General features: G+C 40.2%; 1 protein-coding gene across 1 annotated transcript; it reads right to left on the bottom strand.

The window, feature by feature from the left end:
* Positions 1 to 1,860: 1,860 nt before the first annotated feature.
* KIF11 (kinesin family member 11) lies at positions 1,861 to 60,527 on the bottom strand. Its single transcript, XM_032245528.1, has 22 exons — positions 60,139 to 60,527; positions 42,401 to 42,533; positions 42,052 to 42,149; positions 40,955 to 41,033; positions 38,917 to 39,102; positions 38,609 to 38,733; positions 34,911 to 35,001; positions 34,420 to 34,662; positions 31,716 to 31,811; positions 30,001 to 30,089; positions 26,976 to 27,063; positions 24,855 to 25,043; positions 23,466 to 23,673; positions 21,928 to 22,100; positions 19,469 to 19,594; positions 19,232 to 19,390; positions 16,318 to 16,424; positions 11,839 to 12,118; positions 9,090 to 9,312; positions 7,402 to 7,553; positions 6,437 to 6,553; positions 1,861 to 3,612 (listed from the first exon to the last, which is right to left on the bottom strand). Exons 1-22 carry the CDS (start codon positions 60,213 to 60,215, stop codon positions 3,481 to 3,483), a joined length of 3,171 nt encoding a protein of 1,056 aa, XP_032101419.1. The 5' UTR covers positions 60,216 to 60,527; the 3' UTR covers positions 1,861 to 3,480.
* Between the last annotated feature and the right edge of the window lie 4,002 nt (positions 60,528 to 64,529).

Consider the following 64,529-nt stretch of genomic DNA (forward strand, 5'->3'; position numbering starts at 1 on the left):
CCCTAATTTTTGTATTTTTAGTAGAGACAGGGTTTCACCGTGTTGGGCAGGCTGGTCTCGAACTTCTGACCTCAGGTTATCCACCCGCCTCAGCCTCCCAAAGTGCTGGGATTACAGGTGTGTGCCACCACACCCTGCCACGTCAGTAGTTTTGAAAGCCTCCTATAGACATCTCATTCCCCAGCTCTTCTTTGGATTTGTTTTGTTTTGTTTTTTGGGGGGCGGGGGCAGTTTGTTTGCCTCAACTGTTATCACTGCCTTAGTCAGCTACATGTTTACCAGGCTACTGATTATCTTCAACAAATGTCCCAGGTGAAAGGTTATTCTCACTGAGCATGGTCTGAGTTGAGTCAAATAAAGGCAAGTATTTGTTTTTTTTACTTTTATTTTATTTAGAGACAGGGTCTTGCTCTGTCACCCAGGTTGGAGTGCAGTGATGTGACTATAGCTCACTGAACCCTCAAATTCCTGGGCCCAGGCAGTTCTCCTGCCTCAGCCTCCTGAGTAGCTGAGACTATAGGTGTGTTCCACCATGCCTAATTTTTTTTAAATTTGTTGTAGGGAAAGTGTCTCACTATGTTGCCCAGGCTGGTCTTGAATTCCTAGCCTCACACAATTCTTCTGCCTCAGGCTCCCAAAGTAATGGGATTTCAGGCATAAGCCACCATGGCTGGCCAAGGCAAGTCTTGTGAATGAGGGTTTCCAGGGAATTGTCAGGCCAAATAATGACAGTGCTCAAATAATGCTGTTTTGGGAGACTTCAAACCCATTCTGTCCTAGCAAGGGGCTGCTAGGCTACTGGTCTTCACTATGATTATAGAACTGTTGGTTTTAAAGACTAATGAGGAGTTGGGGAGAGTGTTGAGAATAGGGCAAGTTAAAACATCACAAAGCTCAGCCAGGTGCAGTGGCTCACGCCTGTAATCCCAACACTTTGGGAGGCCAAAGAGGGTGGATCACCTGAGGTCAGGAGTTTGAGACCAGCCTGGCCAACATGGTGAAACCTCATCTCTACTAAAAATACAAAAAAATTAGCCAGGTGTTGTGGCAAGTGCCTGTGGTCCCGGCTACTAGGGAGGCTGAGGCACGAATTGCTTGAACCAGGGAGGCTGCAGTGAACTGAGATTGTGCCACTACACGACAGCCTGGGTGACAGAGTGAGATTCTGTCTCCCAGAACAATAACAACAACAAAGATCTCTCTTCGCCCTAGAAACCCAGGACCCAGACCCCACACTGAGAATATGATCTGTGTCTAAGATTGTTACAGAGCTGAGAATGGAGAAGGGCAAGTAAACCACTGCCAAGCTTTCCTTCTCCTTATAGGTTGCCTTTTTCTTGATTTAGCAAATGCTTGGTGGCTGTAAACTATTTTCCTGAGTTCTGACAGTTGTTTCTGAATGTTTTTGCTTGACTTTTCAGTGTTTCTGTGGAGGAACAGGTCCTTGAAGCTACCTACTTTGCCATTTTTGCTGATGCTACTCTTGGTTACATTCTGAGGGTCTGAAGTTGTGTATGAAAATTGGTAGAGCTAATTTATGGTTCTGGATGTTAAATTTCTCTGGAGATTTATTTTTGCTTCTGTGAGGCAGTGAAATTAGTTGCATCAGCATTCTCAGATAACTTTTAAGCAGTCATGGAATGAGATGACTTAAAGCTGGACTTCAGGCTGCGTGAGGGCCTGTTTCTCACTAACCTTGCACCTAGGATAGCCCCTTGGAGTGCAACTAAAAGCCTATATGTTTACTAGGGTCCTTCTTCTTTGATGGTACCTGCGTAGTTTATTTTGGGAATGTGAATGCAGCTTGCCTAACTCTCTAAACATACCTGTTGCCAGATAAGAAATTATGCAGCAAGCAGGTTAATGCAGAAACCACATTTATTAACCATGGATTTACTGAGGGCAATTTATTAACTATAGCTTATGCTGACATCTGATTTTGCAGAGAAATTATAGCCATTATTTTTATTAAGATAATTAATTCTACAAGGTCAATTTAATTCCTTGTAGCATATTTTCTAATTCTTCAATAGAGTTTGGTTTAATTTAGCTATCAAAGTCAAATGTCTCTAAAATTTACATACTAAACACTTTGTGGGCACAAAATTTATTCTTTGTACATATTCCAAGTGCTCTGGTTCTTCAAGCTGAAACAATCTCAACTTCCAGAAATATGACTGCCAGATCAGAAATAGTAGGGCCCTTCTAAGGGTTAAGATTTAAATTGAGAAAAAGATACACATACATATTTTATTATATACAAGCAAGGAATGACAAAAAGTTTCATCATGTAAACAAAAGAATATAATTTTTAGACATAATTGGAAGTTTCAAAAAGTCCTTAAATCATTGTGATCTTCTCCAAAAGACACGTCTTAGAGTGTGGGCACAGGGCCATTAGTCGGATCTCTGGGTAGTCTCCCATAATAGCAATTTACATTCTAGAGAAGTGGGTTTTGTGAACTCTGTCAGGGCAAATCTGTTAGGCCTCTTAAAGGAATGAAACCCTTTCACATCTCAGGGAGACAAATAAAAAGTACTGAAAGAAGGGGTACTTCTAGGGTTAGATTTATTGTTGACAGTGATTTAAAAAATAACCACTAAAAAACTGTTAAAAGATTCCTAGGTAAAATTCTGGCTACCAAAAATAAGAAAGGATACCTTCTGTAGCTCTACAAATGGTTTGGTGAAAAATAAAAAGGGAAAAAGTGAGCCAACAAGAAAGCGAAATAGGAACGTCTAGGAAGGAGGCAAGAAAATACATAAGTCATAGCAAAAAAAAAAAAAAAAATGATGTGGTCCTTCTCTAAGGCCAGGTGTTGGTGATATTCACCTATGTAAACTCAAGCCTAGAAGAACAGTACAGTTCTTATATATTCACTACTTAATAATATACAAGAAAAATACTTTTCATTTGTTATGAAAGAACTTTATATGAAAAGCTAGAAATATATATTTACATTGCAAATCCCAAATGAAACCCAACTTAATACAAAGTGAACTATAGGGATGACAGAAAATGGGTAGATATCAAAATTCAGCTAAATTTACAGTTCTGCCTTATATCTTTTTTAAATTTTGTTTTTGAGACAAAGTCTTGCTCTGTTGCCCAGGCTGGAGTGCAGTGGTGCGATCTTGTCCCACTGCAACTTCTGCTTCCTGGGTTCAAGTGATTCTTGTGCCTCAGCCTCCCCCGCAGCTGGGATTACAGAAGTGCGCCACCACGCCCGGCCAATTTTTGTATTTTAGTAGAGACGAGGTTTTGCCATGTTGGCCAGGCCAGTCTCAAACTCCTAGGCTCAAGCAATCCACCCACCTCAGCCTCCCAAAGTACTGGGATTACAGGCGTGAGCCACCGCGCCCAGCTGATATATATATATATATATTCTTTTAACATCTACACACAAGGCTCAAGTTCTAGGGTTTCAGGCTTTATTTTTAAGTTTTCTTTAAAAATAAAATTGCCAGCCCCCAAGTGAATTAAAGGTTGATCTGGGCTCGCAGAGGTAATCTGCTCTTTGTAACCACGTGCTCTGTAGTTTCTTCCACTTTAGACCTCTCCAGTGTGTTAATGCCTCTGTTTTCTTTGTCTTTTCCATGTGATTTTTTATGCTGTGGATTTAAGGGGAGAAAATCAAGTCAATATAAAGTAACATTTGATACACATTAACTATACTCTATTTTCAAAGTTCTCTGGGTTATAGGCAAGAACATTTAAGTGAAGAAAACTTCAGAAAAGGTTCAGCACAAGTTTGAGCCAAAAATTTGTTTGGCAAGTAGTGCCAAGTGCCTTCTTTATTTTATCACTAATGGAAGGAGTATAGTGAAAGAAATATTAATTTTCTGTGTTATTTTCTAAGACATAAATATTTTACTCCAGGGTAGTGGTTCTCACTAGGGAGTGATTGTGCTCCCAGAGGGGATGTTTGGCAATGTTTGGAGACTTTTTTGGTTGTTACAACCAGGGAGTGCTACTGGCTTTGAGTGAGTATTCAAATAGTACACTGTCATTCTTGTGTACTGACATGGTACAGTCCACAGGAAAGCCCCCCACAACAAAGAATTATCCAGTTTAAAATGCCAGTAGCACTGCTGTCAAGAAACCCTGCTCTAAGGAAACAAAGATTTCCTGTCATGCAGAAAAGCCATTCTGTTTTAAGCAAAGAAACTGGTATATGGGCCACCTTAAAAACGCTTTTGCTTAGTTTATAAAAATTGGATTTTATCTTATTTGTAAAACCTATTTCATATTCCTCATTTGGAAGTTCTATTTCATTGGAATCCTACTTACCCATAGAGAACATTAAGGGGACTAGGGACATTCATTGTACACTCAGTCATCAATGTTGAGACAAATCATAAACCAACTTTTAAAGTTTTAAACCCGCCGGGCGCGGTGGCTCACACCTTTAATCCCAGCACTTTGGGAGGCTGAGGCGGGAGGATCACAGGGTCAAGAGATCGAGACCATCCTGGCCAACATGGTGAAACCCCGTCTCTACTCAAAATACAAAAATTAGCTGGGTGTGGTGGCATGTGCCTGTGGTCCCAGCTACTCAGGAGGCTGAGGTGGAAGAATCACTTGAACCCAGGAGGCGGAGGTTGCAGTGAGTCGAGATTGCGCCACTGCACTCCAGCCTGGTGACCGAGCAAGACTCCATCTCAAAAAATAAAAAACAAAAAAATAATAATAAAGTTTTAAATCCAGAGAAAATCCCCACATCACACTGTTACCAGAGAAAAGATCATTTATGGGCTTCAGCTAAAGGTCTAAAATCCCATCCCAAACCCTTTCTGGTACTTTGAGGACTTCCTTGCCATAGCTGAATCACTAAGCCTAGTTCAAAATGCCACAAATAATAATAATAAAAGAATTTCTGACCAGGGATTAAGTAGTCACCAAGGTTCTCTTATCCTTCCCCTTTTCCTAACTTTATAAGCTAGAAGAAAGGATGAAAACTGAAAGAAACATATTTATAGTTCTCTCATAGTAGAACATTTTTTTTTAAAAAAGGTAGCAAGAATTTTGGTATAAAACTGCCCAGAGACAGGGAGGAATTGATGAGAACCTGAGTTAGAACTTTTTTAACAGCTGAAAGCAGAGATGGAGAATTTTTAGACCTTAAAGGAAAGACCTATAGATCTATTAAAAACAGATACAAGCGACCAGGCACAGGGCTTCACACCTGTAATCCTAGCATTTTGGGAGACTGAGGTGGGAGAATTGCTTGAGGCAAGGAATTCAAGTAGCAAGATCCTGTCTCTCTATATATTAAAAAAATTTTTTTTAAATGGTACAAGCAGATGCATCTCAGAAGCAGTACTTCAACTGTAAATGTAGATAGATACCAATGTCCTATGTAAGGAAATTTTTCCTTCACACACTTTGTCTAGGCTTGTATCTTCAAACTAAAGGAAAAGATACTAGCATTTTATAGAGCCTCATTTGGAAGTGGTATTTCACTGGAATCCTCCACTTACCCATAGAGAACATTAAGGGACTGGTGACATTTATTGTGTATTCAGTCATCAATGCTGAAACAAATCATAAACCAACTGTGTTCTCAACAGTGTTAAAAAGTGGGTTGGAGGCTGAGCACAGTGGCTTACACCTGTAATCCCAGCACTTTGGGAGGCTGAGGAGGGTGGATCACTTGAGGTCAGGAGTTTGAGACCAGCCTGGACAATATAGTAAAACCCCGTCTCTACTAAAAATACAAAATAATTAGCTGGGTGTGGTGACGCACGCCTGTGATCCTAGTTACTTAGGAGGCTGAGGTAGGAGAATCACTTGAACCCGGGAGGCAGAAGTTGCAGTGAGCCGAGATTGTGCCACTGCACTTCAGCCTGGGTAACAGAACCAGACTCCATCTCAAAAAAAAGTGTATAGGAGAGGTCACAGGATTTAATGACATAGGATCAGAGCAGGCAAGGAGCTCAGGAAACATGGGGCAACAGTTCACAAGAGAAGAGCCTCAGGCAGGAGAAATCACTAATGTAACCTAAGAGGCCTCCAGTCTCTCAATCTTTTCAAGCCTTTTGCCTTCAAAGTCTGATTATGGGCAGAGATACTGATTATGGGCAGAGATAGGTTCCAAGACTTCCATGTCAAAGGTAGAAGAAAGAGAGGAATGACTGTTCTCAGTGTCCATTCTGAGTATATAGGAAGCGGAAAAGGAATAGAAGCACTAGCTAAAGATTATCACCTAAGGATGTATATTAAGTCAAATTTTGCCTTCATATATTCTACAGAAAACCTCTTAACAGTATGAGATTTTTAAAAATAATTCAAATCATAAGAGTTAAGCCATCCTAAGAAATAACTGAAAGGTTTCTGTGGTTCTACTCACCAAGAATAATGCTTTTATATTGAATAGTAAATGAATGACTTACATCAGATCCGTGGAAGGGTTATCTGATATGATATTATCAGTACCTGGAAAAATGGAACCCCGCCGATTGATGAACAATCCACACCAGCATCTACAGATGGCTCCTGACTTAGAGGTTCTTCAGTATACTGCCCCAGAGCTGCCTTTTCTATATCCACATCCTAGAAGAAGAAGCTGGATGAGTGACTAAGTCCAAGAGCCTCAAAGTCATCACAAAGGAAGGGCAGTTTTCTTCTTTGAATACAATATATGCCCATGGTATAATATTAAAGTTAAACCTCAACAAAATTAGTAGAAAGTCTACAAATCGAAAGTCTACAAATCTACATAAGCAGAATATGTATGTATGTATGTATGTATGTATGTATATATATATATGTATGTATGTGTGTATATATATGTATATATAGTATATGTGTGTGTGTGTGTGTGTGTGTGTGTGTATATATATATATATAAAGTAAACAAAGTCTACAAATAATGAATATAATTCCGAATATATTTTTATAGAGAGTACAGGTTCCTATATAAAAATGTTACTAAACACAATATTAAATATTGGCTATTATTATCTACTAGCATAATTTAAAAACTGGTATGATTAAAAAAATAAGGCTAAGAGCTAGGCAACTACAGGTATTGATCGACTTACCACCTATGCAACTTATAACCATTCAACTTTACGACCACAATCGCTAGCCACAACTACTCCGCGTCTGGCAGCGCAAACGTTGCCCAGCTGGGCGTACGACAGTGCGGACCAGCTTCCGGCAGCACTACCATCTCCGCGTGCACCATTTCAACTGTACATATAGCCTACTCAACTTACGACCAAATCATGTTATGACCGGTCCACGGTCCCGACCGTGGTCGTAAGTCGAGCACTAGCTGTATCATTAATGAGAGGCAGGGTAAGACTGAAGGGTGAATGCTAAAATTCTTCACTTGAAGTCAGCCACATCAAGAGTTCATAAGACAGTTCTATTATACAATGATCCTTTAAATTTACCTGATTTTTTTCTTCTTTGTTGTTTTCTGAACAGTTTAGCATCATTAACAGATCAGGCTGTTTCCTTTTCAACTGATCAAGGAGATGTTCACGTGGTTCAGTTCTCACCAGTATTGATGGGTATAAATAATTTTTCCTCTGTGGTGTAGTGCCTTTAATGGACATTAGATAAGAGGTAAAAATTAAAGTATGAGATGTAAATATTTTTTAAAAATACTAAAGCTTCCAAATGAATCTTGTCTTCTAAAAATATAAAATATAAATATATAATTGCCATATATGAGGATCAGTCTTGCTACCTGTCAGTAATTGTTTGCAACTAACAATATTTTCTAATTTGACAACAATTACTATTTTGACAACAATTACTATTTGACAACAATTACTATTTTCAAGATTCATCCTACTCTCTAAAACATGAAGTTTACCATCTCTGAGGATATATAAAAGGTGTATTATAGGCTCTAAAAGAAGTTATAGAGTGTTCTGAAAAAATTAGCAAAGTAAATAACAAAGTAAATTCCCTGAATGTTTGTGAAATTTTACTGAATTATGATACCACATTTCTAGGAGTTTATATCACCTGTATCATGATGCCTTATTAGAATAAGAGTACAGTTATCCCAACATGATTACTTTGATAGGAATAACTATTTCACTATAAATGTGGTGTGGTGGTTAAATATTAACCAGTTATATATATACTATGTTGCCCAGGCTGGTCTTAAACTCTTGGGCTCAAACGATCCTCCTGCCTTGGCCTCCCAAAGAGCTGGAATTATAGGCATGAGCCACCACCTCTGGCTCCCAGTTATATTTCTCTGTAATTAGCTCATGCTCTCATAATTTACAAAAGCACCTGCCTTTTCACTCAACATTTACATTCCTAATTTCACTGAAAAGTAGACAGTAAATCTTACAGGTCTCTTGGGGAAAAAATAAACCAACATTCTATGTTGCACCATCCCCTTTTACACTTGGTTTTTAAATTAAAAAAACAAAAACAGTTTTGTGATATAATTTACATACCATAAAACACTCATTTTATGTGTACAATTCAGTGATTTTTAGTGAGTTTACAGGGTATACAACCATTACAATCCAATGAAGAACCCAATTATTCATCTCTTCCATGAAGACTTCCCTGAATCATTATAGCCTACAATGATGTTTGCCGTATCTGATCTCTAAAAATGTTGATTCCTAAATGCTAACAGTCCATGGTGACCCCCGATCTCTTAAAACAGGGATTCCTAAATGGCAACGGTCTGTGACAAAATGAGAGGGACGTAGAACAAAACGCACAATGTAGCAAACTTTGCATTAAACTAGATTTAGTTGGTTACATCTCTCCAATATTTGTGGTATTAAAATATCCTTTTACAAACAGTGCTAGGTTTTTATTTATTTGTTTTAAAAATATCCCCTATTAACAAAGTAAATTCCCTGAATGTTTGTGAAATTTTACTGAATTATGATACCACATTTCTAGGAGTTTATATCACCTATATCATGACGCTTGATTAAAACTATTTTAACTTTCCAGTTTTCCCATTTTCAGTTGATTACAGTGAGATGGTAAATTCCTGTTAGGCAATGGCAGGACTAATTTTTCTGAATATCTGACACTACTGAGAGTTGAATTCAACTTCAAAAAATTTAACAATTCTATTTCTCTTTTAAAGTACCTGTTGGGATATCCAGTTTCAGATCCTGTTGCAGAAAGCAATTAAGCTTAGTCAAACCAATTTTTATGGTTTCATTAAGTTCTAGATTTTGTGCTATCAATTTTTCTTCATCAATAGTCATCTGATCAAGAAAAATATTGTGCTGTTTCTCATTAGCTGCCTTATGTCCATGTGATTTCTCAGTGATATTTGAACTTGAAGCCTCACAACACTGGTTTACAACCTGTAAATGATGCAAATACATTTTTTATTACTAAAATTAAAGTTGCCACTGTTTTACTCAATATCATATTTTCCCTTACCTTGAAATTTTCCATAATAATTTTTTTTTTTGAGACAAGTCTCACTCTTTTGCCCAGGCTAGAGTGCATTGGCATGACTAGGACTCATTATAGCCTTGATTTCCCAGGCTTAAGCCATCCTCCCACCTCAGCTTCCCATGTAGCTGGGATTACAGGCATGCACCACCATGCCTGGCTAATTTTCATATTTTTTGAAGAGATGGGGTTTCATGTTGCCCAAGCTGGTCTCAAATTCCTGGACTCAAGCAATCTGCCCATCTCGGCCTTCAAAGATTACAGGCATGAGGCCGGGCGAGGTGGCTCACGCCTGTAATCCCAGAACTTTGGGAGGCCGAGGCGGGCAGATCACAAGGTCAGGAGTTCGAGACCAGCCTGACCAACATGATGAAACCCGGTCTCTACTACAAATACAAAAAAATTAGCTGGGCGTGGTGGCGTGCCTGTAATCCCAGCTACTCAGGAGGCTAAGGCAGGAGAATCACTTGAACCTCGGAGGCGGAGATTGCAGTGAGCCAAAATTGTGCCACTGCACTCCAGCCTGGGCAACAGAGTAAGACTCAGTCTCAAAAAAAAAAAAAAAAAAAAAAAAATTACAGGCGTGAGCCACCACACCTGGCCGCCAGTAATAAAAGATTTAAAAACACATATAAAAGTAGAGAGAACAGTATAATTAACTCCCTTGCATTCATTACCCAGCTACAACATTTACCAAAAAGTGGAGTACAAATATTTACCAACAAGACTGGCCACTTAACTCCTCCACAAATCCAGGATTATTTTGAAACAAATCCTGTATCATTTTATCCATTTACTTCAGCATGTATCTCTAACAGGTAAGAGCACTTTAAGACCACTATCACACCTAAAGAGGTTAACACTGATTCCTTCTTATCAAATGTCTAGTCCATGTTCAGACTTCACCAGTTGTCTCCAAAGTGTGTCACAATTGCTTTGGTTTGAACCAAAATTCACCACTAGATTTGGTTTATAGGTCTTAAGTTGGTGACTATATAATTTATCATCCGAATTGGGACACCTTTTAGTGTGAAAGGGCCCATTGTTAATAATCATTCCAACATAACAATGTCAACAAGGAGTGCATCAGGCAAACTAAGATTTAAGGACCTCTAGTCTCTTTTGATCTACAGGTTATCTTTTCTCATATTTTTTCCCCTGAAAAAGTGTTGCCAAAGAAATGAGGTCTTTGCTCTACTGAACATCTCAAATTGTGGATTTGGTCAATTGCATTTCTATGTTTTATTTTCTACAAACTGGTTAGACCTAATTCAGGTTCAATTTTTTAGCAAGAATATTTCATAGGTGGTACTGCAAACACAAAATGTTTTGCTATGTCTCTCATGTTAAGATTTATCTGTGGGTTTAGGTATGGTTAGCCTCAGCTTTTGATCAAATGGTTTAAGCCGTCATTAACATCCACAGAGGTTATTTTATTAAGAGTTGCATACTGGTGATATATTAATTTTATCATTTCTTCTCCATTTTATTAGCTGAGAGTCTAATGAAACACATTTTTTCATTACATTGCTAAACCAAGATATGGTTTCTTTTAGGAAAGACAGATGGATGCTATATTGTTTCTTCTTATTTACCCATTTTCAGGACAATGTGTTGCTTCCCTAACATGATCCAAAGGAGACCTATGAAATTTTTATGAGTTCATAAGTTTTAATATATTTGATGTGTTTTAATCCATTATGGCCATTATTCTTTTCGATGCTCAAATTATACCACCTTTGAACATGGGGAAGTTGGCTACAAAGTCCTTTTGACAACCACAGAAATCTTTAACAGCTTCCTTATTTTCAGGTATGACCAAGATCTCTAGGCTCATATATTGTACATTTCCCACCTCAAATGTGAAATTAGCTATTTGTATACAAACTCTAGTTCCTTTTAGTGAAAATAGATTATATAAATTAAAAATGTAAATTCTTTGTACCTACTTCCTGAGAATGTTAGTAAAATCCTTCTATTGCAAAGAAAGAAAAAACCAAGTCATAAAGGGCTCATGCAAGTGTTAAGTTCAAGCATATCCATAAACCTATCAAATATCTTTTGGCTACCAGAGCAATAACCTAAATACTTAAAACAATAATAGGTTTGAATGTACTTGGAGAAAAGTAAAGAGCATTTTATAAGTGGAAGGTATTATATATCAAAAGACAGGGTGCCCTTCTTTGAAGAGTCTACTAAGGATAAATTCAGGAAAAGAAACTGGACAAATGTTAAATTAATTCCAAGATCTAGAAGGCATATACCAAAGCACAAAACGAGATCATGTATAAGCATACCAAGTATTATACTTAAAAGTTTAAGTCATTATAACTTAAAATATCATTTGTTCTGAAATTGATATAGCCAAGAATATTTAATTTTCTGATTATCATTATTCTCCCCAAAGTAAGTTCCAGTTACAAAGTTATTACCTCCAATAAGTTCTGAAGTTCCTGTTCCCTTTCATTTAAGGAAGATACCCACTGTTCAGAAAAACAAAATGTTCTTGTGTTCAGAGACTCACATCTCTGTTCAGTCTCCTGAGATATTTTTTCCAGGTTGCCTTTGAGTTTATCAGAGTATTTCACAGACTCTTCAACCAATTTTGTACTTTCTTGGTTAAAATTTCTGAGTTCCTGTGACAAGCCATCAGAATCAGCACAAAATTTTTGACTGTGAAAAGTCATTTTGTTGACTATATCCTCAGATTTCCTATAGGAAAAAGAGTATGACACTGTTGAAAGGGGGAATTAAGACTCAAAGGATATATAACTTCCCAAGATCACTCAGCTCTTCACTGGCAGATTTGAACATGGGCAGTCTGGCTCCAGGGCCCGTGATCTTAACACATCTTCTACGTTGAGAATGGATGCCGTGGCCAATGTCTTTTCACAGCAGACTGCCATTAAATGACGTTTGAAAGGATCATCTTTTCTCATGAAACCTTTCACAGCCCTCCTCCAGTTATGATGCTTTCAAAATTTGTCTGCTTGTTTTATCCCTCTTACCAGGAAATGTTATTTCAGGGCATCTACTACAGCCTCCCGTACAGTCCCTAAATTAGACAATCAGTCATTTATTCTGTTATTAAGCAGTTTCACTTGCCTAGTACATAAAATAAATCACAAACATTACAAATGTTATGTTTAAATCAGCTATAAAGCTTTCTAATAATTAAAAGAAAATTATATTGGGGTGTGACAAATTATAAATATAGAACAATATAACATAAACTTGATATAAAGCTAATGTTGGTTAGATATACATTTAAAATTCATTGATTTCCCTCTCTGCAAGTTTCCCTATAATAGCATTCAAAATTATCTTATAGGACAAGATTTAAACCTTGTGTAATGAAGTGACTCTCTAATACCACTAGATGGTACACCATGTGGATAAACCAAGTGAGTAAGCAAAGATGTTGAAAACCAAACCTACAAATGAAAGTCACAATAATTGAAAAAAGGGCTGGGCACAGTGGCTCACACCTATAATCCCAGCACTCTGAGAGGCCAAGGCAGGTAAATCACTTGAGGTCAGAAGTTCAAAATCAGCCTTGCCAACACAGTGAAACCCTGCCTCTAGTAAAAATATAAAAATGAGCTGAGTGTGGTGGTGTGTGCCTGTAATCCCAGATACTCAGGAGGTTGAGGCAGGAGAATTGCTTGAACCCAGGAGGTAGAGGTTGCAGTGAGCCAAGACTGTGCCACTGTACTCCAGCCTGGGTCACAAAGCAAGGTGCTGTCTCAAATAAATAAATAAATAAAACTAAACCTCATAGATTATAAATTTGATGAAAAAGCAAGACCCAACTATATGCTGTCTATAAGAAATCCACTTTAAATATAAAGACTTAGGCCAAAAATAAAGAGATGGAGAAGGATACATCATACAAATGGCAATCAAAGGAAAGGAAAGCGGGAGTACCTGTATTAATTTCAGACAAAAAAGACTTCAGAACAAAAGAGATAATCAGAAACAAAAGTGGATGTTACATAATGATAAAGAGGTCAATTCTCCAAGGAGATATGATAATCCTGATTGTATATGCACCCAACAACAAAGTTTCAGAAACACGAGGCAAAAACTGACAGAACTAATAAAAGAAATAAATCTACAATTATAGTTAGAGATTTCAATATTCCTGTCTTAGTCATTGATAGAACAATTATACAGAAACTCAGTAAAGCCATAGGTGACCTTAATAGCACTATTGATCAGCTTGATCAGGTTGACACATATAAAACACTTCATCCAACAAAAGCAGCATACAAATTTTCTCATGTGGGTAGCACACAAACAAAGCATATCAGAGTAACAATGCAAGGGCTGTAAAAACTAAACTGTCAGTCAAACCACAGCCCACAAAAGTGAGCCTGGACCTGTATGCTAAGCCTAAACAGGGTAAATCCCCGCTAAAAAATACTTAAATAAGAACCTGAATCTCCTAACATAATACCCAAAATGTTCAAGATACAATAGAATATCACTTCTCATATATCAAGAACCACAAAAATCACAAGTTGAATGAGAAAAGACAATCAACGGATACCAACAATGAGAAAACTCAAAGATGTTAGAATTGTCTGGCAAGGATTTTAAAGCAACCATCATAAAAATGCTCCAACAAGAAATTAATACGCCTGGAAAAAAAAATCCTAGCAAAGAAACAAGGTGTAAAAAAAGCAACTCAGGTCTTCTCTTCTGGTCTCTTCCCAGGGTCGGGAAAAGCTGGGTTGAGAGGGTGTTTAAAAAAAAAAAAAAAAAAAAAAAAAAGCAAATCAAAACTACAAAACTAAAAATAAAAAAACCAATAACTGAAATAAAATACCTCACTGAAAGGGTTTAACAGTAGGTTATGGCTGGGCACAGTAGCTCATGCCTATAATTCCAGCACTTTGGGAGGCCAAGGCAGGCAGATCACCTGAGGTTGGGAGTTCGAGACCATCCTGACCAACATGGAGAAACGCCGTCTCTACTAAAAATACAAAATTCGCTGGGCGTGGTGGCACATGCCTGTAATTTCAGCTACTTGGGAGGCTGACGCAGGAGAATCGCTTGAGCCCAGGAGGTGAAGACTGTGGTAAGCTGAGATAGTGCCATTGCACTCCAGCCTGGGCAACAAGAGTGAAACTCCATCTCAAAAAAAACCCCCAAAAAAACCATAGGTTAGAGATGACAGAAGGAGACTCAGTGAATATGAAGACAGATCAATAGAATTTCCCCAATTAACAACGAAGAGAATAAATGTACCTGTAAGAAATATATTATACATATCTCCTGAGGGACCATAATAAAAAATCTAACATTTGTGTCATTAAAGTCATAGGGGCAGAGGAAAAAGAGTATGAGGCTGAAAAATATTCAAAGAATTAATAGATGAAAATTTCCCAAGTTTTGGTGAAAGGCATAAACCTACAGATTTAAGAAGCTAAACAAAACCCAAATAGAATAAACTCAAAGAAATACAAGAGTAGACGAAATATAATCAAGTTTCTAAAGACAAAAAATTTGAAAACAGCTGTAGAGAGATTGCCTATATGGGAAGAATTACTTGAATGGTAGTGGATTTCTCATTTCATAGAGGCCAAAAGAAAATGGAACAGCATATTTTAAATGCTGCAAAAAAAAATAATTGTCAACCCTGAATTCCATAGCCAGTGAAAATATCTTTCAAGAATGAAGGGGAAATCAAGACATTCTTAGACAAAACAAAACAGAATTTGTGGCCAGCAGACCCACCCTTAAAGACTACAAGAAGTTCTTCACACCAAAGAAAGTTTGAAGCTTTAGGAGTTTAATTTAGGAATTAAGTGGGCAAAAATAGGGTAAATATAGTATCTTTCCCCTCATGAGTAGAGAATACTCAATAGGCAAAAAACTGAACCTTGACAAATCTCCTGTTATATAAAAATTTTTAAAGGGATCAGGAATTTAAATGTTAAACCATAAAGTTATAAAATTCCTAAAAGAACACATAGGTCTGACTGTAGTATATGATAAGTGTGTGGAACTGGCAAGCAATGAGACTACAAAGCAACATTAAACTCTAATACAGGCCAGTGCAGTGGCTCACACCTGCAAACCAACACTCTGGGAGGCTGAGGCAGGTGTATCAGTTGAGGCCAGGAGTTTGAGACCAGCCTGGCCAACATGGCAAAACCCCGTCTCTACTAAAAATACAAAAAATTAGCCAGGCATTGTGGTATGCGCCTGTATTCCCAGCTACTCAGGAGACTGAGGCAGAAGAATCGCTTGAACCCAGGAGGCGGAGGTTGCAGTGAGCCGAGATCACACCACTGCACTCATGCCACTGCACTCCAACCTGGGCAACAAAGCAAGACTCTGTCTCAAAAAACAAAACAAAACCCTAATTCAGGAATCAGCAAACTTTTTCTTGAAAAGCCAGATAGCAAATATTTTAGGCTATTGTTCAATGACTTGGAAACAATGACTCAACTTTGCCATCTCAGTGCAAAGGCAGCCAAAGATAACCAAAGGCAACATGTAAACAGATAGGTATAACAGTGCCCAGTGAAATTATTTATAGTAACAGGCATCCAGTCTGCTAGCCATAGCTTGCCAAACCCTACTCTAGTTAGTATATTTTTCATCAGTAATATAGGTTAGAAATTGTGAAATTACTTAATTTGTTTTCTAAGTTTGAGGAAATTAGAAAATACATTTTGGATAAGAGCCAGGTATTTCACTGTCTTAAAAGAGAGCACAAATACCCAATGAAAAGACATGTGCATGTATGTATATACACATATATAAACATACATTATAAGATATTAACAAATGAGAAATTTGAAAGTACACAGAGGAATTATTTGTACTATTTAAAGCTTTTTCTTCGAAAATAATTTCAGACTTACAGAAATGTTTAAGAGAATTTAAAAATAGCTTACTGCTGTATATTTTCCTGGACACTACTAAGTGGTTTCTGTATATTTTCACACTTTTCCTCCAAAGCACAGAATCTCTCTGTCCAAAGATTCATTAGCTGGCAAAGTTCCTGTAAGAAAGGTATGGGAAGTGAAAAGACTTAAAATTATCACACCTGAACATTTTTTATGACTGATAACGTGAAGTATTGTCCATAGGTGAGAATTATATAAATTCTTGAATCTTTAACTCTACCTCTCTTCCACAGAGGAAAGCAGTGGAAGTGATATTAAAATGTAAGATTTTTTTCTTTCTTTCTTTCTTTTTTTTTTTTTTTAAGAGACAGGGTCAGGCCGGGTGCGGTGGCTCAAGCCTGTAATCCCAGCACTGTGGGAGGCCGAGGCGGGTGGATCACGAGGTCAAGAGATCGAGACCATCCTGGTCAACATGGTGAAACCCCGTCTCTACTAAAACTACAAAAAATTAGCTGGGCATGGTGGCGCGTGCCTGTAATCCCAGCTACTCAGGAGGCTGAGGCAGGAGAATTGCCTGAGCCCGGGAGGTGGAGGTTGCGGTGAGCCGAGATCGTGCCATTGCACTCCAGCCTGGGTAACAAGAGCGAAACTCTGTCTCAAAAAAAAAAAAAAAAAAAAAGACAGGGTCTCACTCTGTTGCCCAAGCTGTAGTGCATTGGCATAATCAAGGCTCATTGCAGCTTCAATCTCCTGGCACAAGGAATCCTCCTACCTCAGCCTCCAAGTAGCTGGGACTACAGGCATGAGCCGGCAAGCCTGGCCAATTTAAACAACTTTTTTTTTGTAGAGACGTGGTCTTGCTATGTTGACCAGGCTGGTCTTGAACTCCTAGCCTCAAGTGATCACCCTGCCTCAGCCTCTCAAAGTGCTGGGATTACAGATGTCAGCTATCATACCCAGCCAGGGTTTTTAAAAAAGTAAATAAATAGCAAACTTCACTATTTTAGCTGTAACAAATTACTTTCAGTGTACCTCAAAACGAATCAAATAGCCCCATATATCATATTATGTGTAAGACCAACTTTGACAGATAAATATATATATAGTTGCTTTTTAACTGATAACACTACTAGAAGGAAAAATTAATATGATATACTTACAGGTCAAGTAATCCAAAATTATTATCAATTACTGGAGCTAAAAAATTTTACAGAACTTAGTTGGATCATATTAACAAAATGTAAATAGTCTTATCTTTGATCATATTTTACATCTTTGAAAACAAGCTCTTAGAGGCATCTAACATGCTACATTGCAAAATGAAGAAGCCATCACAAGGACCAAGGAAGAGCTGAAAATGCATCTAACATACTTATTCACTGTTCAGTCTGCTGGTTGGCCAGTATTTCTGAATAATACATCACCTGACAATACATATCTAACATTCTGATTATGAATAAAGTCTGTCAGTATTTTTACTAGTCTCAAAGGTATTATCAGATTAATAATTTGAATGATAATGCAGGTATTATTATCAGATTTATCTACATGTAAATGTGTTCAAAGTTTTACAAATTATTTATTTTAGTGGTGCTCATTTCAAGTTCTGGAAAACCTAAGAAATAACTCACATAGTGAACTTGCTTTCTTAAAGCCAGGGAAACCAAACTATCCATGTTAAGATACTTTTCAGATCAGAATGGTTTTGTTTTGTTTTTTTAAACAGCTGCCTACCAATTTTAAGCATTTCAAAACAGCAAATTTATAAAAAAGGATCAGCCTTAGAATATACACCTAAAAAGGGCTGGGCACGGTGGCTCACACCTGTAATCCCAGCACTTTGGGAGGCCGAGGTGGGAGGATCATGGGGTCAAGAGATCGAGACCATCCTGGCCAACATGGTGAAACCCTGTCTCTAATAAAAATGCAAAAATTAGCTGGGTGTGGTGGCGTGTGCCTGTAGCCCCAGCTACTCGAGAGGCTGAGGCAGGAGAATTGCTTGAACCTGGGAGGCGGAGGTTGCAGTGAGCCGAGATCGCACCACTGCACTCCAGAGAGTGCGACAGAGAGAGACTCCAACTCAAAAATAAATAAATAAATAAATAAACACACAAATAAATAAATAAAAGAATATACACCTAAAAATTTCTCAACAGGTTTAAGGCAAATACCCTATGCAGATGTAAGAGAAAATGCTGCAATTTTAAATTGCCAAAAAACCATAGAAGAGCCATTCAAACACGGATCCTTTTCAGGCAGTATAATCACCACCAGCTTCTCTAAGATGATCTACACACTATTAGATGCTCACAGGGTCTCAGTTTTCCTCATTAGAAAACTGGCTAGTAATAGAATTTATATCTACATTGATGGGAGGAATAAACACAGTGAATTGCTCAATAAATGTTAACTATGATAAGAGTTCTGTCGTATCACAATAGGCTCGTTTAATAAAACTTCAGTCATTATTAAAGTCTTAAGAATGCCAGAAGCTGTTTTTCATATATCCGATATTTATAGATTATGGTTTGATGGCTTGATTTTGGTTTAAAGCCTCATATAATGAGGAACAGTTTACAGGGAAGATAAATCATGAATTAAATTTATAATCAATAAGAATTAAAAATTGTATCAATTTACTATGCTTTAAATGTCTATGAGTGAGACAGAAATAAGAGAAAGTAGGGCTTGGTTTATGAAAGACAACTATCCATGCCATCCAGTCCATGAGAAAAGGGCTGTTTTGTCATATTGTGGTTCTATATGGGGTAGCAAAACTTCAAATATTAAGAGAAGTATTCTCAACTGTTTTACAAAAATTACTGTTATAAGCAACAGTAACTATGGTATTTTCAGGTTTCATGTTTTACAGTATTCATATTGCATAACATAGATTATCAAGTCATATCAAATCATCATAAAACTCTCTTTCTGTACTCCCCACGTCAGCTAACCAACATACCTGTGAATGGGTTTGCTTTATTGTATTCAGGTCTTCACTTAGGTTTCCACATAGCTTTTGTGATTCAACCAAGGAAGAAATGGTATTTTCTTGTAGTTCGTGTAGATTGTTACGCAATATACCAAGAAAGCCATCTAGTTCCTTTTTTTGATCTTCTATCTTTGAAGGAAAAAAAAATGAGTTTCCTTCTTAAACAACACATCAACTTTGAGATATCAGGAACATAGTGTTTGTTACCTTATCAGCCACTGTCAATGAAGTCTTGAAAATATGCTTTAGTTGACTATTGATTTTCAATATAGACACCACAGTGGGGGATAAAATCGTTTCCAGTGAATTCAGAAGATCAATCTTGAGTACATTCTAGTTTTAAAAATAAACAAATAGGTCTTTAAAATATTTTCACTTCCATAAACCTGTCTAAATGATATTTTAAATATTTTGGTAGCTAAACATTCACATTAAAATTCTACATTTCCATTCTCCATTCTTTTTTTTTTTTTGAGATGGGAGTCTCCCAGGCTGGAGTACAGTGGTACGATCTCGGCTCACTGCAACCTCCGCCTCCTGGGTTCAAGTGATTCTCCCACCTCAGCCTCCAGAGTAGCTGGGATTATAGGTGTGCACCACCACACCTAGCTAATTTTTGTATTTTTAGTAGAGATGGGGTTTCATCATGTTGGCCAGGCTGGTCTCAAACTCCTGACCTCACGTGATCTGCCCACCTCAGACTCCCAAAAGGCTGGGATTACACGTATGAGCCACCGCACCCAGCCCCATTCTCCATTCTTTAGTCCACATTGATAAATCAATACAATAATACAATAATTTCTTCTATTACAATAAATACAATAATTTGTCTTTTTTCAAGCCCAGTAAAAATATAGAACAATTTCTTTTTTCTTTTCTTTTCTTTTTTTTGAGATGGAGTTTCACTCTTGTTGCCCAGGCTGGAATGCAATGGCGTGATCTTGGCTCACTGCAACCTCTGACTCAAGGGTTCAAGCAATTCTCCTGACTCAGCCTCCTAAGTAGCTGGGATTACAGGTACCCGCCACCATATCCAGCTAATTTTTGTATTTAGTAGAGACAGAGTTTTGCCATGTTGGCCAGGTTGGTCTCAAATTCCTGACCTCAGGTAATGAACTCTTAACCTCAAACTCCTGCCCACTTTGGTCTCCTAAAGTGCTGGAATTACAGGCATGAGCCACTGTAATGTACTAATGTACATTAGAAATACTTACAGGCCTACTGGTATTCTTTTGGAAAGAAGAGCTATCATACCAATTTCAACTAATTTTGTGAGAGCAACATTCCTCTCTTCTTTTGATTCAAGCAAAAATTTTAACTTGGTAAGTAGAAAGATATCAATTCAGGCATAGCTTATTTTATTGTGCTTCACCTTACTATGTGTCACAGATACTAAATTTTTACAAATTGAAATTTTGTGGCAACCCTAACTTGAGCAAGTCTATCAGTGACTTTTTTCAAATATCATGTGCTCACTTTCTGTCTCTGCATCACATTTTGGTAACAATTGCAGTATTTCAAACTATTTTCATTATATACTGTGATCAATGATCTTTGATGTTACTATTATAATTGCCTTGGGGTACCATAAACTGTACCCCTATAAAACAGCATACTTAATTGATAAACGTTGTTTGTGTTCTGATTGTCCCACCAGGTGCGTGCTAGAATTATAGGCGTGAGCCACTGCGCCTGGCCAACATAACCTTAATATGCACTGGGAAACCAAAAAATTCATGACTCGATTTATTGTAATATTCGGTTTATTGCAGTGGTCTGGAAGCAAACCTGCAATATGTCTGAAGTATGCCTGTATACACAGACCACCATTTAATGAATGAATCAATATTTGAAAAGTTAGTACTGACAGGATATCTTTTAACGTTGCCAAATTTGGGTGACAGAGAAAACCTATAAAATAATGTCATTAGCACTGAACTGAGGCAAAGTGTCAGCTAACATACGTAGTATTTACTTGGAAAATGTTTAAGAAATATCTTTAAACTGAAAAAGGGAGGCAAAGACCCTGCACAAAGAAAACAAATACATTATATGGCTAAGAACTTCCTAGACAAACCATACAACTATAAAATATAGAGTATATAAAAATCAAGTATAAAGGAGTAATATTAAGTGCAATTAGGTAAGTGACTTCCATAGAACTGTGGAGAAAAGATTTACAGTTAGGGCCCAGAAGGGAAAAGCCACACAGATCTAACCGTAAGAATTGTTATGTGTTCCCAGAATTCTAAAAGATACTTTTCTTGCACCACTATTACCATCACATATTACTGTAGTTTTAAAAGTAACTACTCAATAGCCCCTTCTGGTTGGGTCCAAGACCCCTGTGGAAAGAGTTACCAATTTCTGGGCCAACTAACAAGTCCCTTGATATCATGTGGTGCTAAACTTGCCCTTTAGTCATTAGAAGTCTCACTAATAACTCCTACTCCTATTATAAGACATGAGTGAAAAAAGTTTCAAAAGTTCGTTCTATAGAATATAAACATACTCTCTCATAGTGACATGTCTACCACTGTGTCTAGCAAAGCTTAAAAGAACAGCAGTTAACATTGTTTATGAAGACTTATCAAATGTAAATGTAACCCTTCAAAATATTTTATCAAATACTTATCAAACGTAACCCTTCAAAAGGATGTACTAACAATCAATTCCTGTAGTACAGTTTTACTTTGTGCTGCTAATGATTGTTCTTTTAGTATCATATTAAAAATCTGAGAAATATGAGTAGACACATTTTCTGGAATAGATGTGAGAGATCCAAGTGCTACTGTAGTAATGCTATCTAATGCAGAGATACTGGAAGACAGCAGATTACCTGTAACAAAACAACAAAAAAAAAGAAAGATGTAAACTTTGACATAAATATATTAAATATAGTTCAAACCATTTCAAAGAAGTTGGCAAAAATATACCCTTCTTGTAAAAACTGTAATAATGAGCTTAAAAGAACTTAAATATACATTATACATTTTCTATAGTGCACAGTAAGCCCTTAACATATTTGTAAGTGTATCAGACCCATAACAATATTCATAGTATACAAAGAATTAGAATATTCTAAAATTAATCTAACTAAAAATAATATACAGAATTATGGTAAGTTTATAGAAGAAAGGAAAAACTAGAAATCAATACCAAAATATATGGTGCTTGGCTTAGTGAAACTAAAGGCTAGATTATTTTTAAAATTTTTATATTCCTGGATGTCCAAATTCTCTATAATGAGGATAATATTTCACACTAAATAAATATACTTTTTTCTAAAGGGAGATAACAATAGTTAAAAACAATGAGACACAAACATATTCTGACAATATAGCAAACCATCAAGATATACCTGCCCAGAAGGGGAAAAAAAAAGTTGCAGAATGTTTATGCACAGAAAATTTCTAGAAAAAGGCCCAAGAAATTTAACGATAACACTATGGTGAATGAGCCACGGTGAGAAGCCAGAGTCAGGGATAAAGAAGACTTTTACTTCTAATGTGTATATGTTTATGTTTATTAAGTAACCTATGGTATTTATTACATAAATTATTTAATAAACATAAACATATTTATGTTAATTTAACATATTAAACAACAAAAGTTATTTAAAGATGTTATTTAATAAACATAACATTTTAAAGAAAACAGAAGGAGGGAACTCTAAGATTTGTTTTAATTCAAAGACAGTTCTAAAAACAAACAAAAAACAAGAAGCCAGGCAAGGTGGCTCACACTTGTAATCCCAGCACTTTGGGAGGCTGAGGCAGGCGAATTACAAGGTCAGGAGCTCGAGACCAGCCTGACCAACATGGTGAAACCCTATCTCTACTAAAAACACAAATATCAGCCAGGTGTGGTGGCACGTGCCTGTAATCCCAGCTACTCGGGAGGCTGAGGCAAGAGAATTGCTTGAAGCCGCAAGGCGGAGGTTGCAGTGAGCTGAGATCGTGCCACTGCACTCCAGCCTGGGTGACAGAGTGAGACTCCATCTCAAAAAAAAACAAAACAAAACAAACAAACAAAAAAAACAAACAAACAGTAAAAGCATTAATCTTCAGCCTGAACAAATAGTTTGTGCGTGGTAAAGAGTATTGGTGACACTGTCACCTATGTTTCACAAAATTAAATTACCAGTTTTGAAATCAGTATCACACTGATAAATAAAGACTAGGACAGAACAGCCTGAACTTACCAAATAAGGTCTTATGTACTTCTAGCATGGCCTTTTGTTTTAAGCTGCCATCTTTAATTAATTCTTCCATATTATTAAACAGACTATTTAGGTTTTTGCCAAAAATATCCTGAGCTTCTGCATTGTGTTGGTCAACCGCCTTCTTACGATCCAGTTTGGAATGGAGACCAGATACATCTTTTGTAGTTTCTTCAACTGTGTTAAGCAGCTATATTTTTAAAAATAAGTTTTGACAAAATGAATATGGCAAAAGGAATCTAATGAAAATATCTACATAAGGATTTATATTGGTAAGAACTAGTAAATTTTCCAGCCTGGCCGACATGGTGAAACCCATCTCTCCTAAAAATACAAAATTTAGCCAGGTGTGGTGGTACATGCTTGTAATCCCAGCTACTCAGGAGGCTGCGGCAGGAGAATCGTTTGAACCTAGAAGGCAGAGGTTGCAGTGAGCTGAGATTGTGCCACTGTACTCCAGCCTGGGGGACAGAGACTCTGTCTCCAAAAAAAAAAAAAAAAAAAACTAGTAAATTTTAGACATTGTATCAGGAAAAATGCTTTAACTCATGCTAATTTATCCAGATGCCCAGTAATGTTTATTTCGCTTCCTATAGCCATCTATGTAAGCAAGGAAAACCGATTTTGTCAGTTATTGCAGTAATTATGCTTCCTCAGAACTTTTTTCCCTTCTATGTTCTACTGTTTTCTCAAAAGTACATCTAATGGCGGGGCATGGTGGCTCGCGCCTGTAATCCCAACATTTTGGGAGGCCTAGGCCAGCGGATCACCAGAGGTCAGGAGTTTGAGACCAGCCTGGCCAACATGGTGAAACCCCATCTCTACTAAAAATACAAAAATTAGCTGGTTGTGGTGGCAGGCATTTGTAATCCCAGCTACTTGGGAGGCTGAGGCAGGAGAATCGCTTTTGCCTGAGAGGCAAAGTTTACAGTGAGTCAAGATCATGCCACTGCACTCCAGCCTGGGCAACAAAGCAAGACTCTGTCTCAAAAAAAAGTATAACTAATAAAAAATTAAATACCTCCCACATCTTTCATTACTAGAACATACTAAATTCTTAATGACTAATTAAGTTCAATCATCCCCACAAAGAAAATGCATCCCAGTATCACTATTCTAAATGTCTACAAAATATATTATAAAGTTATGTTCTATTTTCAAAACTCCAGGAGCAGGAGTATTTTTTCATAAGTCGACATCTCCACCAAGAAAAATATGGATTAAATGGGAAAATAATGTTTTTTAAGTGGAGAGAAATACCATTTGGAGTGAATAAACAGATTATCACAATTAATGCTTAAGCACAGAAAATTACTTCTACACATTCTCTAATTTATTTAATGTGAGTACAAATCAATGCAAGAGACAAACCTTGCTGGCAGCATCATGAAGTTTCTCCTCAGTACTTTCCAAAGCTGATGTGATGTATTCTTCTTTAAGAAGTTGTAATTTAGTTTCTTGCAAATGTTTGTGAGTGGTTTCAAGTTCCTGTGTTTTATTTTGCAGGTCAGATTTACACTGGTCAAGTTCATTTTTATTATCCATAAACAACTCTGTAACCTAAATATAACACAGAATTTAAAAAAAAAATACTGATCTGGTTGGCAAGGTATCTGACTAGTTCATAATATAAGATTAGAAAAATGAAACAAATCATTTCCATGCAGCTCTAACAAGTTACCCCATAGGTTAGGACAACTATGGCATCTGGTTTCTTCCTGTAATCTTACTCAACACTTTTGAGATTAAATAACAGGTTTGGTGTATTACTATTAATTCAGGGTCCTTCAACATTGTCAATGGATTTGAATATAAGAGTGTTAATGTGGTCCAGCAAGGTGGCTCACACCTCTAATCCCAGCACTTTGGGAAGCCAAGGCAGGAGGATCACTTGAGCCCCAGAGTTTGAGACCAGCCTGGGCAACATAGCGAGACTCCATCTCTACAAAAAAATAATTAGCTGGGCATGGTGGTGCATGTCTGAAGTTCCAGCTATTCAGGAGGCTGAAGCAAGAGGGTTGCTTGAGACCAGAAGTCTGAGGCTGCAGTTAGCTATGATTATGCCACTGTACTGTATGTAGCCCAGGCAACAGAACAAGACCCTGTCTCTAAAAAATAATTAAAAATAGGCCGGGCGCGGTGGCTCAAGCCTGTAATCCCAGCACTTTGGGAGGCCGAGGCGGGTGGATCACAAGGTCAAGAGATCCAGACCATCCTGGTCAACATGGTGAAACCCCGTCTCTACTAAAAAAAATACAAAAAATTAGCTGGGCATGGTGGTGCGTGCCTATAATCCCAGCTACTCAGGAGGCTAAGGCAGGAGAATTGCCTGAACCCAGGAGGCGGAGGTTGCGGTGAGCTGAGATCGCGCCATTGCACTCCAGCCTGGGTAACATGAGTGAAACTCCGTCTCAAAAAAAAAAAATAAATAATAATAATAATAATAATTAAAAATAAATAAAGGTATTAATATGAGGGTGGCACTGAAAGGTCAGGTCTCTTGCATATCCTAGTTATATTACATTTATTTAATATCCAGTCTCTCCCAATATCTGTATTCCTTCATCTGATATGTTAACAAAAATGCCTCAGCATTCACTATTTTGTAGTTTTAATAATAAAATCAAACAATTCAGTTAATTTCTTGTAATGTTTGATTAATATAAGCTGCCAGCTTTTTTGATGTGATTAATGATAGTAAAAAATAATGATATAACTTACTTTCAGTATCAGGGTCAGCAAAATAAAATCTTAAAGATGGGGCCATGCACGGTGTCTCACGCCTGTAATCCCAGCACTCTGGGAGGCTGAGGCTGGCAAATCACAAGGTCAGGAGTTCAAGACCAGCCTGGCCAGCATGGTGAAACCCCGTCTCTACTAAAAATACAAAAAAATTTAGCCGGGCATGGTGACACACACCTGTAATTCCAGCTACTCAGGAGGCTGAGTCTCAGCTACCCAGGAGGCTAAGACAGGAGAATCACTTGACTCCAAGAAGGGGAGGCTGTAATGAGCCAAGATTGTGCCACTGCACTCCAGCCTGGGTGACAGAGCGAGACTCCGTCTAAAAAAAAAAAAAAATCTTAGGCCGGGCGCGGTGGCTCAAGCCTGTAATCCCAGCACTTTGGGAGGCCGAGGCGGGTGGATCACGAGGTCAGAAGATCGAGACCATCCTGGTCAACACGGTGAAACCCCGTCTCTACTAAAAATACAAAAAATTAGCTGGGCATGGTGGCGTGTGCCTGTAATCCCAGCTACTTAGGAGGCTGAGGCAGGAGAATTGCCTGAACCCAGGAGGCGGAGGTTGCGGTGAGCCGAGATCGTGCCATTGCACTCCAGCCTGGGTAACAAGAGCGAAACTCCGTCCCCCCAAAAAAAAACAACAAAAAAAAAACAAATCTTGAAGGAAAAAATATTAAGTCTTTCACATTCTAAAATTTTCTTTTAATGTTTGCTTTTCACATAACATTAAATATCATTTTAAATGCTTACCCTACTTAGCTCCTCCTCAACAGCACCAATTTTTTCAATCAGTTCTACAATCTGCTCTTCTTGAACAGTTAATTTTCCACTCATGACTCTAAAATGAAGTTTAACAGTTAATATTTTTTTTCTAACTCTTACAAAATTTATTCTAACACAATTGTGGCAGCTACACAAACTCATTTCCAACATTTATCACCATCACTTGATACTTGTCACTTGATACCTATCAATAAGCAATAAATTCAAATTGCAAAAAACATTATATTCCTTGTCTGTGTTTTATAAACGAAATATTTTTCTCTTGCACTCAATTCTGAAACTAAGAATCCTTACCTATGAGGGGAAAAGCATGTGTGTACCAAATTTGAGAAGCTAGAAAGTTAACAGAAGACTATAACTCAAAGTAGAGAGAGGAGGGAATATAATCTAAGTGTCTATTACCAGGGATACAGAATACAAATATGCCACAAAGATGCTAGAAAGATTTGGAACTTAAAGGCATTATGTATGTTAGAGGGAAAGGGTAAGATTAGGGGCTAAAAACTGAGACTTAATTAATTAAGTATGTATACAGAGTAATTACACTCCCTGCTGCTGCAACACACCCAAACACTGGCACAAACACCACTCTCACACCACCACATAACCCTTATGAGAACAAAGGATTACTCTCTAGAGCAGAGTTTCTCAGCCTCAGCACTACTGCATCAGATAATTCTTTGTTGCGGGGATGTCCTGTACATTTCAGGATGTTTAGTACCATCCAAGTAATGACAATAAAAAATGTCTCTGGACTCTGCCAAATGTCCTCTGGGGGACAAAACCATCCACCACCACCACTCCCCCAACACCATTCCCGTTGAGAGCCACTAGTCTATAGGGACTGCAGCAGAATTTCCAGGTTCACTTTCACTAGACACCACGGATTGTAGAAGTAAGGTTTGGGGACTAGAAATGAGTATTTAAGGTCAGGCAGGGTGGCTCATGCCTGTAATCCCAGCACTTTGGGAGGCCGAGGCAGGAGGATCACCTGAGGTCAGGAGTTTGAGACCAGCCTGACCAACATGGAGTTGGTCTCTACTAAAAATACAAAATTAGCCGGGCATGATGGCACATGCCTGTAATCCCAGCTACTCAGGAGGCTGAGGCAGGAGAATCATTTGAACCCGGGAGGCAGAGGTTGTGGTGAGCCAAGATCGCACCATTGCATTCCAGCCTGGGAAACAAGAGCAAAACTCCATCTCAAAAAAAAAAAAAAGAAATGAGCATTTAAGTGTGATTCTACATACTAAATGGTGGGATACTTAGCCCCCTCTACTCACTTTAATCCAAAAATAGCAGCAGCCAGAAAAATCTCCAAGCAAACTGGGCAAGTCTTCTCAGGAAAGATTGATGTCTTGCCCAAAAGAAAAAACTCCAACAAAGAATGACATCTGATAGAAGCCCAGACTTAACACTGAGATCACCACTTTTTCATCTATAATGAACTCACAGGTCCATAATCCTCACCCATGTACAAAGCTTCTAATCTATCTTAACTGCCAGCCAAAAATCACTAGACATTTGAAGAAAATAAATACAAATGACAGACATCACAACATAGGGGAAAAAAAAGGATCCCAAAGGAAAGAAAAACAGAAAAGAAAACTTCAATAACATTAATAAGGCCGGGCGCGGTGGCTCAAGCCTGTAATCCCAGCACTTTGGGAGGCCGAGGCGGGTGGATCACGAGGTCAAGAGATCGAGACCATCCTGGTCAACACGGTGAAACCCCGTCTCTACTAAAAATACAAAAAATTAGCTGGGCATGGTGGCGCGTGCCTGTAATCCCAGCTACTCAGGAGGCTGAGGCAGGAGAATTGCCTGAACCCGGGAGGCGGAGGTTGCGGTGACCCGAGATCGCGCCATTGCACTCCAGCCTGGGCAACAAGAGCAAAACTCCGTCTCAAAAAAAAAAAAAACAAAAAAACAAACAAAAAAAAAACACAACATTAATAATGTTTTTGAGTTAAGGACTATATTTATAAAATAAGAAGATGCCATATTTTTTAAAAGGAGGGACAGGGATGACAGGGAACAAGAGTTTTTAGAAACTAAAAATTTGACAGCAAAAATAAAATTCAACAAAAATATTAGAAGATGAAGTCAAAGTCAAAAAATGTCATAAAAAGTAAATAAAATAGAGTAATGCTTTTTTCAAGCACAAAGCTCACAGGTCTTCCAAAATCACTTTAATGGGTCTGATTTCTCGAGTATTCATTTCAGAAGTAAATGCCTTTATTTGCTCATCTATTTCTTTGATAACAACCAACAATTTTATACTTCACATTAGGCTTAAATGACAAAGATTCTTCTGTGAATGCAAATTCCCTTAACATGTTGGTTAGGCTGGTCTTGAGCCCCCGACCTCAGGTGATCCACCTACTTTCGCCTCCAAAGTGCTGGGATTACAGGCATGAGCCACAGCACCGGTCCTTGTATTATAATTACATAAGAGGTAACCATTGAGGAAAACTGGCTGAAGAATACATAAAACCTCTCTTGCACTCTTTTTGCACCTTCATGTGAATGTATAATGATTTAAAAATAAAAAGTTAATAAAAGATTTTCTAAAAAGTGTTTGATAGCTACTTGTTAATGTCAAAACAAAATGGATGCCAGCACGGCAAAACCCTGTCTCTACAAGAAATGCAAAAATTAGCTGGGTGTGGTGGTACATGCCTTTAGTCCTATCTACTTGGGAGGCTGAGGCAAGAAGATTGCTTGAGCCCAGGAGATTGAGGCTGTAGCAATCCAAGATCATGCCACTGCACTCCAATCTGGGTGACAGAGCAAGACCCTGTCTCAAAAGGAAACAAACACACACACACACACACACACACACACACACACACACACACAGAGAATGAAGTATTTACTGGCACTTGGTATAAAGATTTTACTTACTGCTACATAAGTAAGTTTTACTTCAAACAGCCTGTTATCAGAAAATGCTTATTCTTGGAAATTAACTCCATAGCCAAGGGCTTACCTAAAATTTTCTTCAGAAATGTACACTCCATTTTTCTCGCGGGTTGCAGCAAGATCTCGTTTTAAACGCTCTATCTCCTCCGTATACTCCTACACAAAAGGAATGTTGTAGGTGTCAGTTTAGTACTTTTTTCATTCAGTTTGGGAAGGACATGCATCAAATAAAACAAAGTTAGCCTTTTTATGTCTTTTAAAACATACAGAAGTATGATAAAAAGTTATGACCCTATTTTTAAATCAGTGTTAATTTGTTTGAAATAAAGTCTTTTGGCTGGGTGCAGTGGCTCACATCTGTGATCCCAGAACTTTGGGAGGCCGAGGCAGACGATCACTTGAGGTCAGGAGTTCAAGACCAGCCTGACCAACATGGAGAAACCCCCATCTCTACTGAAAATACAATATTAGCTGGGTTTGGAGGCACGTGCCTGTAATCCCAGCTACTCAGGAGGCTGAGGCAGGAGAATCACTTGAACCTGGGAGGTGGAGGTTGCATTGAGCCAAGATTGTGCCATTGTACTCCAGCCTGGGCAGCAAGAGCTAAACTGTCTCAGTAAAAATAAAAATAAAAAAAAGGTCTTTCGCCGGGCGCGGTGGCTCAAGCCTGTAATCCCAGCACTTTGGGAGGCCGAGGCGGGTGGATCACGAGGTCAAGAGATCGAGACCATCCTGGTCAACATGGTGAAACCCCGTCTCTACTAAAACTACAAAAAATTAGCTGGGCATGGTGGCACGTGCTTGTAATCCCAGCTACTCAGGAGGCTGAGGCAGGAGAATTGCCTGAACCCAGGAGGCGGAGGTTGCGGTGAGCCGAGATCGTGCCATTGCACTCCAGCCTGGGTAACAAGAGCGAAACACCGCCTCCCCAAAAAAAAAAAAAAAAAAAAAAGGTCTTTCAAAGCTCCTTTAAATACACTCATTCTAAAAATATAGACTTCCCAAGAAAAAACACAACCTCCAGTACCCAGGTTGGTAGCACTATTTCACACTAAAATGAACCAGGATTCCTTAGAAAAACATCTGATTCCAGGACTGAGGAAGGAAATAGTCAAGATGAACACCGAACATTTTGTCAAGACAGGAAAGAAGCTAAGCAAAGCCTACTGGGCTAATGAAAAGGACTCAAGCCACTTAAAGAGGACCCCCTCTGTGTCCTCACCCAAATCTCATCTTGTAGATCCCATAATTCCCACAGGTTGTGGGAGGCACCTAGTGGGAGATGAGTGAATCATGGGGGCAGGTGTTTCCCATGCTCTTCTCATGATAGTAAATGGGTCTCAAGAGACCTGATGGTTTTAAAAAGGGGAGTTTCTCCAAACAAGCTCTCTCTTTGTCCAGTGCCATCCACCTAAGATGTGACTTGCTCCTCCTTGTCTTCTGCCATGATTATGAGGCCTCCCCAGCCATGTGGAACCATTAAGTCTATTAAACCTCTTTATTTTGTAAATTGCCCAGTCTGGGTTATGTCCTTATCAGCAGCATGAAAACAGACTAATATACCCCTGGCCAGAGATGAGCCAATTTGAGCATCAATGAGGATAACAACTACAATGGGTTAACACAAATACGTTAACATGTAAGATACTTAGTTTAAATTACTACATAAAAACGCTTCCATGGGCAATTTCAAATCTTGTTTAATAATTATCTCCCGCTTCAGTTTCTTATTTTCACATTTGTCAAATAAGATTACATTACTCTATAATAATTCACAATTACCTTAATGAGAGCTTTTTTGGTGAGTTTCTGATTCACTTCAGGCTTATTTAATATGTTCTTTGCTCTATGAGCATACTCCAATGTACTCAGAGTTTCCTGTCATGGAAAGGAAAGGTCAATTACTGAAGATACTGTGAGAATAATGTAGTTCTGTTATCTAAACTATGTTATACAATAACTTACAAGTAATATTTTACAGTTATATCTGATTTTAAAATCTAGTCATTAAGACCACTATGGCCAGCCTTTAAAAAGAAAGTTGTTCAATCCTTTTTTCCATTCTCTTCAATTTTCAGGGTCTTGACCTCTAGGATAATTTCCTTTACACTATTCTTAAACTCAATGATGGCTCATATTTGTAATCCCAGCACTTTGGAAGCCAAGGCCTCCTAGGGTCACTTGAATATAGGAGCTTGAGATCAGCCTGGGCAACATAGAGAGACCCTGTTTCTACAAAAAATACATAAAGAAATAAAAATTAGCTGGGCATGGTAGCGTGTGCCTATAGTCCCATCTACTTGGTAGTCTAAGGGTGGGACTCCCAAGTAGGGGGGATCACTTGAGCCCAGGAGGTTGAGGCTGCAGTGACTATGCCACTGCACTCCGGCCTGGGCAACAAAGATACCCTGTCTCAAAAAAAAATTAAAATTAAAATTAAAAAAACCTCAATGAATCTACCAACTAACTGATGAATAAACAAAATGTCCTATATCCATACAATAAATTACTCACTCATAAAAAAGAATAAAGTATTGCTGTTACAATACAGATGAATCTTAAAAACATTATGCTAAGTGAAAGAAGCCAGTCACAAAAAACTACATATTACGTAATTCCATTTATATGAAACATCCAGAATAGGCAAATCTATAGATGCAAAAATCAGTAGTGACCTAGAGCTGGGAGTGGGGCAGATGGAAACTGAATTTCGGTGGGTTCAGACTTTCTTTCTGGGGTTATGAAAATGTTCAAAACTTTGATTTTGGCGATAGTTAGACAACTCTGTAAACATACTAAAATTATTAAATTAGTATAATAAATTATATTAATATTTTATACACACACACACACACACTTTTTTTTTTTTTTTTGAGACCGAGTCTAGCTCTGTCACCCAGGCTGGAGTGCAGTGGTGCGATCTCGGCTCACTTCAACCTCCGCCTTCCAGGTTCAAGTGATTCTCCTGTCTCAGCCTCCCACGAATCTGGGGTTACAGGTGCCTGCCACCACGCCTGGCTAATTTTTTGTATTTTTAATAGACACAGAGTTTCACCACATTGGTCGGGTTGGTCTCGAACTCCTGACCTTAAGTGATCTGCCCGCCTCGGCCTCCCAAAGTGCTGGGATTACAGGTGTGAGCCACCACACTCGGCCTTTTTTTATTTTTAGAGGTAGAGTCTCATACTGTTGCCCAGGCTGAAGTACAGTAGCATGATCATGGCTCACTGAAACCTTCAATTCCTGAACTCAAGCGATGAATTTTATGATATGTGAATTAAATCTCAATAAAGTCTTTTTTTTTCTTTTTTAAATGAAGGGGAAGTTGGAGACCTTAAAGAAGGTTTTTAAACTTCATTTAGGTCAAGCAAGGTGGCTCATGCCTATAATCGCAGCCCTCCGGGAAGCTGAGATAGGAAGATCCCTTGAACCCAGGAGGTCAAGACCAGCCTGGGTAACATAGTGAGACGTCTGTCTCTATTTAAAAACAAAACAAAACTTAGCCAGGCCTGGTGGTTCACACCTGTAGTACTGGCTACTTAGGAGGCTGGGGTCGGGGGAATCGCTTGAGTCCAGGAATTTAAGGTTATAGTGAGCCATGATCATGCTGCTCCACTGCAGCCTGGGAAACAGTATGAGACTCTACCTCTAAAAATAAAAAATAAATAAATAAAAACTACACTTAAGGCAGATGAGAGCAATAAAATAAGAGTACATTTTACCATCTTTGTTGCTTCTCTTGGTTTTTCCTCTCTGTTCCCACACATCCAATTCCATCTTCAGTGTTCTCTAAGTAGCCTCTATAACACTAGCGAGCACTCACTAGAACTGCTTCTAAGTCCTCAATTAAATCTCCACACACCACCCATTGATAATGACCACAGCAATTTTCTTTGAAGACTGTGTGGAAAAAGCAATTAAGATACTGGCTTTTTAAGCTTAAAAACATCACTTCTCAGCCTTTTGGCTAAGATCAAGTGTAAGGTTAAAAAGTCTGCCAGGAAGGACAAACATAATTTTTCAGAAGTGTCCTCCTGTATATGTTCATATGCAATGTCCAGATTCTTTTACACTATAGCATAGAATGAATGAAGCTAAGAAACTTTTTTCTTGTACTTTTTTTTTTGAGATGGGGTCTCACTCTGTCACCCAGGCTGGAGTGTAGTAGCATGATCTCAGCTCATTGCAACTTCCACCTCCCAGGCTCAAGTGATCCTCCCACCTCAGCCTCCCAAGTAGCTGGGACCACAGGAGCGCACCACCAAACCCGGCTAACATTTTGTATTTTTGGTAGAGACAGGGTTTTGTCATGTTGTCCAAGCTGGTCTCGAACTCCTGAGCTCAAGTGATCCGCCCACCTAGGACTTCCAAAGTGCTGGATTACAGGTGTGAGCCACTGTGTCCTAGTAAATGAAATTTTAAAATACATAACAGCTAAATAAGAATTACAGCTACCATATTTGCAGCTTCCTTTCAAAGGGCTTACCTCAAGATTGAGAGATGCAGGAGAAATTGTTGCAATTATAGAAGTTCTTGTACGCCCTCCAAGAGAATCCTGGAGAATTCTAGTTAGTTTAGATTCTCGATAAGGAACATGAGGTGTTCTTTCTACAAGAGCAGTAATAACCCTTCCCAAAGTCAACAAGGATTGATTTATATTTCCAGCTTCCCGAGCTCTCTTATCAACAGCTCCAGAACGCCCAATGTTTTCACTTCCTGCAAGATCAACCTTTAATTTTAAAAATAAAAACAAAAATTGAGTCTATTGGATTTGGATTCAAAGACTTTCATTCTCATAGTATACATAATATATTCAATAGCCCGCAAAATAATGTTTCTATAATTAACAAATTTCTTCTCCCACTGCAAAGTTAATCAATCACCCAGTGACCACAAAAATTTGTCTAAAGTACAAAATTTCAAGCTGCTCTATGAGGTTTTTAAGAATGAATCAGTAGTATTAAGGTAGATGCTTACCAAGTTCAACTTTCCAATTTTAACAAGCTCTTCTCCATCAATTGTGGTTTCTTTCATATGTATTGTAACAGAGAAAACTGAGTGGGAACGACTAGAAAACAATATCAAGTTGCCCAGTCATTATAATGTAAAACAGTATTTGCTGCTTCTAAAATACTGAAAACAGGAAAGGAAGATCTAAATACAGAAGGGTAGAGAAAGATAACATCCGACAGGAGATAACAACAAGATTTTGGAGGATAGGAGATGGATAGAACGATGATTAGGTTGCTTTCTCATATCTTCTGCCTGCTAAAGAGACATCAATAAGAAGCTACCTAAGGCCGGGCGCGGTGGCTCATGCCTGTAATCCCAGCACTTTGGGAGGCCGAGGTAGGTGGATCACGAGGTCAAGAGATCGAGACCATCCTGGTCAGCATGGTGAAACCCCGTCTCTACTAAAAATACAAAAAATTAGCTGGGCATGGTGGTGTGTGCTTGTAATCCCAGCTACTCAGGAGGCTGAGGCAGGAGAATTGCCTGAACCCAGGAGGTGGAGGTTGCGGTGAGCCGAGATCGCGCCATTGCACTCCAGCCTGGGTAACAAGAGCGAAACTCCGTCTCAAAAAAAAAAAAAAGAAAAAAAAAAAGAAGCTACCTAAAAAAACCCCTAAAAGACAGAATCCAGCCCGGGGCACAGTGGCTCATGCCTGTAATCTCAGCACTTTAGGAGGCCAAGGTGGTGGATCACCGAAGGTCAAGAATTTGAGACCAGCCTGGCCAACATTGTGAACCTCGTCTCTACTAAAAATATAAAAATTAGCTGGGCGTGGTGATAGGTGCCTGTGATCCCAGCTACTCTCGAGGCCAAGGCAGGACAATCACTTGAACCAGGAAAGTAGAGGTTGCAGTGAGCTGAGATCATGCCATTGCACTCCAGCCTGGGCAACAGAACGAGACTCCGTCTCAAAAAAAAAAAAAAAAAAAAACCAAAGACTTAGAATCCTGAGGTACCTCTGAAAGCTGTATGTGGGTGGCGTTGAAACAGTTGCCTGGTTATGTCAAGAAGATAGCTTGCAATCAATCTTCCTATTCATAAGAACCATTTGAAATATGTCATTACCATAAATTCAAATGGTACCAAGCAAGCCATTAGTTTACTCTCCCACCTCCCAATTGTATATGCACAAGTACATTTCTCTGCCTTGAGACTGTCATTAGAAATAGGTGACTCCTCTCCCCAAACAGCAGAAATAGTAAACAGCGTGATTACTAAAACACAACAAGATAATCACTGCTAGATTATAAAATGTTCGAAAGTCTACCTTTTGCTAAATACTGATATTCAGGCCAGGGGCAGTATAGCTACCTTTGGGAGGTCAAGGTAGGAGGGCCACTTGAACCCAGGAGTTTGAAACCAGCCTGGGCAACATAGTGGGACCTCCATCTCTACAAAACATTTAAAAATTAGCTGGGTATGGTGGCATGCTCCTACAGTTCTGGCTACCCTGGAGGCTCAGGTGGGAGGATCACTTTAGCCCAGGAGGTGAAGGCTACAGTAAGCCATGACTGAGTCACTGCACTCCAGCCTGGGTGACAGAGTGAGACTCTGTCTCAAAAAAAAAAAAAAACTAACCAAACAAAAAAACAAAAAACATCAGAGTGTACAGAGGTTTGGGAAAAAAAACCCAAAAACCAAAAAACAAAACAAATACTCTGCTCTTATCTTACTGGAAAAAAAATTATATAGATGACTAAAGACATTTTTTTCTATATCCAGTGGCATTTGGTGGACATTGTTATGTTTGTTAATGCTGTTGACAGTTGACAGGGAATATGGTAAGTTTCAATTTTCTTCTTTGCAATTTCATATTACTTAAACAAAAATTAAGGACGGGCAAGGTGGCTCACGCCTGTAATCCCAGCACTTTGGGAGGCCAAGGCAGGCAGATCACAAAGTCAGGAGTTTGAGACCAGCCTGACCAACATGGTGAAACCCTATCTCTACTAAAAAAATACAAAAACTAGCGGGTGTGGTGGCGTGCGCCTATAAACTCAGCTACTCAGGAGGCTGAGGCAGGAGAATTGTTGAACCAGGAGGTTTGCTGTGAGCTGAGATCGCATCATTGCACTCTAGCCAGGGCAACAAGGGGGAAATTGTGCCACAAAATAAATAAATAAATAAAGTATCATTTTTATAAAAATTATTTATTTAAAATTACAGAAAAAGAGGAAGGTACAAGGAAGAACATACATGTAAACTATAGATCTGAATTATAATATTCATCTCATGATTTTCTGCCATTATCTACCCAATCCTAATCCACATTAGGGAATTAATACAAATAAGCATTAAAGTCAGCTTTGATTTGGGAAAACTGAATTAATTTATCTTTGTCACATACATTCATAAAAAGTGACCTTTACAAGTCTACATACAAGAAAAAAGGAAAAATAGAAATTTTATATTTTAGTGAAATATACCTAAAGAAATTTTACCTACTCTTCAGTTCAGTTCTCTAAATTCTACATGAAATTAAGTTATAAATCAACCAAAGAATAAAATTTCCATTTTATTGGAAAGCCATTATAGTGAAAATTTAATTAAAATTTTGAAATCATCCAAAATTCCATGATCTTTATAACTTTTATGGTATATTTTTCTTTTGCTTTAAATGTAAACTTTTTTTAGAGTTGCAACTATAATTGTTATGGCATTTTGTAGAAATTTTCAACCACACGCAAACAAAGAAATAAGACTTCTAATCCTAACAACCATTTTGTAGCTCACAGAAACTGATATGCAGATAAAGTCACTTATTTACCCAAAGTCACATACTGAATTAACTGCAAAACTGAGACTACACACAATATCTAATTCCCAATCTACTGCTTTTTCTATTACATTCTGATGTTCTTTCAAAGACCATACACACATACACAAAAAAACCTGTTTTAGTAAACTGTATTTGTAGAATTTGGAAATTTGTCCTACAGGGGTCTTCATGAGAATAAAGGAGTTCCTAACTTATGTAAATTTACTACACTTTATCTTAGCCAAAAGGCTGAGAAGCAATAACTTATGTAAATTTAAGATAGGAATTTTATATTTCACTGAATAGAGTGGTAAGAGAAGAAAATAAACCATTTTTAAAAAGAAATTTTGTATTTCAATAAAAGATATTTAGAAGGAAAAAAAATCATCCCTTTCACCCCATGAAAGATAGTGTTAGTGACCATCTGTCTCCCACATTAAAATGAAGCCATTTTAAAAGACCTGACTTCTTCCAATCCCTATTCAAAGCAAGGGTTTTCAAGCTGTATTCTAACAGCAGTAGGGGGCTCCACAAAAGTGTCTCAGGGGCCCCTTCATAAGGCTAAGGAGGTAAGCCTCTGAGCATCCCATACCAAAATCAACTACAGCAGCCACATTTTATCCTGGGCTTCCATAAATGATATCACTAGAACAAAAGGATTCTTCTACTTTAAAAAAGTTTAATACTTCAGCTATGGTTCAAGTTATCTTTGTTCTTTTAACATTCTTCCAATATTGGGCCCTTCCCTATAAATCTCAAGCCAATTACCAACAACCCCTCCTTATAACACAAAATCTAAGCATGTGACCCACGTACCTTGACCCACCGCAGTCTGACTTTCTCCAAGTTCCTAATTCTTCTTAAAAGAAAATGGGGCTAGGAGACAGACTATGGCTTTCTTACCTAGAGTATGCATTCATCAAAGTAGCTGCAGTTGTCCTTTTTGCTGCCCCCTTTTCTAAAATTTGATAGACTTCATCCTTGTTGTGTACCGTAATTTCTTCTAAACCTTTAATTATCACTCCTCTCTGACCAAAATACCAAAAGAACATCCATTAGATTGGTTAAAGCACATGCGCACGCACATGTACACACACACACAAACACACATTCTCTCTCTCTCCGCACCCGCCACCCCGCCCCCTGCCCCAACTTCTCAAAGCCTCACACATTAAAATTCAGAGACATTTCATTCTCAAAGACTGAATTACCTTGTTACGGGGATCATCAAACATCTGTAGTCTCTCAGAAACATCAGAAGATGGATTAAGAAGATCAAAAAGTTCTTCATTATAGATCTCCAACAGAGACACTTTGACTGAAAATTCAGTACCATTATCAGTAAGTTTCTCAAAAATTTGATGAAGGGTACGTGGAATTATACCAGCCAAGGGATCCTGAAATTATAAAAGGACTAATATAAAGGAAGAATGCTATTTACTGTGGCAGTTAAAATACATGGACTTCCTTTATAATATATTTAAACATAAGTATGGTAAACTAAGTTAAAAAAAAAAAAAAAAAGAAACAACTTAATGTTAAAGAAGTCACTTACAACAGTCTGTTCAACAGTAGTCTTCACACCCTCCATAAACCTGTCATACTTCTTAGCCATCTTCATGCCTGAGCATCACATGGAAACCAATGGAACTCATCTACTTATAAAGCCAAATTCAGTAATTCTGACCCACTAACCTATGCTTTAAGCCTATTCCATATCTCCTATGGTTATAATTTCATAACTTTATTATCCATATGTAAAATAAGTTAATGCCTCAATTATGTAACCACTAGAAGAAAGGATCTACCCAAATATCAACAATTTGGAAAATTGGCTGGGCAAGGTAGTATGTGCCTGTAATAGCTGCTCAGGAGGTTGAGGTGGGAGGTCTTGAACTCTTGGGCTCCTTAAACCCAAGAGCTCAAGACCAGCCTGGGCAACATAGTGAGACCTCACCACTTGAAAAAACTAACTTGACAAAAAAAAAAAAAAAAAAGGCCGGGCGCGGTGGCTCAAGCCTGTAATCCCAGCACTTTGGGAGGCCGAGGCGGGTGGATCACGAGGTCAAGAGATCGAGACCATCCTGGTCAACACGGTGAAACCCCATCTCTACTAAAAATACAAAAAATTAGCTGGGCATGGTGGCGCGTGCCTGTAATCCTAGCTACTCAGGAGGCTGAGGCAGGAGAATTGCCTGAACCCAGGAGGCGGAGGTTGCGGTGAGCCGAGATCGCGCCATTGCGCTCCAGCCTGGGTAACAAGGGCGAAACTCCGTCCCCCCCCAAAAAAAAAAATGTTGGGGTGGAAAATTAACCAATTTTTTTTTTTTGAGACAGAGTCTTGTTCTATTGCCCAGGCTGGAGTGCAGTAGCACCATCTCAGCTCACTGCAGCGTCCACCTCCTGGGTTTCAGCGATTCTCTTGCCTCAGCCCCTAGGTAGCTGAAATTACAGTTATGTGCCACCATGTCAGGCTAATTTCTGTATTTTTAGTAGAGACCAAGTTTCACCATGTTGGCCAGACCGGTCTCAAACTGCTGATCTTAGGTGATCCGCCTGCCTTGGCCTCCCAAAGTTCTAGGATTACAGGTGTGAGCCACTGTGCCCAGCCAATTAACTAGTTATTAAACTCATTTAAATTTAAACACATTACTAAATTTAAATTTAAACTTTTTTAAAAAAGTTTTAACACTTCAGCTATAGTTCAACTTGTCTTTGTTCTTCTTTCAACATTCTTCCAGAATTGGTTCTCTCCTTTAGTTATTAAACTCACTGAAACCCATGAAAATCTTTGTAAAATGTAGTATATGCTTTCTCAATATTAAATAATACGTTTATCTTAATTTCATGAACACTTAAGATCATCATGAATATAGTACTATACTTCCTCTGGCCATGCTAATGTTTTGAGACTCATTCCTTCAGTACAAAGCCCTCCCTGCCTTCAAGCCTCACTCATACTCCAACTTTTCTACAATATTCTGCTCTAACCATTCTGTTGTAAATAGACCCCTCTTTTATCACATAACTGTGCCATATATATCGGTCCTTCCTCTCCCAGTGTGGCTGTTTCTTAAACAGGAATCATACCATACACTTTAATTTTACTGAAGTAGTGATTTACCCTAAATTCATTTTGACACAAGTACCCTGATCTTCTCTATTTCAAGACAGAGGCCCTCAAACAAGTTTTATTCAGTTAAATTTCAACCGCATTGGAGATAAAAATATGTTATAAACAATAAATACCTCTTCCCATGTATACTCTTCATTAGGTGACCTTTCACCTTCCATTGTAAAGGTTTTTCCAGTGCCAGTTTGGCCATACCTGTCAAGATTAGTGTTAAATCAAAAACAAACATACACTCATATGACTATTAATGACAGATTAAAAGAAATAGGCAGGCATGGTGGCTCATGTCTATAATCCCAGCATTTTGGGAGGCCGAGATGGGTGGTTCACTTGAGGTCAGGAGTTCAAGACCAGCCTGGCCAACATGGTGAAACCCCATCTCTACTAAAAATACAAAAATTAGGCCAGGCATGCTGGCTCAGGCCTGTAGTCCCAGCACGTTGAGAGGCCAAGACTGGCGGATCACAAGGTCAGGAAATCAAGACCATCCTGGCCAACATGGTGAAACTCTATCTCCACTAAAAATATAAAAATTAGCTAGGCAGGTGGCATATGCCTGTAGTCCCAGCTACTTGGGAGGCTGAGGCAGAATTGCTTGAACCTAGGAAGCAGAGGTTGCAATGAGCAGAGATCACACAACTGCAGCCTGGCAACAGAACAAGACTCCGTTTAAAAAAAAAAAATACAAAAATTAGCCAGGTCCAGTGGTACACACCTGTAATCCCAGCTACTTGAGAGGCCAAGGCATGAGAATCACCTGAACCTGGGAGGTGGAGGTTACAGTGAGGAGAGATAACACCTCTGCACTCCAGTCTGGGCTACAGAGTGAGACTCCGTCTAAAAAACAAACAAAAAACAGGCTGGGCATGGTGGCTCACGCCTGTAATCCCAGCACTTTGGAAGGCTGAGGAGGGTGGATAACCTGAGGACACGATCAGGAGTTCAAGACCAGCCTGGCCAACATGGTGAAATCCTGTCTCTACTAAAAATACAAAAAATTAGCCAGGTATAGTGGTGGGTGCCTGTAATCCCAGCTACTTGGGAGGCTGAGACAGGAGAATCACTTGAACCCAGAAGGCAGAGGTTGCAGAGAGCCGAGATCATGCTATTGTACTCCAGGCTGGGCAACAAGAACAAAACTCCATCTCAAAAACAAAACAAAGCCACGCATTTAAGCTTTTTCATAAACCTGAAAAAACAGTGTTTTACTTACGCAAAGATAGTACAATTATAGCCCATAATAACTTCATCCAGAATTGGACAAACAACACTTCGGTAAACATCAATCTGTTTAGTAGATGTTCCAAATACCTATCAAAAAAAAGAATTAAAAAAAATAAACCTCAATATTATTCTATTTTAATAATTATAAAATATATTATATATGAATTAATAATTTTGGTTTTGTATGTTAACTAATTCATAATTCAGCCTACTAGAAGCCATCTGACAATTCAAAGAGACAAATGAAATTTCTAAGTATATACCATTTTCCAGGGGAAATATGTATATTAAAATTATTTTACATTAGTGGATAATCAGGAAATTGCACCACATGTTACCATATCAAAAGTATATGTTTTCCTCGAGCTCTTGTCAGCCAATCCTCCAGTTCGTACACTAACTTCTTTTCGTACAGGATCACATTCTACTATTGAATGGGCACTAGCTTTCCGCTCTGACAAATTAAACGGTCTATAAAAAGAAACACACAAGGTCATTCAGGAACTCTTAGTTATCATGTTATCAATGACATTTTCACCAACTACATTAGTCAAAAAAAAATGTGAAGTTCTGACCATACTATTGGTGACAGGGATTAAATCAGGACTAAATGATACTGCTAAAGCAGATAGTAAAATTATAAGTGTCTCAAGTTTCACAAATATAATTTTTTAAATGTTCAAAGAGATGTAAAACATTACAATTCTGGCAGCTTCTTAGAGTAGATACTAATAGAATTGTTTTGTTTTGATGGTAGAGATGGGGTCTCACTGTGTTGCACACACTGGTCTCAAACTTCTAGGCTCAAGTGATATCCCACCTCAGCTTCCCAAGGTGTTAGCATTAAGATGTGAGACACTCTGCCTGGCCACTAACAGGTTTTAACTTGTAAAAATGCCAAACTTATTTTTCAGAATTCTGTTTCTACTATTCTTATCTGATCAAGTTAGGTTATGATGTAGTGGAAAAAACATGTCAAACTTGTGTTCAAAATACTAATCTGCCAGTGGATACTTGGCATAAAATAAAATATACATAAAAATAATGACTAACAAGTTGAGTACTTACTATGTGCCAGGTACTCATTGTTTCAAGTGCTTTACATGTGCTCACTCAGTTTGTCCACACAACATTGTAAGGTTGGTAGTATTACTAGCCCCATTTTTCAAATGAGTGAATAGGCACAGAAGGGCTACACTACCCAAGCCAACTGGATCAAGGGTCCTCATTCTACAAAAATGCCTGAATAGGTATTTAGTTGAAAAGATCATTTCTTTAGGAAGCCCTTTCCATCTTATGAGCCTCCCCCACCCACACCAACCAAGACCACATTAAATATTTGCTATATATTCCTATAGCACCCTTTATACACCCTTTCTAAACATCACCTCTAATTTTTTTTTATGTGTTACCCACTAGACCTCAGGTCACTAGGGAAAGAAACCCTGTCTAGTTTACTATTTCCGCAGCACCAACTACCATGCATAGCACACAGTAGGTTCTCAAACATTTATTAAACTACATTACCTAATAAATGTCATCCTAAGAGGAATTATGGGAAAGCTAAAAAGAACCACAGTCCACAGAGTAGCATCAATAAGATAACTATATACTCAATATATGTCTGGGCCAAAGGGAGAGACATAATCTTGACCTGAGTTCATTTTTCCCACTGAGTATCATATATTTTGGAGAAAGTGCCAAACAGGAAATTATTTTCCCCTTATCACTAGATAAACCAAGTTGCTATTTATTTAAGAAGGATACCTGAACTTCCCCTGGCATAGCCCACTCCGAGTATACTTTTGAGTGATCAGAAGACCAAATCTATTATCCTGGGAAACTTAACTCCCAGGTAGTATCTGGTAATGCTGTCATTTGCCAACTGTACTAAAACCTACACAATGCATATAATCCACATGAATGTACAGTAAGATTAAAAATTCAACAAAACTAAGGCAGAACCAACTTATACTGAGGTAGGCCAAGAGCATCAAGTGGAGTGAATTGCTCTCACGTGGCTAAAGCTTTTCCAATTAGTCTATTATTTTTGGAAATAGACCTAAACTAGTATCTTGCCTGAACATATAATTAAGTTACAAAATGAATACCATTCACGTTGCCAGGACCGAGTAATTGAAAATTCATACAGATCACACATTCTTAAAAGTTATCAAAACTCCCAGAGAAGCTTTAGGGACTATCTGTACTCTAAGAAGGAGAACTGCCAAGACATTATTTTCCTACCCAGAATTCTCTAACTTACTAGAAATTGCAAAGTTGAACTTTGGGAGGCTGAGGTGGGCGGATCACAAGGTCAGGAGATCGAGACTGTCCCAGCCACCATGGTAAAACTCCGTCTCTAATAAAATACAAAAATTAGCTGGGAGTGGTGGCACATGTCTATAATCCCAGCTACTTAGGAGGCAGAGGCAAGAGAATCGCTTGAACCCGGGAGGCAGAGGTTGCAGTGAGCCAAAAATAAAAATAAAAACAAAATAAAAAGGATAAAGAAATCCAAAAAATTGTCTTAAAAAAAAAAAAGAAATTGCAAAGTTTCCGCTGATCACACTAGCAAATCCATCAACTTGCTGGTTCACTACAGTTATATAAAAATTCAAACAATCAAAATGGCGAGGGAAGGGAGATTGAGGATTTAAAAAACCCAAGTCCTAGGCCAGGTGCAGTGGCTCACGCCTATAATTCCAGCACTTTGTGAGGCCAAGGCAGGTGGATCACAAGGTCAGGAGTTTCACACCAGCCTAGCCAACATGGTGAAATCCTGTCTCTACTAAAAATACAAAAATTAGCCAGGCATGGTGGTACACGCCTATAATCGCAGCTACTTGGGAGGCTGAGGCAAGAGAATCACTTGAACCTGGGAGGTGGAGACTGCAGTGAGCCAAGATGGCACCATTGCGCTCCAGCCTGGGCAATAGAGTGAGACTCCATCTCAAAAAAAAACCCAAAAACCTTCTCCTGTGGAGAAGTGCTTAATTAATTCCACAAATATTCATCAAGTACTTATTATGTGATAAGTTCTTTTCTAGACACTGGAGATATAGCATGAACAATACCAAAGTTAAAGTAAAGAAAAAAATCAAAATCCTGTGCTCAGGGAGCTGTTAACTCAGTGACAGAAGGAAGAGATAACTATCAAATGAATAAAATATTAGATGCTGATAAATTAGAAATGAAAATACAGCAGGCTAGGCACAGTGGTTCATGCCTGTAATCTTAGCACTTTGGGAGACTGAGGTGGGCAGATCACTTGAGGTCAGGAGTTTGAGACCAGCCTGGCCAACATGGTGAAACACTATCTCTATAAAAATACAAAAATTAGGCTGGGCACAGTGGCTCACGCCTGTAATCCTAGCATTTTGAGAGGCCAAGGTGGGCGGATCACTTGAGGTCAGGAGTTTGAGACCAGCCTGACCAATACAGTGAAACCCCAGCTCTATTAAAAATATAAAAATTGTAGCCGGGCGCAGTGGCTCAAGCCTGTAATCCTAGCACTTTGGGAGGCCGAGGCGGGTGGATCACGAGGTCAAGAGATCGAGACCATCCTGGTCAACATGGTGAAACCCCGTCTCTACTAAAAATACAAAAAATTAGCTGGGCATGGTGGCGCGTGCCTGTAATCCCAGCTACTCAGGAGGCTGAGGCAGGAGAATTGCCTGAACCAGGAGGCGGAGGTTGCGGTGAGATGAGATCGCGCCATTGCACTCTAGCCTGGGTAACAAGAGTGAAACTCCGTCTCAAAAAAAAAAAAAAAAAAAAAATATATATATATATATATATATATATAAAAATTAGTCAGGTGTGGTGGCTCATGCCCATAATCCCAGCATTTTGGGAGGCCAAGCAGGCAGATCACAAGGTCACGAGTTTGAGACCAGCCTGGCCAATACAGTGAAACCCCACCTCTACTAAAAATACACAAAAAATTAGCTGGGTGTGGTGGCAGGCATCTGTAGTCCCAAATACTTGAGAGGCTAAGGCAGAGGATGCAGTGAGCCAAGATAGCAGCACTGCACTCCAGCCTAGGTGACAAAATGAGACTCCATCTCAAAAAAAAAAAAAATTAGGTCGAGCACAGTGGCCCACACCTGTAATCCTAATACTTTGGGAAGCCAAGGTGGGCAGATCACTTGAGGTCAGAATTTCTAGAACAGCCTGGCCAATGTGGTTAAATCTCATCGCTACTAAAACTACAAAAATTAGCCAGAAACTGCTGGAATCTGGGAGGCAGAGGTTGTAGTGAGCCAAGACTGTGCCACTGCACTCCAGCCTGGGCAACAGAGCAAGACTCCATCTCAAAAAAAAAAAAAAAATCCAAAAATTAGCCAGGCATGGTGGTGGGTACCTGCACTCCCAGCTACTTGAGAGGCTGAGGCAGAGGTTGAAGTGAGCCAAGATTGTGCCACTGCACTCCAGGCCTGGGCAACAGAGCAAGACTCTATGTCAAAAAAAAAAAAAAAAAAGAAAGAAAGAAAGAAAAGAAAGCAGTTAAGGGGGACAGGAAGTGTTGAAGGGGGAAGATAGTTGGTTGTGATTTTAGGGTAGTTAGGGAATGTTTCTGTGCTGAAGGTGATATTTAAGCAGAATCTAAAAAGCAAAGGAGCAAGTCCATGTAGGTATTTTGGCAGAAAAGTTTCCAGGCAAAGAGAACAAAAATTGCAAAGATCCATAAGTAAAAGCAGGTAGATATATTTTTTAAATGTGTATGTGTGTGTTTAAGTAATAGGGTTAAAAGAAGAAACCACAAGGAAAATTAAAAAATACTTAGAGACTGGCTGGGCATGGTGACTCACGCCTATAATCCCAGCACTTCCGGAGGCTGAGGCAGGAGGATCACCTGAGGTCAGGGGTTTAAGATCAGCCTGGCCAACATGGTGAAACCCCCTCTCTAATAAAGATACAAAAAATTAGCCAAGCGTAGTGGTGCACGCCTGTAATCCCAGCTACTCAGGAAGCTGAGGCAGGCAAATCACTTTAACCTGAGAAGCAGAGGCTACAGTGAGTGAAGATCTTATCACCGCACTCCAGCCTGGGTGACAGGTCAAGATTCTGTCTAAAAAAATAAATAAATAAAACTTAAGAGATTGAAAATGAAAAGACAACATACCAAATCTTATGGGACACAGCAAAAGCAGTGCTAAGGTGGAAATTTGTAGCAATAAATGCTCACATTAAAAAGGAAGAAAAATTTCATATCAACACCCTAACTTTACAACTTAAGGAACTAGAAACAGAAGAACTAACTCAATACAAAGCCAGCAGAAGGAAGGAAATAATAAAAATTAGAGCAGAGACAAACAAAAAAGAGAAAAACCAATGAAACCAAAAGATGGTTCTTCAAAAAAATAAACAAAATTGACAAGCTTTTAGCTGGACGGACTAAGAAAATAAAAGACTCAAATGACTAAAATTAGAAATGAAAGCAGAAACATTACTATCGACTCTACAGAAATAAAAAAAAGACTATAAGAGTATTATCAACAATTGTATGTCAACAAATTGGATAACACAGCTGAACAAATTCCTAGAAACACAATACCTACAAAGAATAAACTGCAAAGAAATGTAAATTCTGGCCAGGCGTAGTGGCTCATACCTGTAATCCCAGCACTTTGGAAGGCTGAGACAGGCGAATCACATGAGGTCAGGAGTTCGAGACCAGTCTGACCAACATGGAGAAACCCCATCTCTACTAAAAATACAAAATTAGCCAAGCATAGTGGCACATGCCTGTAATCCCAGCTACTCGGGAGTCTGAGGCAGGAGAATCGCTTGAAGCTGGGAGGCGGAGGTTGCAGTGAGTTTGTATTGCGCCATTGCACTCCAGCCTGGGCAACAAGAGCGAAACTCCATCTCAAAAATAATAAAGAAAGAAAGAAACGGAAATTCTGAATGGAGCTATAACTAGTAAATAGATGGAATCACTAACCAAAAATCTCCTGACAAAGAAAAGCCTAGATCTGACAGTTTTATAGGTGAATTCTACAAAACATTTCAAGAAGATTTAATATCAATTCTCCTCAAACTTTTCCCCAAAAAAATCTGGTAACACTTCCTAACTCATTTTGTGAGGTCAGCATTACCCTGATACCAAAGCCAGACAAAGGCAACTAAAAGAAAACTACACATCATTATCCCTTATGAACACTGATACGAAGATCCTGAACAAAATACCAACACATTGAATTCAGCAGCACAAGGATTATACACCAAGACCAAATGAGATTTATTCCTGGAATATACAGATGGTACAATATATAAAAATTGATCAATGGAATATACCACATTAACAGAATGAAGGAAACCACAGGATCATGTCAATTGATGCAGGAAATGCAGCTGACAAAATTCAAAACCCTTTAGTCATAAGTATGCTCAACAGGCTGGGCGCGGTGGCTCATGCTTGTAATCCTAGCACTTTGGGAGGCCAAGGCAGGTGAATCACAAGGTCAGGAGATCGAGACCATTCTGGCAAACATGGTAAAATCCCGTCTCTACTAAAAATACAAAAATTAGCTGGGTGTGGTGACTGCGCACCTGTAGTCCCAGCTACTTGGGAGGCTGAGGCAGAACAATTGCTTGAATCTGGTAGTGGGAGGTTGCAGTGAGCCGAGATCATGGCACTGCACTCCAACCTGGCGACAGAGCAAGACTCCGTCTCCAAAAAAATAAAAAAGATCAACAAACTAGGAATAGAGCAAAACTACTTCAACAAAATAAAAGCAACATAAGAAAAACCCACAGCAAACATAATTGATAGTCAAAGGCTGAAAAATGTCCCTCAAAGAACAAGAACAGGGCCAGCACAGTGACTCGCGCCCATAATCACAGCACCATGGGAGGCTAAGAGGAGAGGATCACTTGAAGCCAGGAGTTCAGGATCAGAATGGGAAGTGTAGCGAGACCACATGTCTAAAAAAAGAAAAATTTATTGGCTGGGTGCAGTGGCTCATGCCTGTAATCACAGCACTTTGGGAGGCTGAGGCGGACAGATCACCTGAGGTCAGGAGTTCAAGACCAGCCTGGCCAACGTGGCAAAACCCTGTCTCTACTAAAAATACAAAATTAGCTGGGTGTGGTGGTGCATGCCTGTAATCCAAGCTACTTGGGAGGTTGAGGCAGAAGAATCACTTGAACCCGGGAGGCGGAGGTTGTGGTGAGCCAAGACCGTGCCATTGCACTACAGCCTGGGCAAGAGTGAAACTCCATCTCAAAAAAAAAAAAAAAAAAAGAAAAAAAAAATTCTTGTTAAATTAACTGGGTGTGGTAGTGTGCCTATAGTCCCAGCTACTCAGGAAGGTGAGGCAGCACGGTGTAAACAAACAAACAAATAAATAAATAAAAGGAGTACGACAAGGATGCCCAATGCACACTTTTGCCACTCCCATTCAACATACTACTGTAAGTTCTAGCTAGAGCAGTTAGGCAAGAAAGAGAAATAAAAGGCATCCAAATCGAAAAGGAAAGAGTTCAGACAGGCGCAGTTGCTCACACTTGTAATCCCAGCACTTTGGGAGGCCAAGGTGGGTGTATCATCTGAGGATGGCAGTTCAAGACCAGCCTCATAAACATGGAGAAACCCCATCTCTACTAAAAAAGAATTTAAAAAATAAAAAATAAATTAGCCAGGCATAGTGGCGCATGCCTGTAATCTCAGCTACTTGGGAAGCTGAGGCAGGAGAATCGCTTGAGCCTAGGAAGTGGAGGTTGAGGTGAGCTGAGATCAAGCCATTGCCCTCCAGCCTGGGCAACAAGAGCAAAACTCTGCCTCAAAAAAAAAAAAAAAAAAAAAAAAAAGGCTGGGAGCAGTGGCTTATGCCTGCAATCCTAACACTTTGGGAGGCCGAGGCGGGCGGATCACGAGGTCTAGAGATCGAGACCATCCTAGCCAACATGGTGAAACCCCATCTCTACTAAAAATGCAAAAATTAGCTGGGCATGGTGGCACAGGCCTGTAGTCCCAGCTACTTGGGAGGCTGAGGCAGGAGAAATGCTTGAACCCAGGAAGTGGAGGTTGCAATAAGCTCAGATCATGCCATTGCACTCCAGCCTGGGCAACAGAGTGAGACTCCGTCTCGAAAGAAAAAAAGAAAAGAAAAGAGGCCGGTCTTTGGCTAGAATCACAGGGGAAAAAAAAGAAAAGAGGCCGGGCGCTATGGCTCACACCTTTAATCCCAGCACTTTGGGAGGCCAAGGTGAGCGGATCACCTGGCCAACATGGTGAAACCTTGTATCTACTAAAAATACAAAAGTTACTTGGGTGTGGTGGTACACGCCTGTAATCCCAGCTACTCAGGAGGCTGAGGCAGAAGAATCGCTTGAACCAGGGAGTCACAGGTTGCAGTAAGCGAGATCGTACCACTATACAATCTGGTATAGTGACAGTATAGCCTGGTGACAGAATGAGACTCCGTCTCAAAAAAAAACAAAAACAAAACAAAACAAAACAAAAAGGTTACTGGGAGTGTAAATTAGTTCAATCATTGTAGAAGACAGTATAGGGATTCCTCAAGCACCTAGAAATAGAAATTCTATTTGACTGAGCAATCCCATTACCAGGTATATATCCAAAGGATTATAAATCGCTCTATTATAAAGACACATGCACAGGTATGTTCACTGCGGCACTGTTTACAACAGCAAAGACTTGGAACCAACCCAAATGCCCATTGATGATAGACTGGACAGGGAAAATGTGGCACATATACACCATGGAATACTATGCAGCCATAAAAAATGATGAGTTCGTGCCCTTTGTAGGTACATGGATGAATCTGGAAACCACCATTCTCAGCAAACTGACACAAGAACAGAAAATCAAACACCACATGTTCTCACTCATAGGCCGGTGTTGAACAATGAAAACACATGGACAGAGAGGGGAGCATCACAAACTTCAGTCAGTTGGTGGGGATTAGGGGAGGGGCTCGGGGGGGTAGGGAGGTTAGGGAGGAATAACATGGGGAGAAATGACAAATATAGATGATGGGGGGATGGAGGCAGCAAACCACATCACCATGTATGTACCTATGCAGCAATCCTGCATGATGTGCACATGTAACCCAGAACCTAAAGTACAATCAAAAATATATTTAAAAAAAAAAAAGGGAGAAAGAGAAAATCCTAAAACTCAGGGGGATGCAGGGAGGGAAAGCATCAGGAAGAATAGCTAATGCATGCTGGGCTTACTTAATACCTGGGTGATGGGATGATCTGTGCAGCAAACCACCATAGCATACATTTTACCTATGTAACAAACCTGCACATCCTGCACATGTACCCCAGGACTTAAAATAAAAGTTGTTAAAAAAAAAAACAACAATAAAAATAAACAGAAGTTAGTTTAAAAAAAAAGAAAGAAAGGCCAGGCGCGGTGGCTCAAGCCTGTAATCCCAGCACTTTGGGAGGCTGAGGCGGGTGGATCACGAGGTCAAGAGATCGAGACCATCCTGGTCAACAGGGTGAAACCCCGTCTCTACTAAAACTACAAAAAATTAGCTGGGCATGGTGGCGCGTGCCTGTAATCCCAGCTACTCAGGAGGCTGAGGCAGGAGACTTGCCTGAACCCAGGAGGCGGAGGTTGCGGTGAGCCGAGATCGCGCCATTGCACTCCAGCCTGGGTAACATGAGTGAAACTCCGTCTCAAAAAAAAAAAAGAAAGAAAGAAAGAAAGAAAGAAAAGAAAACCCTAAAATTTCACGAAAAAAAAACTGTTAGAACTAATACATGAATTCAGCAAAGTAGCTGGATACCAAGTCAATATGCAAAATCCAGTTAATTTCTTTTCTTTTTCATTTTTTTTTTTTTTTGAGATGGAGTCTTGCTGTGTTGCCCAGGCTGGAGTACAGTGGCATGATCTCAGCTCACCACAACTTCTACCTCCCAGGTTCAAGCAATTCTCCTGCCTCGGCCTCCCGAGTAACTGGGACTACAGGCACGTGCCACCATGCCTGGCTAATTTTTGTATTTTAAGTAGAGACAGGGTTTCACTATGTTGGCCAGGCTGGTCTTGAACTCCTGTCCTTGTGATCCGCCCGCCTTGGCCTCCCAAAGTGCTAAGATTACAGGTGTGAGCCACCGCACCCGGCCTCCAGTTACATTTCTATACACTAAGAATAAACAATCTGAAAAGAAAATCACAAAAACAATTCTATTTAAAATAGCATCAAAAAGAATAAAATATTAAGAATTAATTTAACTATGGAGGTAAAAGACTTATAAAATGAAAACTATAAAACAGTGCTGAGGCCAGGTGTGGTGGCTCACACCTGTAATCCCAGCACTTTGGGAAGCCTCGGGGGATAGATCACCTGAGGTCAGGAATTCATAACCAACCTTACCAACATGGTGAAACCCTGTCTCTACTAAAAACACAAAAATTAGCTGGGTGTGGTGGTGCATATCTTTAACCCCAGCTACTCAGAAGCTGAGGCAGGAGAATTGCTTGAACCCAGGAGGTGGAGGTTGCAGTGAGCCAAGATTGCACCACTGCACTCCAGCCTAGGCAACAAGAGCAAAACTCCATCTAAAAAAAAAAAAAAATGCAGACAGAAATTAAGGGGCATAAATAAATAGGTACACATCCCTTGTTCATAAACTGAAAGACAATATTGTTAAGATGCCAGGCGGGCGAGGTGGCTCACGCCTGTAATCCCAGCACTTTGGAAGGCTAAGGGGGGCGGATCACGAGGTCAGGAGGTCGAGAACATCCTGGCGATGGTGAAACCCCATCTCTACTAAAAACACAAAAATTAGCTGGGCGTGGTGGCGTGCACCTATAGTCCCAACTACTTGGGAGGCTGAGGCAGAATTACTTGAGCCAGGGAGTCAGAGGTAGCAGTGAGCCAAGATCAGGCCACTGCACTCCAGCCTGGCAACAGAGCAGGACTCAGGGGGGCAGGCACAGGGGCTCACACCTGTAACCCTAGCATTCTGGGAGGCTGAGGCGGGCGAATCAAGAGGTCAGAAGTTTGAGACCAGCCTGGCCAACATGGTGAAACCCCATTTCGACTAAAAAAAAAAAAAAAAAAAAAAAAAAAAGACACGGAAGATGCCAATACTACCCAAAGTGATCTACAGATTCAATGTAATCCCTATTAAAATACCAATGACATATTTTGCAGAAATAGAAAACTCTATCCTCAAATTCATAGGGAATCCCAAGGGAGTCCAAATAGCCAAAACAATCTTGAAAAAGGGCCGGGCGTGGTGGCTCACACCTGTAATCCCAGCACTTTGGGAGGCCGAGGCGGGTGGATCACGAGGTCAAGAGATCGAGACCATCCTGGTCAGCATGGTGAAACCCCGTCTCTACTAAAAATACAAAAATTCAGCTGGGCATGGTGGCATGTGCCTGTAATCCCAGCTACTCAGGAGGCTGAGGCAGGAGAATTGCCTGAACCCAGGAGGTGGAGGTTGCGGTGAGCCGAGATCGCGCCATTGCACTCCAGCCTGGGTAACAAGAACAAAACAAAAAAACCACTATAAAACAAAAAACAAAAAAAAAAAAAAAAAAAGAGAAAGAACAAAGCTGGAGGACTCACACTTCCTGATTTCAAAACTTACAACAAAGCTGCAATAATCAAAACCATGTGGTAATGACATAAAGGCAGACTTAAGGCCAGGCTCGGTGGCTCATGCCTGTAATCCCAGCACTTTGGGAGGCTGAGGAGGGTGGATCAGGAGGTCAGGTGTTCGAGACCAGCCTGACCAACATGGTAAAACCCTATCTCTACTAAAAATACAAAAATTAGCTGGGCATGCTGGCATGCACCTGTAATCCCAGCTACTCAGGAGGCTGAGGCAGGAGAATCGCTTGAACCCAGGAGGCAGAGGCTGTAATGAACTGAGATCCCACCGCTGCACTTTAGCCTGGCGATGGAGCGAGACTCTGCAAAAAAATAAAAAAGACAAGACAGACTTACAGACCATGGAACAGAATAGCCCTTAGAAATAAGCCCTCTTGCCAGGTGCAGTGGCTCACGCCTGCAATCCCAACACACTGGGAGGCCAAGGCGGGTGGATCACGAGGTCAGGAGTTTGAGAGCAGCCTGGCCAACATGATGAAACCATGTCTCTACTAAAAATACAAACATTAGCCAGGCCTGGTGGTGTGCACCTGTAATCCCAGCTCCTCAGGAGGCTGAGGCAGGAGAACTGCCTGAACCCAGGAGGTGGAGGTTACAGTGAGGCAAAGTCATACCAATGTACTCCAGCCTGGGAAAGGAAAAGAAAGGAAAGGAAAGCGGAGGGGAGGGGGGGAGGGGAGGGCAGAGGAAAGGGGAAAGGGAAGGGGAGGGAAGAAAAGGGAAGGGGAGAGGAGAAAAGGGGAGGGGAGGGGAGAGGAAAGGAAAGGGGAAAGGAAAAGGAAAAGGAAAAAGGAAAGGAAGAGGGAGGGAGGGAAGAAGGGAGGAAGTAAAGAACAGAGGGAGGGGAGGGGGAGGGGAAGGGGAAGGGGAAGGGGAAGAAGGGGAAGGGGAAGGGGAAGGGGAAGGGGAAGGGGAAGGGGAAGGGGAAGGGAGCCCTCTTATATATGGGCAAATGATTTTTAATAAGGTTGCCAAGACCATTCAATTGGAAAAAAGACAATCTTAGGCCAGGAGCAGTGGGTCATTCCTGTAATCCCAATACTTTGGGAGGCCCAGGTGGGAGGATCACGAGGTCAGGAGTTCAAGACCAGCCTGGTCAACATGGTGAAACCCCGTCTCTACTAAAAATATAAAAAATTAATGCCGGGCGCGGTGGCTCAAGCCTGTAATCCCAGCACTGTGGGAGGCCGAGGCGGGTGGATCACGAGGTCAAGAGATCGAGACCATCCTGGTCAACATAGTGAAACCCCGTCTCTACTAAAAATACAAAAAATTAGCTGGGCATGGTGGCGCGTGCCTATAATCCCAGCGACTCAGGAGGCTGGGGCAGGAGAATTGCCTGAACCCAGGAGGCGGAGGTTGCGGTGAGCCGAGATCGCGCCATTGCACTCCAGCCTGGGTAACAAGAGCGAAACTCCGTCTCAAAAAAAAAATAAAAATTAGTCGGGTGTGGTGGTATGCACCTGTAATCCCAGCTACTCAGAGGCTGAGGCAGGAGAATCACGTGAACCTGGGAAGCAGAGGTTGCAGTGATAGGAGATCACGCCATTGCACTCCAGCCTAGGTAACAGTGTGAGACTCCGTCTTAAAAAGGAAAAAAAAAACTGGGCACAGTGGCTCATGCCTGTAATCCAAGCACTTTGGGAGGTCAAGGTAGGCGGATCATGAGGTCAGGAGTTCGGGACCAGCCTGGCCAACATGGTGAAACCCTGTCTCTACTAAAAATACAAAAATTAGCTGGGTGTGGTGGCGGTCGCCTGTAGTCCCAGCTACTTGGGAGGCTGAGGAAGGAGAATCACTTGAACCCAGGACGCAGAGGTGGTAGTGAGCCGAGGTCATGCCACCACACTACAACCTAGGCGACAGAGCAAGACTCTGCCTAAAAAAAAAAAAAAGAAAGAAAGAAAGAAAGAAGACAATCTTTTCAACAAACGGTGCTGGGAAACTAAATATCCATATGCAAAAGAATGAGGTTGGACCTTTATCTAACACAATATACAAAAATTAACTCAAAATGGATTAAAACTTTATGTAAGACCTAAAGCTATAAAACTCTTAGAAGAAAACATAAAGCAAAAGCTTCCCAACAATAGATTTGGCAATGATTTCTTGGATATAACACCAAAGGCACAGGCCACAAAAACAAGACAAATTGGACTTCATAAAAATGTAAAAAGTTTGTGTATCAAAAGACAGCATCTCTGTAATCCCAGCTACCTGGGAGGCTGAGGAAGGAGGACTATTTGAGCCCAGGAGTTCACAACCAGCCTGGGCAATAAAGCAAGATACTATCTTTAAAGGCAGAAAAAAAAAAAAAAAAAAGGCCAGGCATGGTGGTTTACACCTGTAATCCCAGCACTATGGGAGGCCAAGGCAGGAACATCACCTGAGGTCTGGAGTTCAAGACCAGCCTCATCAACATGGTGAAACCCTATCTCTACTAAAAATACAAAAAATCAGCCAGGCATGGTGGCACATACCTGTAATCCCAGCTACTTGGGAGGCTGAAGCATAAGAATTGCTTGAACCTGGCAGGCAGAGGTTGCAGTAAGCCAAGATTGCACTCCAGCCTAGGTGACAGAGCAAGATTCTCTCAACATCTGTGGGGAGGAGACTAAAGACAACTGACTCTGGCAGCCAAGGTGTTGGAGCAGTTCATAGGCCAAACCCCTGTGTTCCCCAAAGCTAGATACATTAACAGATCCATTGGTATCAGGAGAAATGAATAGATTGCCACCCAGTACACAGTGTGAAGGCCCAAAGCAGAAAAAATCCTGGAGGAAGGTCTAAAGGTACAGGAGTGTGAATTAAGAAAGAACAACTTCTTGGATACTGGAAACTTTGGTTTGGAGATCCAGTAACACAGAGATTTGGGTATCAAATGTGACCCATGCATTAATATCTACAGCCTGGATTTCTACGTGGTGCTGGATAGGCCTGGTTTCAGCAATGCAGATGGGGAATGTAGAACAGGCTGCACTGGGGCCAAACACAGAATCAGCAAAGAGGAGGCCATTCGTTGGTTCCAAAAAGAAAAAATAAAAGGAAAAGACAAGACAGTATCAACAAGTAAAAAGACAACCCACAGTAATGGCGAAAAAATTTTTGCAGCTCATATATCTGAAAACATTCAAAATACATAGAAAACTCCTAAAACTCAACAACAAAAAAGTAAATCAATTTAAAAATGAGCAAAGGACTTAAATAGACATGTCTCCAAAGATATACAAATGCCCAATAAACACATGAAAAGCTGCTCAACATCATTAATCATTAGGGAAATACAAATCAAAACTACAATGAGATACTACCTCACACCCAATCGTATGGCTACTTTAAAAAAAAAAAAAAAAAAAAAAAAAAAGAAACAGAAAATAATGTTGGTGAGACTATGGAAAAGTTAGAACACTTATGCACTGTTGGTGGGAATGTAAAATGGTCCAGCCACTGTTTGTCGGTTCCTCAAAAATTTAAAATAGAATTATCATATAGCAATTACAATTATTGGTAAATACCCAAAAGAATTGAAAATTGAAAACCCATATTCGTAGCAACATTATTCATAATAGCTAAAATGAAGAAGCAACTCAATTGTCCACTGACATATGAAGGGATAAGCAAAATGTGGTATATGCATATAATAAATACTATTCAGCCTTAAAAAAGAAGGAAACTTTCTGATATTTGCTACGACATAGTTGAACCTTGAGGACATCATGCAAAGTGGGAATAAGCAAGTCACAAAAGGATAAATACTGTATTACAACTCCACTTACAAGAAGTACTTAGAGTAGTCAAAATCATAGACAGTAGAATGGTAGGTGTCAGGGGTTGAGAGGGGAGAGGGAAATGGGGAGTTATTGTTTAATGTGTATAGAGTTTCAGTTTTTCATGATGAAAAGAGTTATGGAGATGGATGGCAGTAATGATTGCAGAATACTATTATGTATTTAATATCATTGAACTGTACACTTAAAGGTGGTTAAGATGGTAATTTATGTGTATTTGAAAACAATTTTTTAAATTGGGAAAAAATAGGGGAGGGAATAGAAGGGGTATAAGAAAGATAGCTAGTAGCACATTATTCAGGGGTCTATAAACTTTAACCTGTAGGTTGAACCTGGCCCTTGCCCTGCCAAAGATTTAAGAATGATTTTTACAGTTTTAAAGGGTTGTTAAAAAAAAAAAAAAAGGGTCAGAAAATAATGTTCAAGAAACCACATGTGCCCGCGTGTGGTAGCTCCTACCTGTAATCCTACGGATCACCTGAGGTCAGGAGTTTGAGACCAGCCTGGCCAACATCGAGAAACCCAGTCTCTACTAAGAACACAAAAATTATCCAGGCATGGTGGTATGCACCTATAGTCCCAGCTACCTGGGAGGCTGAGGCGGAAAATTGCTTGAACCTGGGAGGCAGAGGCTGCAGTGAGCTGAGATCGCACCACTGCACTACAGCCTGAGTGACAGAGCAAGACTCTGTCTCAAAAAAAATAAACCATGCATGACCTGTAAAGCCTAGAGTATTTAAATAAAATAACTATTTATTTATCCGGGTCCTTTACAGAAAAGGCTTGCCAACCCAAGGACCTCATAACTCCTAAGTTGCCTGTTTACTAAAGCTTAATAACAAACTTGTACCAGGAAGGCTATTTGAAAGAAGACATATACCCTAAGTGCATGCAAAAAAAAAAAAGAAAGAAAGAAAGAAAGAAAAAGGCTACCTGGGCCTGGTGGCTTGAACCTGTAATCCCAGCATTTTGGGAGGACAAGGGGGGGCGGATCACCTGAGGTCGGGAGTTCAAGACCAGCCTGACCAACATGGAGAAACCCCATCTTAAAAAAAAAAAAAAAAAAAAGGCTAATCTGAAAAGAAAAAAAACTCTTAGGCCGGCCGCGGTGGCTCAAGCCTGTAATTCCAGCACTTTGGGAGGCCGAGGCGGGTGGATCACAAGGTCAAGAGATCCAGACCATCCTGGTCAACACGGTGAAACCCCGCCTCTACTAAAAATACAAAACATTAGCTGGGCATGGTGGTGCGTGCCTGTAATCCCAGCTACTCAGGAGGCTGAGGCAGGAGAATTGCCTGAACCCAGGAGGCGGAGGTTGCGGTGAGCCGAGATCGCGCCATTGCACTCCAGCCTGGGTAACAAGAGCAAAACTCCATCTCAAAGAAAAAAAAAAAAAACTCTTTACATAAAAATTATTGTAAATTTCTTTTTTACAATACACAAGTCACAAGCAAAGTACCATTCTATTCATTGGTTATAAAGTAAATCTCTTCTATGGCAAGGCTTGAAATATATGCAGATCATAAACATCAAGTTCAAGATAATGGTTAACTGTGGGCAGAGGAAAAGGAATGGAGAGGGGAAAGAGGGGGCTCCAGCAATGATTGTTTTGTTTCTTAATCTGAGTTATGAACACAAATGTTTATTACATTATTCTTAATAACTTTTTCTAAGTCTGAAATATTTTGTAACTAATATTAAAAAAAGAAACCAAATAAAGGCACACGGAAAAGGTAATATTGCCTGGTTTTATTAAACAATCAAAATAATTTTAAAATTTGCACTTGTTATATGCACTGCATTTTTAAATAAAAATCTTCAAAACAAGCAAGAGGCCCAGATTACAGCTGGTAAGTGTCACTGGCCAGATTTAGGATTGCTACCAAATCTCCTTTCTTGCACCTAGTTTAGAAACGTTTACACAAAAGTTGCAACAGCAACGATTAACAACAGCCACAAAAACAGACACACAAAACACACATACTCAGTAAACTGTGGAGAGCCTCTAAAAAGTTGAATAAATCAATTCTAACTAAGCAACAGTTTCTAGCTCATTTTAAAATTAAGAAGTTATTTGGAAACCAGTCAGGGGAGAGCCGAACACCCCTCCACATCCCCTTATCACGAAAAATCCGTTAATTTGGTCTATGAATAAACAGGCAGATGAAAAGGAAAACTGCAGCACAATCAGAAATTTACACTAGCTTAAATTGCCTTGATCTTTTATAAACTCACTTTATAACTTAATGTTTACTTGTTTAGTAGGGATGAAGAAAATATTGCATCTAGAATAAAGATAATAAGTGATTGATTGCTTTTTAGAGGTGATAATACCAACGTAAGGGCTAAACCATCTGCAAAACAGGTATTCAGTCTTACATCCAAACTGACAAACTCCACGAAGTAGCATACAAAAGTGACACCTAAATCTTTATTGACTATAGTTTAAAATAAGAACGCACTTTTCAGTATGGAACAGTGATCAAATCAAACATCCTATTTTCTCCTGAAAATCAGACACACACAACAACCGGGTGTCATTTTTATTGAATAGAACGCGGACAACAAAGAAACTGGGACCCTCAGGAAATGCAAACAAAATCCCTCTCCCTGAACCGCCCAGGAGGAGGCCCAGCAGCAAAGCCCCGGGGCTCGGAATCCTGTCAGCCCTCTCCCTACCTGCATCTCACCACCACCTGGATGTTCTTCCCCTTCTCCTCTTTCTTCTTCGCAGACGAATTTGGCTGCGACGCCATGACGGGTCCCCGCCAAAAAATCAACGCCTGGCCGCAGCCTTGGGCGCCGTGGGGCGCTTAGGGGCTTGGCGGCAGACGGGAGCCTGAGTCTCCCTGGCCCGTGCTGGGCACCGGCGTGGCCTGGAGGATTGACGCGCGCACCTCGGCGTCCCCGCTCTCCACCCGGTACTCTGGCCGTGGCGTTGGTCCCGCACCAGCCAGTGCCACCAAATCACCAATCTCGTCTCCGCCCAAAGTCCCAGAAACCGAGAAACGCCTCGGCGCCTCAATTTGAAAAAGGGGCCGAGTAGCCAGACCAATGGCTGCGCGGGCGCGCAAGGCACCATGGGACCTAGTGTCCCGACCGGAGCCCCGCCCTCAGGGCGTGACCGCCAGTAACGTAAAGAGCTGGTCTGTCAGCTCGCTCCGGAACTCAGTAGCCCAGAGCCTAGACGCAGGAGAGGAGCAGTGTGGAACTTCAGCGTACCGTGGCTCAACTTACATGACGTCTCCAGCCCAAAATTCCCTCATCTGCAGAGAGGAAATACTAGTAACCACCTCAGAGGGTTATGGGGAGAATAAATGAGCTTATGCAAGTAAATAGATTGGAATATATGGTAAGCGCTCTCCATGATTATACTTATTAGAGAATTGTAAGAGAGCAATGGAAGCACAGAAGAGAAGCGAGCTGCCTTCCCGGAGGCAGAGACCAAAATAGCCTTTTTTTTTTTTTTTTTTTGAGACGGAGTCGACCGGGCGTAGTGGCTCACGCCTGTAATCCAAGCACTTTGGAGGCCAAGGCGGGCGGATCACGTGAGGTCGGGAATTCAAGACCAGCCTGACCAACATGGTGAAACCCTGTCTTTAAAAAAAAAAAATTAAAGAGACGGAGTCTCGCTCTTGTCACTCAGACTGGAGTGCAGCGGCGCGATCTCAGCTTACTGCAACCTCCGCCTCCCTCAGCCGCCGGGTAGCTGGGATTACAGGTGCATGCCACCACGCCTGGCTATGTTGTATTTTTAGTAGAGATGTGGTTTCTCCATGTTGGCCAGGTTGGTCTCGAACTCCTGACCTCAGATGATCCCCGCCCCCACCCCCACGCCCGCCTCGGCCTCCCAAAGTGCTGGGATTACGGGCGTGAGCCACCCCGCCCGGCCCAGAATAGTCTTTAAGAATTATTAGTGTTGGGCTCGGTGGCTCACGCCTGTAATCCCAACACTAACAGGCCGAGGTAGGAGGATGCTTGAGGCCAGAAGTTTGAGACCAGACTGGGCGACATAGGGGGAACCCCACCACCACCGCCGCTAACACACATGCATCTCTACACACACACACACACACACACGTGGGGGAAAATAACCAGATGTGGTGCGTGCCTGTTCTCCCAGCTACTCACGAGGCTGAGGCAGAAGGAACGCTGAACACAGGAGATCAAGGCTGCAGTGAGCCGGGATTATGCCACTAGATTATTCCAGCCTAGGCAACAGAGCAATAACCTTTCTCAAAAAAAGAAAAAGAGTAATTAGGAAATGTTAAGAGATAAGACTACTACAGGTTTCAAATCGTGATGAAATGGACACCGAATGCCATTTGGAGGACTCTAAGTCATCATCGATAAAGCGACTCCAAGCAAGAAAGCAAGGTCCGCCCAGATTTTAGAACGACTGCACTGATCGACTGAAGCAGGCCACCGGCAAGCTCCGCCTTTCCGCGCCGCGCAGCGAGCGGTTGCTTCTCAAGAAGGCTGAGCAAAAGTCAGCTGCCGCGGCCTACAAATCCCAGCATGCAGCGCTCGCTGGGGCCTGCGCGCCCTCTGCCACCTCCCGCCTGCTGCAGGCGAACTTTTCGGCGTCTTCGCGGTGCCTGGCGTGACTCGACTGCTGTAGATGTGGGACGCCCTACCAGGAAATACTGAAACAGAAGGCTATGCCGCAGTCGGTCCTTGCAACTGCGCTTCTGGGCCACACAACCCATGGGAACCTATTAAGTAACAAACCAGTGCAGTGGAAAGCTCTTACGTCCTTTTGTGTTCCTCCACTTACTAATACCCTACATGCACCCCGCCCCAAGGAAATATCTACATCTACAGCGCCTTCCGCTGGTCAACTCTATTTTGCGTAGCCAGCTATCTATTGATATCTCCTCTTAGGTGGCTCCCTGGCATTTCAAAATGGAACCTATCCCAGACTGAACTCTTATCTTCTTACCTCCACCTTTATCTTTCTTATCTAGACACTGGTGCTAACCAGAACCTCTGATTCCTCCATGTGTAGTGGAGTGCTGTTGATTTTATCTCCCCTGCGATCACCCTAGTCCTAGGCTCTTATCTCTTACCCGTACTGCTGTCATCCACCTCCTTAACAAGACTCTCTTAACGCTCTTTTCTCCTCCTCCCGACCCCTCTACTACATTTACTCAGCAAGGGAAATGTCTTTTAAGAAAATAAGACCATGCTCTTCATCTGCTTTTTAATCTTACACTAGCTTCTTATTTGTATTTGGAATGAAATCCAAACTCTTTACCATCCCCTGGAGGGTCCTCATGATCTGGCCGTTGTCCATACCATCAACTAAAGGCACTTGCCAAAAATCTCATTACCATGCTTCAGAGCTCCTATCTTTTTCCTGTGGCCAGGCCCTTGCCCCGAACTCTTGTTTGGCTCTTTGCATGGCTTACCCATTCTCATTTTTCAGCTCTCAGTGGAAATTTCTCTTTTAAAAAGAACTTTCCTGACCACCCTAATAAAGCACATTCCTCATAATTTCCTTTTTCTTTTTCTTTTTTTTGAGACAGTGTCTCGCTCTGTCCCCCATGCTGAAATGCGGTGGTGGGATCTCAGCTCACTGCAACCTCCGCCTCCTGGGTTCAAGGGTTTCTTGTGCCTCAGCCTCCTGAGTAGGTGGGGTTACAGGCACCCCACTATGCCCAGCTAATTTTTTGTATTTTTAGTAGAGACTGGGTTTTAGGATGTTGGCCAGGCTGGTCTCAAACTCCCGACCTCAAGTAATCCGCCCTTCTCAGCCTCCCAAAGTGCTGGGATTAGAGACATGAGCCACCATACCTAGCCTTCCTCTTACAATTTTCTATCTCAGAACCCTGTCTATTTTCTTCATAACACTACAGTCTGTAATTACATTGTTAATATATCGTGTGTCTCTATGGATAGAATGTAAGTTTCATTAGGGACCCAGTCTTTTTGTTCAGTATTATTTTCCCAGTGTCTTGAACAGAGCCTTACACAAAGTAAGGCTTTACTCAATAAATATACATTGAGTATCTGAAGGAAATTACTAAACCTCCATCAGCTTTGGTTTCCTCACCTGTAAAATGGAGATAATAATTATTGTGAGAACTAAAATAACATATATAAAGTGCCTGGGATATAATAGGAAAAAAGTCTTAATTTCTTCTTTTTTTTTTTTGAGACGGAGTCTCACTCTGTTGCCCAGGCTGGAGTGCAGTGGCGTGATATTGGCTCACTGCAGCCTCCACCTCCTGGGTTCAGGCAATTCTTCTGCCTCAGCCTCCCAAGTGGCTGGGACTACAGGTGCGTGCCAACACGCCCGGCTAATTTTTTTTTTTTTTTTGTAGTAGAGACCGGGTTTCACCATCTTGGCCAGGCTGATCTCGGACTCCTGACCTCATGATCCACCCACCTCAGCCTCCCAAAGTGCTGGGATTACAGGCGTGAGCCACTGTGCCTGGACTAATTTCTTTTCTTTCATTTTGTTTGTTTTTTTTGAGTCAGAGTCTCACTCTGTCACCAAGGCTGCAGTACATTGCACCATCATGGCTTACTGAAGCCTGAACCTCCTGGGCCCAAGGGATCCTCCCATCTCAGCCTCCTGAGTAGCTGGTACTGTAGGCACAAACCACTACTAGACCTGGCTAATTTTGTTTTCCTTTGATAGAAATGGGAGTCTCCCTATGTTGCCCAGGCTGGTCATGAACTCCTGGCCTCAAGTAATTCTCCCACCTCAGCCTCCCAAAGTGCTGGTATTACAGGTGCTGGGCCTTTTTCCTTTCCCTTTAGTAAATATCCAAACAATATTTACATTAACAGTCAAATAGGTTGACACAAGAAATTCAAGAGTCTCCATTTGATAATAGATATAGCTACCATTTATCTAGGGTTTACAATGAGTCAAACTCCATGCTAAAGGCTTTGTGTGCATCATCTTATTTAATCTTCAGAACAACTTTCCCAAATAAAACTATTATTTTCCACTACTTTATCAGCAAACTGGACAAATAAGTTTGTCTGTAGTCATACAGCATATGACCATACTTAAACTTTTTTTTTTTTTTTTTTTTTTTTTTTTTTTTTTTTTTTTT

This window comes from Sapajus apella, unplaced genomic scaffold (genome assembly GCF_009761245.1).
Source record: "Sapajus apella isolate SASKATOON/1434 unplaced genomic scaffold, GSC_monkey_1.0 scaffold58, whole genome shotgun sequence".
In the NCBI taxonomy this organism is placed as follows: domain Eukaryota; kingdom Metazoa; phylum Chordata; class Mammalia; order Primates; family Cebidae; genus Sapajus; species Sapajus apella.

Excerpts from the sequence above, each read along its gene's own strand:
- KIF11 (XM_032245528.1), bottom strand. The coding sequence starts at position 60,215 with ATGGCGTCGCAGCCAAATTCGTCTGCGAAGAAGAAAGAGGAGAAGGGG. Across the intron at positions 42,534-60,138 it reads CAGGTGGTGGTGAGATGCAG|ACCGTTTAATTTGTCAGAGC; the intron begins GTAGGGAGAGGG and ends TTCTTTTTATAG. Across the intron at positions 9,313-11,838 it reads AACTTCAGAACTTATTGGAG|GTTGTAAACCAGTGTTGTGA; the intron begins GTAATAACTTTG and ends CATCATTTACAG.